Source organism: Zingiber officinale, chromosome 7A (assembly GCF_018446385.1).
Source record: "Zingiber officinale cultivar Zhangliang chromosome 7A, Zo_v1.1, whole genome shotgun sequence".
In the NCBI taxonomy this organism is placed as follows: Eukaryota; Viridiplantae; Streptophyta; class Magnoliopsida; order Zingiberales; family Zingiberaceae; genus Zingiber; species Zingiber officinale.
The window spans coordinates 139,164,217-139,236,305 of record NC_055998.1 but is presented as its reverse complement, the minus strand read 5'-3'; the positions used below and the strand labels follow the sequence as shown (position 1 = coordinate 139,236,305).

General features: G+C 37.3%; 2 protein-coding genes across 3 annotated transcripts; one reads left to right on the top strand and one right to left on the bottom strand.

Annotated features, from left to right (window-relative positions):
* Positions 1 to 13,440: 13,440 nt before the first annotated feature.
* Positions 13,441 to 18,477, bottom strand: LOC122002850. The gene is made up of 3 exons (XM_042558202.1): positions 18,106 to 18,477; positions 17,802 to 18,008; positions 13,441 to 16,454 (listed from the first exon to the last, which is right to left on the bottom strand). The coding sequence occupies exon 3, from the start codon at positions 14,733 to 14,735 to the stop codon at positions 13,605 to 13,607; it is 1,131 nt and encodes a 376-aa protein (XP_042414136.1). The 5' UTR covers positions 14,736 to 16,454; positions 17,802 to 18,008; positions 18,106 to 18,477; the 3' UTR covers positions 13,441 to 13,604.
* A 10,516-nt stretch (positions 18,478 to 28,993) lies between these two features.
* Positions 28,994 to 52,579, top strand: LOC122002849 (receptor-like protein 47). 2 transcript variants are annotated; one of them, XR_006117733.1, is made up of 4 exons: positions 49,755 to 50,217; positions 50,306 to 50,505; positions 51,374 to 51,514; positions 52,142 to 52,579. XR_006117733.1 is itself a non-coding variant. In XM_042558200.1 (3 exons), the coding sequence occupies exons 1-3, from the start codon at positions 29,064 to 29,066 to the stop codon at positions 52,357 to 52,359; spliced, it is 738 nt and encodes a 245-aa protein (XP_042414134.1). In that variant the 5' UTR covers positions 28,994 to 29,063; the 3' UTR covers positions 52,360 to 52,579. The 2 variants fall into 2 exon arrangements, 1 of the variants encoding a protein (XP_042414134.1); XM_042558200.1 differs by lacking the exons at positions 49,755 to 50,217; positions 50,306 to 50,505 and adding an exon at positions 28,994 to 29,442.
* Positions 52,580 to 72,089: the final 19,510 nt, after the last annotated feature.

The following is a 72,089-nucleotide window of genomic DNA, read 5'->3' as shown; positions in this document are numbered from 1 at the left end:
TCAGGCTCAGAAGCTGCTGTCGCATGGTTGTCAGGGTTTAATGCTATCTTTGATTAGTACTGACGACAGCAGTAGTTCGCAGCTCTCCGACGTTCCGGTGGTCCGAGAGTACCCAAATGTATTCCCAGAGGAGCTACCAGGTTTGCCTCCCAGAAGGCAAGTGGAGTTCGCAATTGTGCTGATTCCGGGGACCGCACTAGCATCGAAAGCTCCTTATCGTATGACACCAAAAGAGTTGAACGAGCTGAAGGTTCAACTCCAGGAGCTTTTAGACAGGGGATTTATTCGCCCTAGTGTTTCTCCATGGGGTTCTCCGGTGCTATTTGTCAAGAAGAAGGATGGTACACTGAGACTATGCATTGACTATAGACAGCTGAATGCAGTGACTGTCAGAAATAAATATCATTTACCACAGATCGAGGATTTGTTTGATCAGCTCAGAGGTACATCAGTGTATTCTAAGATTGATCTGCAGTCTGGATATCATCAGCTGAGAGTACGAGATTCTGATATCCAGAAGACAGCTTTCCGTACCAGATACGGTCATTATGAGTTTTTGGTAATGCCATTTGGGCTTACCAATGCTTCAGCGGTGTTTATGGATTTGATGAACCGCGTCTTTCTGGAGTATCTAGATCAGTTTGTTATCGTTTTCATTGATGACATATTGGTCTACTCGCATTCCGAGGAGGAGCATGCACATCATCTTCGCATAGTCTTGGAGACTCTTAGACGACATCAGCTGTACGCGAAGTTCAGCAAGTGTTCATTCTGGTTATCCTCAGTCGGTTTTCTAGGACATGTGGTCTCGAGCAGAGGTATTTCAGTAGACCCTCAGAAGATCGAGGCTGTCACCAATTGGGAGCAGCCGAAATCAGTTCAGGAGATCCGCAGTTTTCTGGGACTAGCAGGATATTACCGACGTTTTGTCGAGGGTTTCTCGCGTATTGCTATGCCGCTGACACGCCTTACCAGGAAAGGCGTGAAGTTCACGTGGTCCGAGGATTGCGAGACCAGCTTTCAGGAGCTGAAGCGGAGATTAGTGTCGGCTCCAGTTTTAGTTTTACCTTCTGGAGAGGACGGATTTGTGCTCTATACTGACGCGTCTCTTCAGGGTTTGGGTGTTGTACTGATGTAGCACCGCAGGGTAGTCTCCTATGCTTCTCGACAGTTGAAGGAGCATGAAAAGAACTACCCAGTTCATGATCTAGAGCTAGCTGCCATCATCTTTGCTCTGAAGCTTTGGCGGCATCATTTATACGACATTATATTTGAGATTCTCACTGATCATAAGAGTCTCAAATATATTTTTACACAGAAGGAGCTTAATCTCCGACAGAGGAGGTGGATGGAGTTCCTGAAGGATTACGATTGTACCATTAGCTACCACCCAGGGAAAGCTAATGTGGTTGCAGATGCACTCATCAGGAAGTCCAGAGGGACTTTGGCTTGCCACCGAGTTTCAGTTATAGACTTGGTTCAGGGTTTCTCCAAGTTAGACCTTGAGGAGCAGGGACATACAGAGCAGGGTATTCTAGTTACCATGGTTGTTCAGTCGTCGATCAGGACGAGGATCCGAGAGGCCCAGGCTGGTGATCAGCATTTGTAGTTTATTGACAGTCAGATAGCTTCCGGACAGCATACCGAGTTCACACGAGACGAGGAGGGTATTATATACTTCCGAGGCAGATTATGCGTACCTCAGTCTCATCCGGTCTTACAGGAGCTACTTCAGGAGGCTCATCGCTCTCGATTTGCGATCCACCCAAGCGGAACCCACATGTATCGAGATTTGAGGCGTTCCTACTAGTGGAACGGTATGAAGAAAGACATCGCAGAATTTGTAGCTAGATGTCTTGTCTGTCAGCGGGTGAAGGCTGAGCATCAGAGACCTGCCGGTTTACTTCAGTGGATTCCTATTCTCGAGTGGAAATGGGAACACATTACTATGGACTTTGTGGTGGGTTTGCCGAGGACACGACGAGGTCATGACGCGATTTGGGTAATCGTTGATCGATTAACCAAATCCGCGCACTTCTTAGCGATCTGGAGGACTGATTCCCTGGATCGATTGACAGATTTGTATTGCAGGGAGATCATCAGATTACATGGTGTCCCTTTGACTATTATTTCAGATAGAGACCCCCGGTTCACGTCTCGTTTCTGGCAGAGTCTGCAGCAGGCCTTGGGCACTCAGCTCTGATTTAGTACAACTTTTCATCCGCAGACAGATGGACAGTCAGAGCGGATTATTCAGACTCTAGAGGACTTGCTGAGATCTTGTGTACTAGATTTTGGAGGCAGTTGGGAGGACCATTTGCCATTGGTAGAGTTCACCTACAACAACAGCTTTCATTCGGCTATCCAGATGGCAATGTTTGAAGCGTTGTATGGTAGGCCTTGTCGGACACCACCCTCTGGGATGAGGTTGGGGAGGCCCAGCTGTTGGGACCTCATAGAGCTCAGCAGGAGGCAGAGTTGGTCCATACTATCAAACGGAGGATGTCAGAGGCGCAGGATCGCCAGAAGAGTTATGCAGATCGGAGACGCAGACCTTTGGAGTTCTCTATTGGTGACCATGTATTTCTACGAGTTTCACCCACGAAAGGGGTGAAGAGATTTGGCCTCAGAGGTAAGCTAGCTCCGCAATACATTAGCCCTTTTCAGATCCTGGAGAGGATTGGAGCAGTAGTTTACCGGCTGGCACTACCACCGTCCCTAGTAGGCGTCCACGATGTATTTCACGTATCTATGCTGAGGAGATACGTACCTGACCCGACGCATGTGCTGACAGATGTCTCAGTTCCAGTTCAGCCTGACGTCACTTATGAGGAGGTTCCGGTACGGATTTTGGACCGGAAGGAGCGTCAGTTGCGGAACAAGACTATCCGACTGGTTAAAGTCGGATGACAACATCATACAGACGAGGAGGCTACTTGGGAGCTCGAGGATACTATCCGAGCTCGATACCCCCATCTTTTCACTTGAGGTATGTGATTTAATTTACCATTTAGCATTTATACTCTTTACCTGTTATTAGTATTTGCTGATGGTAAATAATAAAATTTGGGAACCAAATTTTTATTAGTTGGGGGAGAATGTAAAATACCGGAAAATAGAGAATAACAATAAGGGAATTTTCTAGAATTTTTGGAAATTTTTCAGGAATTTTTCGGAGCTCGTACGGACGAGTTAACGGGGATGAAAACGGGGCTCGGGAAAGCCTGTTTAGGCTACCCCATTTAAACGAGGAAATGTTTATATTTATATTTCCTTTTTCTTTTATTTTCTTTATTTTCTTCGTTTCTTTTCTTCCCCTGCCGAAGCTCTCGCGCCCGACGCTTGCCCTAACCGACGCCTCCTCCTCCTTCTTCTTCTTCTCCTTCCCTTCTATTTCTCTTCTTCCACCCGATTCTTCTCCTCTTCGTCCTCCACCCGACGGCGCCACCTTGCTCCGCCACCTCGCCGAGCCACGAGCCGATTCTCCTCTTGCGTGCCGACGCCGCCTCCCTTCTTCCTCCCTGTCCAACCACCGGCGACGCGCGAGCATAGCCGATACGGCCGAGACTCCTCTCTGCCCTAGCCGACTTCACCCTCGCCCCTCTCAGCCGATTGCCGACCGCAACCCACAGTGTGCCTCCGACCATCGCCGTCCATCAGGTTCTGCCGAGCCCTAGATTTCCACTACCGGGTTCTTTCTTCACCCATCGCAGCAACCACTTCAGCTTTGGGTAAGATTGATCTATATAAGAGTTAATTTGAGTATATGGCTTGGAGGTCAATTGTTTCTTACTACACAACTTCGGCAATGGGTTTCCCGGATCGCTTGCAGCAGTAGAGTGCTGCTGGTCAGGTACACGAATCGCCAAAGAGGAAGTGATTGACACCGATTTAGGTAAGACGTGGTTGATATCAGATTTGGTAGGGATTGGAGTTGTGTTTATGTATATGGGTGCATTGATCATTTAGTAGTAAATTTTAAATATGGATTTGTGATTTTGCTGATTCATGTATGTTGGATAATTGTAGCATGCCAGTGTAGAAGGGATACAAATTGACTAAGTGTGAATTAGGTTTATGTTCATGTGTTAATTAGGGTTTTTTCCCTAATTCAGGGTTTGAGATTTTTTATTTAGCTATTTATTAGAATTGTAGCTAAATAAAAATGTATGTTTTGTTGGTTGCTACTCGGAAAACCTAATGGTTCCACTGTACAAAAATTTTGTACAAAGGTTTGAACCTTTTCCTAGCTACCATGTGTTCTTTTAAATTAAACTTGGATGGCCTGCGGAACTTAACACATTTGATCCTAAGCTTAATTTTTTTGTTTTTTTAGGTTTAGACTTGGATCTCCTGCAGAACTTAACACGTTCGATCCAAATCACCTAGGTCACAAAGACAATTAAATATCTATTTCCAAAATTGGCTTCCAGTACTGTCATGGCGAGGCACATGACCTTCTTGGATATGAGAGCAACCACCACCGACTAGACAAAGCCTTTTAAGGAAATTAAATATTTAATTTTCCCATAGTAACCCTAGGTTAACCACTAAGAACAATCAAATCACAAGGAATAAAAAAAATAAAAGAACACAACTTCGAAAACTATTTCGAAAAACTAGAATCACATGCCTATTGTATTTGGTATTTTTACAAAGAAATAAAAACTAGTATGATGCGGAAATTAAATATTAGTATACCTTTTCCTTTGCAAGCAAAAAAACCTCTAGGTCTTCTACCGTATTCCTCTTCTAATCTTGGACGTTGTGTGGGCAACGATCTTCCAAGACGAGAACCACCAAAGCACCTTCTTCTTCTTTTCTTCAAGTTTCGGCCAAGCAAGACTTAAAGGAAGAAGATCTTTTTCCACCAACCAAGCTCCAAGGGATGCAAGATTTCTCTCCTTCTTCTCCAAGCTAGGATTCGGCCACCACTTGATCTCCAAGAGAGAAGAGAGTTTCGGCCACAAAGATGGAGAGAAGAGAAAGGGAAGGGCCGGCCACACCAAGGAAGAAAAGAGGGAGAAATAGAATAGAGGTTGTGTCTCAAAGGCACCCAAAACCCCCTCTTTTATAATCCTTTAGCCTTGGCAAATAAGGAAAATTTAATAAAACCTTCCTTAATTCTATTGCCATTAAAAAGTAAAATTTTAATTAATTAAAATTAAAATTCATTTCTTAGTGTATATGGCCGGCCACACCAAGGAAGCAAACAAGGAAATTTTTCACTAGAAAAATTAAAGCTTCCTAATTTACTTTCGTAGAAATTTTAAAATAAAATTTCTCTTTAATAATCCCTTCATGATTGATGCTATAAAAGGAAATTTCTATAATTCTAATTTTTCAACATGTGGATGATAAATAAGTAAAGTTTTTATCAAAATTAAAAACATCCTTTTAATCTACAAATAAGGAAAGAGATTTAACTCTTCTCTTAATCTTTTGTAGAATCTTATAAAAGGAAATATTTTAATTTTTAAACTTTCTTTTAAATCATGTATTCCACATAAGAAAAAATTTAAAATTAAAATTCCTTTTTTTATTTTTAATGGTCGGCCACCTAGACTTGGGTTCAAGCTAGGGTCGACCACCCATGGACCAAGGCTTGACCGTCCCTAGCTTGGTTCTCAAGCTAGCTTGGCCGGTCCCTACAACATGGGTATGAAGGTGGGTATAGGTGGGTATAGTACTCTATAATTAAGAGGCTACGATAGGGACCGAGAGGAGGAATTGGTTTTGGTCTCCCGATAAAATTAAGCATCCCATGTTCGCCCCGAACACACAACTTAATTTTATCAATAATAATTCATTCCACTAGAGAACTATTATTGAACTACCGCACCAATCCCAAATTATATTTTTGGGCTTCTTCTTATTATGAGTGTGTTAGTCTCCCTGTGTTTAAGATGTCGAATGTCCACTAATTAAGTGAGTTACTGACAACTCATTTAATTAATATTTTAGTCCAAGAGTAGTACCACTCAACCTTATCGTCATGTCGGACTACGTCCACCTGCAGGGTTTAACATGACAATTCTTATGAGCTCCTCTTGGGGACATTATCAACCTAGATCACTAGGACACAGTTTCCTTCTATAATCAACAACACACACTATAAGTGATATCATTTCCCAACTTATCGGGCTTATTGATTTATCGAACTAAATCTCACCCATTGATAAATTAAAGAAATAAATATCAAATATATGTGCTTGTTATTATATTAGGATTAAGAGCACACACTTCCATAATAACTGAGGTCTTTGTTCCTTTATAAAGTCAGTATAAAAGAAACGACCTCTAATGGTCCTGCTCAATACACTTTAAGTGTACTAGTGTAATTATATAGTTAAGATAAACTAATTCCAAATTACACTACGACCTTCCAATGGTTTGTTCCTTTCCATTTGGTCGTGAGCTACTGTTTATAATTTATAAGGTACTGATAACATAATCTTCTGTATGTGACACCACATACCATGTTATCTACAATATAAATTAATTGAACAACTACAAACAAATGTAGATAATTTGACCAAATATGATTCTTTATTCAAAATAAATGTCTACAAAAGCTTAGGCTTTCAGTATACACTCTAACATGTTTGATATCACAAGACTTTGACACGAGACGAGTATCTCGACGTCGGGTTTGGATTGGATACGATTCTTCCTTTTTGGAGGTGGGTACTTTGACTTTATGTCTTTTTGATATGCATAATAATGTCTTTAACAAATAGCAACGATTGTGTTTTCTTATCTGTTTCGGTTGATCACTACCTGACTTGTTACATGCTTGCTTGTTTATTTGCTATGCACATCATGTTCGTATTTACCTGATTATACCTATTTATAGAGGTAGTGACACAACCATGTTATTTATTATGTTCAGGACCTAGGGTTTTTGATACCTTATCTGATCTGTGTACCTTTGACTTGATTCATTTCCCTATGGTACACATTTTATATATGTATGGATATTGCTATGCTGTTCAGGATTTTTATCATGCTTAGTGTCATGCACCATTCGCATGATTGCATGCTGCGCGATAGTCTGCTCCATTATTGTTGAGCACATCGCCAGTTTCATCTCTGTCGGTGCTCCGTTGGTCCGCTCATGGGTAACGTGATGCAGCGTGGTAGCACGTCAGTTTGGCTCTGTCGGTGCTCCGTTGGTCCGCTCATGGGTAGTGTGATGCAGCATGGTAGCACGTCAGGAATCCCTCCCCGTTATGGTGTACCGGGAGATGAGAGCATTGCGCTCCCCCATTTATGATTTGGGGTAAGAGTATGTGTGTACTCCGACAGCATCCCGTCCACTCGGTCACTCATCAAGAGCAGTGATGGCAGAGTGCACGGTTGTCACAGCCCTACTCACTCGATCTCACCATTGTGTGTGAGATGACTGACTGATAAACCCTAATTTTGTCGTGAAATGGGTATCAAAAGAATTAAGTAACCGAATCCATCCTACACTAATGTAGCATAAAGATAACTCGGGTCGTCTCCCAATGAATGTAGCCAATGCTTAATATTTTAGGATTGAATTGTTATTTTTCGTGGGGTTTTGGGTTTTATTGACTTCTTGGATTAAGGAATGAAATAGCAAGACAAGTATGAAACTAAATCTAATGCAATGGAAGAAATCCTATCTATCTATCTATTAATCATGAACCCACAACATATTGTCACATTATGCTGTGAATTTCATCATTAACAGATCCAAACAAATTAGAAACTAAACAAGAGCAAAATAAGAACAAGACAAGAACAAAGCAAACAATTCAGATTCTTGCATTTATGAACTAAACAATGAACTCAAGAACAAATCATATCTCCACTCAAAGAGTTAACAAACATTCAGTTGCATCGAAGACAACAAGAAACAGATCTAAACTTCGTGTAACCTTACCAATTCAGATCTATGAAACTAAACAGCCAAGAGACAATAAACGAAGCTGGAAATTGGAAAACAGAAATGCAGAAATTAAAGAGAAAAGTATTGAACCGAAGTGAGCTAGGGCATTCCCAAATACTCATTGGATTTAGGGTTTAGATGTCCACAGCACACAAGTGGTGAATAACCAATCGAATCAGATGAAACGCAGCTAGAATTAGAAATCGATGCAGAAATCAGAGAAGTCCGAAGAAAATACTAAACAGAGCTTCGAGGAAGAAGGTCGCCGGTTGGAAGGAGGAAGAGAATTCGACTGAAACCTCCAAATCGCTCCACTTCTCCGTTCTTCTTCTCCCTCTCAGAATCGCGACAGAAAATGCAGTCAAATCTGGATCAGGTTGTTGAAATGGCATCGCCGGCTCGAATATGGAAGATCACCGGAGGAAGGGAAACACCCTTGACCTCAGCAGCTCGCCGGCGGTGGAGTGGATCGGAATCCCGGAGAAGGATCGCGCTCCTCTGTTCTTGACGCGAAGCTACTGCAGAAAATTCCCGAACGACTTGTAGCTTCTCTTGTGATTTAAATCAGATCTCAGATCTGTGACAAACGGCTGTGATTCTTCCGGATCGATCCAACGGTGGATCTTGCTCCAAATCTGATCCAAATTTTCAGATCTTGATCACTGGTTATGATCTACTTCCCCTTTACTTGGATGGATCAGATTCTTCACGGATCTGTTAGATCTCTCTTAATCTTGAACGAACGGTTCATGTGGCTTCAAAGCTTGATCTTCCCATTCAAGCTCGGATTTGAGTTCAATCTGGTTTGATCAACCTCGGATCCATGATCCCTTGATGCCTACAAAGATTATATCCAAATATTAGCATCAAATACCACAAATATGATATAATTTGCAATTAGGTCCATAAATGGCTCTAACTCATGAAACATGGTGTAAACATGACTTTAACATATGAGAAGATTAAAATGTATGCCTATATGGATCAAAATATCATGATAAAATGATAGTTATCAAATTCCCCCACACTTATTCTTGCACGTCCCGAGCAAGCAAACAAAACAAAGAAATAACTAGAATTCATCTCCCTAACATTTTCCTAGCAATACCTAGAAGATAGTAATAGGAATTTAACTAAGACCATCTAAAGATCACAAACAATCATGAATTCAATCCCTACAATAATCAGTAGCATGGTGATTTCAATCCAAATGAAGAATTAAGCAAGTTACAATCTCACAAGGTATTCACCTATTCTAGCACTCACACATCAAAAATGCATTTTAGTGGAGCTCACTCAATATCACTCACAACATTTCACTACCATAAGCTTGCTTATTTTCTAATTCTCCACCACTATAAAACATAGCATACATGAATCAAAAGGATTTTATCAACAAGAATTGAAATGGAAACAAAAAAAAACAATGAAAGTGAATGAAATAGCAAAAGAAAAGGCATCAATGAAGAGAATGAGAGTATGGAAGGAATTTACTTGATGAGTTGACCATTTTTGATGTGTAAAAGATGAACACCATTTGTTTTTATCAATTCAAAAGACCAAGCTAACCTCCCCTTCAATTTGATGACTAACAAAGAATCTTGATACTCTATCTTCAATTGAGCAAATTGATGTGCCATTTCTTTCTTCACTGTTTTTCCACTTGTTTCCATCACTGTTTTTGCACTTCACTTTCAATTCATTTAGAAACTCTAAAACAATCTTGAATTACCTTATGGAGTTCCCTCCCCCACACTTGAAACATTGTCCGTCTCGGGCAATACAACTCCAATCAATCCAAGTTGAAACACCTCTAGCCACTGTTTTTTTTTCTCTGCAGAATTTACTTTTTCTTCCTTTCTCTGTTTCTGATTCTTCAGATTCCATCACTTAGCTCTTGAACCAACTAACCAAATTCAGAAATCAGATTCCCAGCAGTAAATTCAAAAACAGCAAAACTGTAAAACTGCCTCAAATTCATAAAGTTTTCAGCATTTTTTTATCACTGTTGAATATACAAATCTCTGAACTCCTGCACTTCTTCAAGTTAATTTCAAATGACAGCACAGATATAACACTTACTGTGATATAAAACTAAATCTTCTTAAAATCACATATCCAAAACTTCTCAGTTAAGCATTGAATTCAGAAAATCAGCTTCAATTCTTGTTCCATTTCATCACTGTCCTGATTTTGTATCAGTACAGAATTTTGATGCACTAATAGAATCTCAAATGGACCACATATTCTGGATTCTAATATTGCTGCACATATGCAAGAAGCAAAACAAAATTCATGTCACAACAAACTAAAGTAATTAGCTGCTCAATTCTAGAATTACAGCAGCAAGAAAAAAAAAATATATAGCTTCCTGGATTAATGTTTCAAGATTTGATAGTTAAAGTCGTTCCCACTTATATCATGCAGAATTCAGCTTAACAAATATTTCCATTTAGCATAGAATGAATACGAAATTGAATTTCAGTTTCTACTGATCAGAATTAGCAAACAGAATTGGCACTAAATGCTTTCAGTTTCTTCAGTTGGTACCAGCCTTTAAATAAATTTGATTAGTTATTGAATTCATGCAGTAGCAATGTGCAACTTAATTCCAGCAGCTTATTATTCAGGTTATTAGTTCTGCAATTCCTGCACTGAAAACACAGATTGAAATTGCAGCAATACAAGTCTCATCTATTCAAGCAATTCAATTTTGATTCAGAAATTCTAATACAGTTCTTGTAACAATTCCATTCCATATTCAGAACATCATATATTGAGAGTCTAACTTTGAATCTGCAGTTTAAATTGTAGGAATCAGAATTTAGGATACAAAATTAATAAGGTCCGAATATTTGATGGCAGAACCAACAATCCAACAGGCCATTTAACTTAGTTACAGTTTCCAGAATTCAGATTTTGAGTTAATACAAATTTCAATCTGTAGAACACGTTGAAATCAGCAACTTCAACTTGAATCTGAAATTTGAGTAACTCTGCCACTTCCTTCATATTGCACAGAATGAGAAACAAACAACCAGTAGTACAACTCTTGACAAGCATGAAACTTGTTTCTGATCAAAAATTGAGTTGAATCATCAACAACTCTTCTGCTCAGATAGTTCCTGAATTTCCCAGCATTTCTGCATATTCCAGTGCTGAACAGATTCAATCATGCTCACTTCCAAGTCACTGATACAAACTCATTCTTCACTCTCTTTACTTCAATCTAAGTTCTTGATACACACAGTACAAAATCAATAATGTTTTCGACAACCCAAAATTCAGCAAGATTTGAATCTACTCTGCAGTATCTATATTTCCAGAATCCTCCAGCATTCAGACACATTTAGCAGCATTCAGCACAACAATAATGTCATCCATTTGTTTGCTCCACTTCACAAAACTTCATCTAAGCTTCTCCTTTACTTAATGTCATTTCTGAATATTTGATACTCCATTCATTCCAATTATCTGCATCTGCTCAGTTTCCAACTTCTCAGAATTGCATAGTTCTACTTACATCTCACAGGGGTCTGAATTTCAGAATTTTTTCAGCTTAAGTACATCAATTAAAAACTTACAGCAACTTCAGAATCCAGCAAGTTGATGTTATCAGCATTCATATGTAGCTGAATTCTGTTTCCAGCATTTGTTTCTGATTCTAGATAAAGGTTCTGAATTCTTCTTTTCTTGTCTTGCAGATGCTATGAAAAGTGAACATACCATTTGTTTCCAGCTTATTCTTGAATTTCAATTAAGCTTCCTTCACTTGGATAATGCATTCCAAATCTTGATACTTCTTTGATACAAACTTTCCATTTCCAATATTTCTTCACTACAATATTTCTACGGAATTTTGCATTGTTGTTGTTCAATTCGAGTGAGTGCAAAACAATTTCAGATTGCTTCTTAAATAATCAAACTCAGGGTTTCAAAGCTCAAATTCAACACTTTGTTTGATTTCCTTTTAAATGCCTGAATTTTGAACTCCATAGTTAACTCTTCTACTTAAAAATTTCTGCTCTAGAACCAGCCAACCTTAATTTCAGAACCCTAGATTCTGCACAGCATTATCACACACTTAAAAAGTTCAGATTCAATGATATTTCTGAATTTCAGTGGTCTCCATTAGCATTCCATCACTGCACAATAGAAATAATCAGATTGAACAGCTTCTGAAATACTGCACAATACCAGCAAATAGGTTTCTGCATTTCTCCAATTTCAGAAAAATAAATTCAGCACACTTTCACTGACTAGTCTCAGAAATTGCAATTCAAAAACAACTCAGGTTTATACTCTCCTCTAAAGTCTTCTCAACTCCTACACTTTTGAAGCTAGTGTTTTGAATATTGCTATATTCTGAAATTTTAATGCACCAGTTCAACATCTAAAAGATTTCCCTGCTATTAGCTTTCCTATGTTCAACAACTCATGAACATTTGCTCCCATAGAGTTTACCAACTTCCTTTTAATATAATAACTCAGAAATATTCATTTAAAACCAGATACTGAAGTAAAGAAGTCTGGTTATAGGAAATCAACTTGAGGCTGTTACTGGTACGAAAACTGCTATAAAGTTTGACACCAATCAATTTGCATTTGATTCTAGAATTCTACTCTCACTACTGTTTTTTTTTTCCTTTTCTTTCTTGTCAACCAAATCAACTTGATAAGTCCTCTAGAATTTCGAGAGTGCTAGCTATGAAGCTTTTAATATGGAACTAATTTCTTCAATTCTTGAATTCTTGCTTCCCTGCTGTACTTAGTACCTTGAGGACATCTCAAATTAAGGAGGTTATAAGTTCTTAATCATAATTGTCGTGGAGGAAAAGTAACATTCAAAGACAAAGGACTAACAAGAACTTCATTTGAATCTATTTTCTAGAAGAAATTTGCAGATTAGTTTGGCACAGAAAATTCTCTTCAGTCTAACGCATTTTCAGCAGCACTTCTTAGATTTCACTTAAACTGCCATAAGAAATGAGAATTCTGCCCAAAAACTATTCAGCATCCTTAAACCTCAAACAATGCCACGATCTCTTAAATTCATAACTTCAGAATTTTCCAAACAATTTGAAGTAGGAACCTCAAGAATCTCAAGCATGTACAATTTTCCCCCACTCTTAATTCTTTGTTCATCTAGTCAAGCTAACTCATCAAGCAATTAATCCAAATCTCTCAACGAAATAAAAGAAATATGACGAGCAAAGAGAATTAGGAATTATAATGCTAGATGAAAATATTTCAAGAAAATTGTGAGGAAAGGAATTGGGAAGTATGAAGGGGAACAAAATTGACAAGATCCTCAATTTCCATGCATACCAATGTTATTGTGACTTTGAAAAGAAACTAAGCAAGTTCTAGAGTTTCAAGTGCTATGAGTGCATGCCACACAAAGAAAATAATAGAGTGTAGGCTAAAAGTGGTCCTCTCTAGGTAATATTCATGCAATCATGTCTAATTGATCAAATTGGAATCCACCACCAAATTAACCAATATCCTGCAAGAAAAGCATTCAATCATGTTAAATGACCTAAATTGATGATCAAATTTAAAAAGCTTTTACCATCTTACAAATATTACTAGAAAATTCCATGAAGAATTTTATTCAAAATGAAATGCTATGTAGACTAAACAACATGCAAAGTATAGAAACAAAATGCAAATGTAAGGTATGAAACTAAAGAAAGGTATAGAGCAAAAATATAAAAGCAAGGAACAAACTCCCCTCAATTCCGGGCGGTTGCAAACGATTTAGAAGTAGCATCCACGTCGGTAATGAAATGGTCTTTCCCGGTGGTTGGAGTCGGTTAAGGTACAAAATCCACTTTAGAAGTGGAATATTGTGTATTGAGGTCAAGACCTCTCCTCCCACCATATGCTCCTTGAAAATTTGCCCCAGAGGCTGAAGACGGTTCAATTTAAGCATCCACTCCGGAAGCTTATAAAGATGGAAAGTAGACATCCCTCGCAAGCATATAAGGTAAGAAAAAGATGTAACAATATTAGTCCCTATAAAGCATGTATCAAGAAATGCATCACATCCAATAAAGTCAATTAATGGTACCTCTATGAAATTTTCTAATAAATCACAAGGAATACTAACCTTGTCATGTTGGAAGGTACCTGGAGGTTCTAGAATGGTGACTATGACCTCCTCATCATGAGATAATAGCTCAGACTCTAGCTCAGGTGGTGTATCTAAGGGAAGTGATTCTTGGGGCTCTGCTTCCACAGCATAAGTCCCTACACTCTCATCATCAACATCTGGTTCAGGTGATTCTCGGGGTATTGCTTCCAATATGCAATCCCCTACACTTACATCATCATCTACATCAGTACCTGCATCATCGATAACATCTGCAACAACAATATCAATAGAATTAGAATTCCTTACAACTACAGAATCATAACAAGAAATACTAGAGGAGTCCTGTGAAGTAATAAAATCAAGACCGGGTCTGTCAAAAACACTAAAATCCCTCTGCTCAGACACCTCTACATCTGTAGGGAAGGTCTCATTAACTCTTAAGGTAACCGGTTGTCCATTTCTAAATTGCTGAGGATTGGCTGCCATGGTTTCCAAAAGTTTCATGGCTTCATCAGGAGTTTTATCAATCAAGGGCCCTCCACTAGCTTTATCCACCATGTACAAATCAAACGGCAACAATCCATCATAAAAATGTAAGATAAGCATTTGATCACTGATTTGATGTTGAGGACAACTGGAGTAAAGTTCCTTGAATCTCTTCCAATATTCATGCAATGTCTCCTCCTCGAATTGTTGAATACCACGAATCTTTTTCCGCATAGCTATATAATCATTTTGAACTCCCTGTGGTCTTTGATATAATGGATATGACTCATCAAATTGTCCTTGTGCAACCTCGTATCAGAAACTTGCATAATCCACAGGTGGGTAGTACTGATGTTCAGATTGATAGAACCAAGTCTGAGGCTGATAGTACTGACAATATGGATCCATGGCCAAAGAAATTCCTGTTCTTATACTGAAACACTAGCAGATAAGATCAGAAGATACAGGAGCATATAAGATCAAACACATGGATATATGAACATGAAAGCAATTGCAACAATTTTTTTTTTCAAATTTTTATGTGAAAAGAAAAAGTAACAATCCTAAGGTATCAAACACCACTACAGTCCCCGGCAACGGCGCCAATTTTGATAAACCCTAATTTTGTCGTGAAATGGGTATCAAAAGAATTAAGTAACCGAATCCATCCTACACTAATGTAGCATAGAGATAACTCAGGTCGTCTCCCAATGAATGTAGCCAATGCTTAATATTTTAGGATTGAATTGTTATTTTTCGTGGGGTTTTGGGTTTTATTGACTTCTTGGATTAAGGAATGAAATAGTAAGACAAGTATGAAACTAAATCTAACGCAATGGAAGAAATCCTATCTATCTATCTATTAATCATGAACCCACAACATATTGTCACACTATGCTGTGAATTTCATCATTAACAGATCCAAACAAATTAGAAACTAAACAAGAGCAAAATAAGAACAAGACAAGAACAAAGCAAACAATTCAGATTCTTGCATTTATGAACTAAACAATGAACTCAAGAACAAATCATATCTCCACTCAAAGAGTTAACAAACATTCAGTTGCATCGAAGACAACAAGAAACAGATCTAAACTTCGTGTAACCTTACCAATTCAGATCTATGAAACTAAACAGCCAAGAGACAATAAACGAAGCTGGAAATTGGAAAACAGAAATGCAGAAATTAAAGAGAAAAGTATTGAACCGAAGTGAGCTAGGGCATTCCCAAATACTCATTGTATTGGACGAAGATGTCCACAACACACAAGTGGTGAATAACCAATCGAATCAGATGAAACGCAGCTAGAATTAGAAATCGATGCAGAAATCAGAGAAGTCCGAAGCAAATACTAAACAGAGCTTCGAGGAAGAAGGTCGCCGGTTGGAAGGAGGAAGAGAATTCGACTGAAACCTCCAAATCGCTCCACTTCTCCGTTCTTCTTCTCCCTCTCAGAATCGCGGCAGAAAATGCAGTCAAATCTGGATCAGGTTGTTGAAATGGCATCGCCGGCTCGAATATGGAAGATCACCGGAGGAAGGGAAACACCCTTGACCTCAGCAGCTCGCCGGCGGTGGAGTGGATCGGAATCCCGGAGAAGGATCGCACTCCTCTGTTCTTGACGCGAAGCTACTGCAGAAAATTCCCGAACGAACTGTAGCTTCTCTTGTGATTTAAATCAGATCTCAGATCTGTGACAAACGGCTGTGATTCTTCCGGATCGATCCAATGGTGGATCTTGCTCCAAATCTGATCCAAATTTTCAGATCTTGATCACTGGTTATGATCTACTTCCCCTTTACTTGGATGGATCAGATTATTCACGGATCTGTCAGATCTCTCTTAATCTTGAACGAATGGTTCATGTGGCTTCAAAGCTTGATCTTCCCATTCAAGCTCGGATTTGAGTGCAATCTGGTTTGATCAACCTCGGATCCATGATCCCTTGATGCCTACAAAGATTATATCCAAATATTAGCATCAAATATCACAAATATGATATAATTTGCAATTAGGTCCATAAATGGCTCTAACTCATGAAACATGGTGTAAACATGACTTTAACATATGAGAAGATTAAAATGTATGCCTATATGGATCAAAAAATCATGATAAAATGATAGTTATCACTGACTGGCGTCAGGAGTGACCATGTCATTTGCATCATATGCATGATGCATTTATTGATTGTGTTTGCTGCATTTACTTGCTGCATTTATATGGATGCATATGATTGACATGCATACAGGATTTATGACACTCTCGGTCTGACGACCCTGTTGTACTTATACCCTGGTCCTGGTTAGTACAGTTTTCTCTTGTTTGTTTAAGTTGCATTTATCCTTCTTGTATCAGGAGACTGTATGCATAATTAGTGCTGCCTGTTATTTTCTTTATTATGCATATCAGTTGATACCCGCTGAGTGTTGGACTCACACCCTCCTCCGTTGTTATTTTCAGGTTGATGCTATCCGGAGAGTTCCAGTCGCTAGTCCCCTGCAGTCCACGAGGACGTGTGCTGAACTTTTAGTTTTTCTTGTTTAGACTTGTTTTTGTCTTTTGGATAATTTGGACTTGAATTAGTTTACCTTATGGATAATGTCAATGAGTTTTATTCGGACTTATTTTACTACATGCCTGCCTAGACGGCAGAATAGGTGAGTCGATTTTATCGTCGGATTTGTGCTTTATGAGTGTAGTTGAGGAGGGTTGTTTTTTAGTCTTCTTATTATTGCTTTAGTCGTTCACTATTAAACTGCGTGGATGGTGTGATTGTTGCTTATTTATTATTGCTATTGTTCCGGCCGTGTTGGCCGATGTATGTGTGGCCCTGGGGGCGATGTAGAAAGTTTCAAATTGTCCGCCGTACAGGGGAGATACTGTCGAAATTTCTTCTGGCAGGGACTACCTGGGGTGTGACACAGGGATTAGTGGGCATCCTAGTTCCTCCTCCTCATCTACTGAGGTATAAATATTGCGGGTGGAAAATCAGGATTTGTGGACTCGACTCTTGTCATAAGAGCAGACAATGGTTGAGAGGGACGCAGAGGCAAGGGAGATGCGCGAGCAACAAGCTCGAACTGAGGAGATAGTTCGCCATATGTGAGCGTTTATAGTAGCGTTCACTCCTGATTCACAAATGTTACGCTCGTATCATTTAGAGTCTCGGGAGACCAAGGATCTTGACGATTCTCAAGCATTAGTTGACTGATATGCCTTAAGTTGAGTTTTAAATAACGCAAGTATGACCTTTTCATACTTGAAGGTTACCCTTAGCCTTGAATTACATCTTCAAATACCTTCCGTCAGCCTCGTGTCCTTAGAATGCTTCCGAGCCCATGTTTCCTTATCCTTGCGCTTGCTTTCAAGTGCTTCATTCGGCTATGTCACGCTAAGTCTTCTTTTGCCAAGAGGTCGCACCTCCGAAACTTCACCGTCAAGAGCCACGCTTCGGAACTTCATCCGCCAATATTATTTTCTTGAACTTTCTTTACAAGTCTTCATACCTGGATTTTCCTTGTACTTGTTACACAATATTCATATTAGATCATGAACATTACCTGACTTAAATTTATTTAGCTAGACATAAAAAATAATTGATACTTGGAGGAAAGATTGCTCCAACACTTTTCACGGGACAGATCCTTCCTCCGTCAGGGGGACAGCCGGCATGCTAAGCCGGCTGCAGCGGGCACTGTAGCATCCAACGACGCTTGGCTGGGAAAAGGAGCTACTGCTCCCGGCGTCCAACGCCAGTGAGGCTTGCGCCGGATTGTAGTGGCTGCTACCCGAAGAGGCCAGACGGCTGCAGGAGCTTCGGCGACATGTGGGGGGCAATGGGCTTCTCTTTTGTGCTAGTGGCGGTTTTTGATTGGTGGCGTAGAAAACCCACGAGAGGGAGGAATGAATTCGTAAGTTCACTCTTTTCTCTTAAACCTAAAATCAACTTTAGACTTTTTATAAATCAAAGCTATAATACTTTTCCTCAATTAATACCTATGAGCATCCACACTAACTTATTTAATATATATAATGTTCCCGGAGCCATGATATAGGACATTCAAATTGTCTCCCAAACATCCATGATTTAAATCCTAATTACGATATATTTATAGAAATTTTTCTTCTAAATGGGGGGCGTAATCAAAGGATGCTGGACTTCTTGGCAGACCACCACGTGCGCTTCCCGATTTACCCTTGTGGGCGGTGGAAAACTTACGTGGGACTGGACCGATCACCCTAGGCTCGACGTTACCCAGCCTGATTAATTATTTTTTTTAATATATATAATTTAGAATAAAAAATTTATTTTATTAAATTTAAATATCTACTTTTCACTACTTAATCATTAGCTTCCACAATAAAAAAAAAACCAAATAGTGATGAAATTATTCGTCACTAAATACATATTGCAATGGAATAGCGACGGACTGCACACTGTCGCATAGATATTATCCATTGCTATATATAGTGTCGGATATTTTTATTTCTGTCGCTACTAGCCAAATGGAGTGAAATTTCTGTTAAAGTATTAGCAACGGATATTTAAGATTTCGTCTCAATTTGGCGACAGATATCTAAAATATCCGTTGCTAATTGCTAATATGAAGTAATGTTCAGCCATTAGGGTCACTAATAACGACAGATATTTGAAATCTCCATCGCTAATAGCGACAAAATTTTAACTTTCCGTCGCTAATTGCGACTGATATATGAAATATTTGTCACTAATCGCTAATCAGCAGTATCGAAAAGTATCGAAAAGAGTATCAATGCTCAACGGAAACTTAAATTTTCGTTGCTAAACTATGCTACAGTTACACATGCCCTTTTCCTTTATCCTAATTCTTCTGTTCATATATAAATATAAATCACTCCAACCATCACAATCGGCGATTTTCACAATAAACTCATAATACATAATAATAAAACTCACAACAAACTTACTACAAATTAACAATTACAATATAATAAACTCACAACACATAAGAAATGCACAACACATCACAACAATCTACGTTCTTCGCCATGGTATGATATTGTCTAGCCTAAGTTCTCATGGATTTGTTTTTAACTCTATTCAAAAAACCTCATACTAATGGAGATATCTTCTTTCTTTTAAATCCATGATATTTTTTATGTATTTATAATGTGAGACTTTAATTGTATTCTCGACAAATTATAAGTTCGCTATAATAAACTAAAAATAATATTTTGACCCAATTTAAAATAATGTTGTATATTTTTGCTTATCACATTGATATTATTCACATAAAAGACTCATTTACAATGTTTTCATATGAGAAAGTAACTCTTGTTTACTAATGCTCTATTTACACAAAGGAGTAGATGATGGATGGATAAAATTTACTTAGGAGTATGGAAGGTAAAAAAAATCTCTTCCTCTATATGATTGATTGACAAAGTCAAGGTAAATATCTTCCTTATGTGCTAGTCACTATTCCAAAGGCTAGTAGCCGCTCGTGATTTACCTCCTCCGTGTTGGCCCTGGGACGGATTGGCGGGGGTACTGGGGCCGAGCTTATTCGTCTTTTGCCACAATTGTTTACCTTGATTGAGGAAGGTGGGTACATGCAGTATAATTTTTGTAACTGAAAAAATGATACATGCATCATTTTTTGGTTATATGGTATAATTTTGTGAGTTAAAAAGGACACATGTGTCATTTTTGTAGGATATATGGTGTAATTTTATGAATGAAAAGGAGTACATACATCATTTTTTTTTCTATCTTTTATTTTTCATTTAATTTTAAGATAATCAATTTTAACTCTAAAACTATCCTAGATTATGTTTCTCTTTCTTCTTAAAATAAAATAAACTATAAAAAAAAATTCTACGAATATTTTTTATTAATTTTAGTTTCCGCTTTCGAAAATAAACATAGCTTAAATCTTGAAGTTGATATTGTCGGCTTCTTCTATATTGTGGTAGATTTAAAAAACAAAAAAAAATCCCTTTATTTTGTGGTGTGGAAATTAATTAGGATGAGGAGGAATTAGTCATAGCTCATGCTCCTCATTATCTATGTATGGAAAATTGTGATCCTTGGGCGATGCCGGTCACGAGACGTTACTACATCTGTCTTTAGTGAAGAAGTCCATCTTTCTAGCTAATTGAGTGACCAATGGACTGGAATTGATGAGCAAGTTCCATATTTCAACTTGAAATAATGAAGCTCGATCTCACGCAGTGATTGAGGAGGAATTAGTCATAGCTCATGCTCCTCATTATCTATGTATGGAAAATTGTGATCCTTGGGCGATGCCGGTCACGAGACGTTACTACATCTGTCTTTAGTGAAGAAGTCCATCTTTCTAGCTAATTGAGTGACCAATGGACTGGAATTGATGAGCAAGTTCCATATTTCAACTTGAAATAATGAAGCTCGATCTCACGCAGTGGCTGACGATTGTCTATACTCTGCGCCACTAATGTCAAAGTTATAACTAATTGATAGTTTTAATAAAATCTAAGTCATATGAATTTTAGACGGCTAAAATAAAAATTTAAATATAAAAAATATAAATAATTGATGAGCAAGCTACATATTTCAACTTGAAATAATGAAGCTCACGCAGTGGCTGACGATTGTCTATACGCTGCGCCACTAATGTCAAAGTTAGAACTAATTGATAGTTTTTATAAAATCTAAGTCATATGAATTTTAGATGGCTAAAATAAAAATTCAAATAGAAAAAAAAAATAATTGATGAGCAAGCTACATATTTCAACTTGAAATAATGAACTTCACGCAATGGCTGACGATTGTCTATACGCTGCGCCAAAGTTAGAACTAATTGATAGTTTTTATAAAATTTAAGTCATATGAATTTTAGACAGCTAAAATAAAAATTTAAATAGAAAAAATAAAAATATATGAGTATAAATCTTCGTTTCATCGAGAACATAGTATAAGAAGGTAAATACATAAATATAATGATAAAGAATCTGATTGAAAAACTATATTTTTATTTTTTAGCGTCGTCTAGAAGATCTTCAGGAAGAAGAAGTGGAAGTAAACAGGGAAGATCTTCTAAGGGGCCTAGGGGATGACGACACTGAAAAGCTTCTTGTCAATGAAGAACAAGAAACTAGGTGAAGATTATTCCCTAAACCCTTGGAGACCTTCCCTTATATAAGCAACCAATCTGTTATTAGCTCATAGATGATAACGGATCGGACTAAAGGGTTCTATACATTCAACCCACATGCAATTACTCGAAACTCATTAAACATAAGTTAGATCACTTTAAAGGGTTAGGATCGTATTCACATGTGTAACTTATAAATACGTCCACCTAATAGAGATAATTATATCTAACAATCTTCCACTTGAGCTATATGTGAGTTGTATGTGAAATACAAGTAAAACTTTAGTTGATATCAAACTTTATGGGTATAAGATATCCCTATAAATAATCTGGTCCATTAATTTCATTAGTATAGGACTAAAGAGGTCATAGCTACTGTATATGATCGTAACAAGCCCCAACAGTAATCACAATACCAATGTCATTAATGATATAGATCAAGATGTGGATGTGTATAGAGGAAATTACATGAAATGTGATCAATAATGTCAATTTCCAACTAGTCCTAAAATGATTTCAAAAGATGTCAGATCATATTTGCAAAATACTTTATATTAAATTGCAATAGCAAATCATGATCCAAACTGTATGATTCCAAAAGGAATATGTATCATATTTATAAACATCAAATGCTAAACAACAACAGTAAATGATGATATCATAGTCAGAGTGTCAAACAAACATATAAATTTCCATTAATGTTTTAAACTTTAAGTACATACAATAATCAAAATAAATATTTATCTTTATTAATCAACATAGAGCAATAAAATAAATACAGACTCCTACTAGATGAGTTCTTCTTCCATAAGAAGGACTCTCATATCCACAATATGCACATGAAACACCTTCGGCACCAATCCTTTGGTGAGTGAATCGACTAACATGGAATCTGTGTTGATGTGTTTTACCATGATTTGACAACTCTGAACTCTTTCTCTAACTGCTAGAAACTTGATGTTGATGTGTTTAAACTTCGATGAACTGCGATTATTCTTGGAATAAAGTTGTGTGGCTTTATTATCACAGTAGATCCTCAATAGTTTGTCAATGTCATCAACAATCTGCAATGTTGTGATGAAGTTTCGAAGCCAAATCCCATGATTGGATGCTTCATAGCATGCTACCAACTCTACCTTCATAGTAGAAGTGGATACTAGCGTCTGCTTGATGCTCTTCCAAGATATAGCCTCTCTAGTAAGCATGAAAATATAGTCCGAAGTGGACCTCCTACTATCCAAGCATCTAGCAAAATTGGAGTCTGAATATTCAATCACCTCTAGGTAATATGATCTCCGATACGTGAGCATATGTTTTTTAGTTCTTTGTAAATATCGCATCACTCTCTTAGCCCTTTTTAATGTGATGGTCCTATGTTACTTACATATCTGCTTAACATCCTCACTATAAATGTTATATCTGATCGAGTACAAACTTGTGCATACATGAGACTTCCCATTGCTGATGTATATGGGAATTATTCCATCTCTTTTATTTCAAGTTAACCCCGTGGACACTACTGCAAGCTGAACTTGTCACCTCTTGACACAGGTGTGTCATCAGGTGTACAGTTCTGCATACCATATCTTATAAGCACCTTTTCAATATAAGCTTATTGTGAAAGTCCAAGAATATTTTTTGAATGATCACGATAGATTTGTATGCCTAAAATAAAAGATGCTTCACCAAGATCTTTCATTTTAAAATAACAGATAAAATGACTTGGTTTGATGCAACATACTCTTATTATTGCTCGCAAGCAATATATTGTCCATATACAGAACAAGTATAACAAACTTGCTCCCATAGAACTTGACATGTATGCACTGATCAACAAGGTTCTCTTTAAATCTAAACGAGGTAACAACTTGATCAAATTTCTGGTACCACTGACGAGACGTTTGCTTTAAACCATAAATGAACTTCTTTAATTTACATATTAGGTGCTTTGAGTGCTTAGACTCAAAGTTCTCTTATTGTACCATATATATAGACTCCTTTATGTCTCCATTCAGGAATGTAGTCTTTACGTCTATTTGATGTAATTCCAAATCATAATGAGCTACAAGTATCATAATTACCCTAAGGGAGTTTTTCGTCAACATAGGTGAAAAAGCCTCCTTGTAATCAATGTTTTCTTTCTAAGTGAATTTCCTGGCAACAAGACGAGCCTTACACTTTTCGACATTGCTCCTTGAATCCCATTTGATTTTAAATATCCATTTAGGACTTCTTTCCTTCAGATAATTCAACAAGTTCCCAAATATCATTGTTTGCCATAGACTTCAACTCTTCTTGCATGACGTTAATCAACCTTTCAGTGTTAGAGCATTGTTTAACTTCTTGGAAAGATGTAGGATCACTTTCCAAGCCTATGTCAAAATCATACTCTTGGAGATAAACATAATCATGAGAATTTGTGATTCTCCGTTCACTTGTGGATCACCTTAAAGGTACTTGTATTTGAGGTGGTTGAGATACTTACTAATCAATATAAGACAATACTTCAATTTCAGTGGCAGGTTCCTCCAATTGCATTGGAGATGTTATGAGAATATCTTGGTTCACTACGCTCACTAGATGTGTGATACCCATAATATGCGGTATGGTAATCAAACCGCTACTGATCGCACTAGTAGTGACCACAAGAGAATTGCCAACGCATTCCTCAAAAGATACTTATCTGACCTTATCACTCCCACTGTCCTCAATGAACTTAGAATTTTTCATTTTGAAGAAAGATCTATTAGAGGGATTATAAAATTTATACCCTCTTAACTTCTCAGAATAACCTATAAAATTGTAGCTAATTGTTCTTGAGTTCAGTTTTCATTCATTAGGCCTGTAAGACATAGCTTCAGCTGGACAACCCTAAACGTGTAACCTACTGTGAGGCTTTCTATCCATCCACATCTTGAATGAGGTTTTATTTACTACCTTACTAGGTACTCTATTAAGTAGGTAAACTGCAGTCTTGAGTGTTTCATCCACAAGAACTCTGGTAAAGAAGTGAAAGTCATCATACTTCTTACCATGTCTTTTAGAATTCGATTGCGATGCTCAACTATACCATTCTGACTAGGTGTATCATGCATGGTATATTGAGGCACAATCCTACAATCAGAAAGATGTATGTGTGGCCCTGGGGCAATGATCTTGACCTCTCTTCTACTTCCCTCGATGGTGATATTTCTGAACTCCACCTTTCTAACCTAACCAAACTAAAGATCTTGTTGTTGTATGATAACCCCTTCCTTACCATAGCAATAGACCACAATTGGATCCCTCTTTTCCAATTAGATTCAATTAGCCTTGGTTCTTGTAAGTTAGGTCCTAGATTTCCTACATGGCTCCATTCGCAACAATCCATTATTGGAATTCAATTGTACAATACAAGTATTGATGACAACTTGCCTGAATGGATTTGGAACTCTTCTTCCATGCTTGATTTTTTAGACCTCTCGTACAACAAAATTAGTGGTACTTTGCCGAAATCATTGGAGAGTTTGACTAGACTATATCATTTAAATCTAGGTTCAAATTTACTTGAAGGTCCAATTCCTCATTTTTCACCCAACCTAGAATTCCTAGATCATACTTCTTACAATGTCTTTTAGAATTCGATTGTGATGCTCAACTATATCATTCTGACTAGGTGTATCAGGCATGGTATATTGAGGCACAATCCTACACTCAAAAAGGTAGTTCGTAAAAGGTCCTGGACGTTGTTCAAGCATAATATTCACCTCCACAGTTGGATCAGACAACTTTAATTTTCTTACCTAGTTGAAGTTCAACTTCGGCTTTGAAAATTTTGAACATGTCCAAAGATTGTGATTTCTCATGAATAAGGTACAGATAGCCAAATCTGGAATAGTCGTCTATGAAGCTAATAAAATATGTGTGTCAATTCCAAGATGCCTTAGAAAATGGTCCACAAATGTCCATATATATTACTATATTAGCTCTAAAATGTCATTACAACGACTAACCCCCTTGTTCCTTTTGTTAGTGGCTTTCCCCTTAACACATTCTATACAGATATCAAAGTCTGACATATCAAGGAAATTGAGAATTCCATATGACATTAACATTTCTAAGCGTTATTTAGATATATATCCTAAACGCCTATGCCACAACATGGAGGAATTCTCGTTGGTCAATCTGCGTTTCGTACCTATACTATGCATTATTACATTGTCAACCATAGGAGTAAAGGTGTTCCATTTATAAAGTTTATCAACAAACGAACCATTATCAATCAACACTGAATTAAAAAAAATTCTGAAAATTCTTTTTTAAATAAACAAGAATAATCTGATTTGTGCAAACAAGAAATTGAAATTAAATTTTATTGAAAAGACAATACAATAAATGTATTTTCCAAATCTAGAAAGATATTGGTTTCTAAACAGAGTCTAAAAATATCAATTGACTCGACTATAGTCTTCTTTCCATTTCCTGTATAAATATATCTTTCACCATCAAGCGGAAGTCGGCTCTTGAAACAACCCTATATAGTGACACTTATTTGAGTAGTAATAATGATATCTATCCACCAAGTATTAGTGGGTACAATAGCTAAATTGACTTCCGAACTAACAAGTTGAGAAGTTTATCTTTCTTTACACATCAGTTGGCGTACTTGAGACAGTCTTTCTTCATATGACTTTTCTTCTTACAAAAGAAATAAGTGGATTCCTTATTCTGCTTCTTATGCTCCTTATAGTCATTGTCTCTAGAATCTACAATTTGTTTTCCTTTTCCTTTGTTATTGATCATCTTTCGCTTCTTGCTCACACTTTGAGGACCAGATGCTAAGTGAGTACTCTAAGATATCTCAATCTTTAGTCTTCGTTCCTCTTGCACGCATTGAGCAATGAGCTCATTTAATGTCCACTTTTTCTTTTGGGTATTATACGATATCTTAAAAGGAGTGAATTGTGCAGGCAAAGACATCAAGACGAAATGCACTGACATACCCTGAGACATATCGAGTTTTAGTGCTTTCAAACTTATTGCTATATTGGACATCTCCATAATGTACTCCCTTATGTTTCCCTTACTATTGTACCGCATGGTTACCAACTTCGTAAGAAGTGTGGTAGTCTTAAGCTTTTCATTTGAGGTGAATCGGTCAGCCAATTGGTCCAGGAAACTCCTAGTATCTCCTCCCTCTGTTATTGAGTCTTTTATTGGTGTCAGTATGGAAAACCTCATGATATTCAGACACATGCAATTTGATTTCTCCCACAGTTGAAATTCAACGCTATGCTCTATAGTGCTAGCACTGGTCAGAGGTACGAGACGATCATTCCTTAATGCATAGTCCAAGTCCATGCAACCTAAGACTACGATCATGTATTCTTTTTATTCAGCAAAATTTAAACAAGTTAATGTTAGGATATTATTAATACTGACAGTTACAAATTACACTGAAATTTAAAAAGAGAAATTTATTTAAGCTTATGATTTAACTAAAGCCAATAACATATAAACATATAAGTAACATAAAACTATGCAAATAAAATAAAATTTTAAATACAAATAAATGAACTCTTTATAAGATATCAAGTGCAACATAATATACCTTCCTTTGGGTCGACATATTATTTGTTAGCGATACTCTCTGATATAACTTAAATTTTAATTGACCATACAATGTGTCTTTCTTTGGGCCGACCCATTGTCTGCATAATATATGAGTTATAAAATAGTTTATAGCTTACAACAACTTTAATCTACCACGCAATATGTTTTCCTTTGGACCGACATATTTTGTCCATGATCTGAACAAAATAAATTCTGTTATATAGTTACAGGCTACGAGCATATATCTGATATAAAAGTAACATTCCTTTGGGCTGATTACTCTTAGCATAAATATAGATCTACCGATATAAAATATACTAAATCTATCTAAGGTGTTTTCCTTTGAGTTGATATATTAGTTCAATTTAGTAGCATGTTATATAGATAGATTCAAAAAAAAACTAGGAATTTTAATCATTATTTAATTAGTCTTGATAATTTTTGATTTTGTTTAATCAATTTAAAAATCTATTATATGTGATTATACGATCATATAATTTTTTACTGTTTCAACCAAATACTTTTTTTTCCCTTCTCCCTGTTTCAGTTTTAACGAAACAATTTGGTTTTTTTCTCTTTATTGTTTCAATGAAATTATTTATTTATTTATTTATTTTTTCTTTTACTGAAACAGCACTTTTTCAGAGAAATTTTAATCGATTATAAAAAATCCTTCTTTTTCATGAAGCAGTTCGAATTGTTTCAGAATTTTTTTTTAATTTCGTGAAACAGTAGCATATTGTTTCTGCACGATTAGTCTTGATTAAAATAATCAACTGAATCTTCACAATTTTACATAAAATTAAGTTAAACAGTGATAATTTTCAATGTTCTTCGTGTTTTCACATAAATATGAAAAAAAATCAAAAAATCAAGCCTAACCTAATTTTCTCTTATATGATTTTCAACAATCAAAAAAATTATATTATATTAGAAAAACTTGATCTAGAATTTAAATAACAAATCAATAAAAACTTAAACTTTATTGACAATGAATACGATGAAACAATACTTGACTCTGATATTAATTGATAGTTTTTATCAAACCTAAGCCGCATGAATTCTAGACAGTCGAAATAAGAATTCGAATAGGAAAAACAAAAATATATGAGCATGGATCTTCGTTTCATCGAGAACATGACATAAGAAAAAATAAATACATAAATATAATAACAAGGAACATGATTGAAGAGCCATGTCTTTGTCCTTTAGCGTCGTTTAGAAAATCCTGAGGAAGAAAAAGCAAACAGGGAGGATCTTCCAAGGGGCTTAAGGGATGGCGCCGAAAAGCTTCTTATCAATGGGGAATAAGAAACTAGGTCAAGATTATTTCCTAAACCCTTGGGGACCTCCCCTTATATAGACAACTAATTTGTTATCAGCCCATAAATGATAATGGATCGGAGTAAAGGGTTCTACAGATTCAATCAACATCCAATTATTTGAAATTCACTAAATATAAGTTAAATCATTTTAAAAGGTTCGGATCGTATTCACACGTACAACTTACAAATAAACTTACTTAATAGAGATAATTATATCCAATACTAAAACCAACTACTTGATTTAGATGTATTTGACAATAGATATATCAAGTTAAAGTGAGACAAAACTACATACTATATGTCATCGTAAATTGAGTGTAGATATTCTATCAATTTTATTGGGAAGGATTTGACAGACTATGCAAGTAAACCATTTGTGATCTTATCTACGTCTATTAATATTATATCAAATTCAAACTCTCGCACAAGTCATCTTCAATTAGTCTCAATCTCAGGAGCAACTGGTTTCTTGCAATAAATATTGTCATTGCCATTGCTGCTGAAAAATAAGAAACCACCACCGAAGAGTATGGCAGAGACCAGGAGAAGCACAACCCATTCGCGTGAGCCATGGCCACTGCACCACCCCCACCGCTGCTACTATCTTCGTCTTGTCAGACTCTGCTGGCTCATCAGCCTTGCCTTCCTTCTTATGGAGGTAGCTGGAGTAGTAGAAGCGAGAGTGAGTAGCAAGGGATGCTTGCAAAGGGAGAGGGATGCTCTCTTGCTTTTCAAAGCTGCCGTCGAAGATCCTTCCGGCCGCTTGTCTTCATGGCGTGCCCAAGTAGACTGCTGCGCATGGACTGGCGTAGTCTGCCACAACACAACAGGCAGCGTACGAGTGGCCGAGCTCAACCTTCAAAATCCAATTGTTGACCAATTGAATTGGACGGAGACGGCTTTGTTGGGTGAGCTGCTACATCCATCAATATTGTCTTTAACTCATTTGCAAAACTTAAATCTAAGCTCCAATGACTTTGAGAGCAGTCAAATTCCACCACTCATTGGTTCTCTTCACAAACTCAGGTATCTTGATCTTTCTTACTCCAACTTCGCTGGAACCATTCCCCCTCATGTTGGAAACTTAACTAATCTTCGTTATCTTGATCTCAGTTCATATCGTGATTTTTCTAAAGTTCAGTGCAGCCTAGATTGGTTGTCCGGTCTTTCTTCTTTGATTTATCTTGACATGTCCGGTTTGGATCTCAGCGCCACCTCCCATAATTTGCTACCGATAGTCTCCATGTTACCTTCCCTACAACAATTAAAACTATCTGATTGTAATACAAATATCCCTCTTTCTGTTAATTTTCATCTCAACCTCACTTCCCTCACGACCCTTAACCTTGGTGAAAACAACTTCAACTTTTCTTTTCCTAACTGGTTGTGGAATATCACAAGCCTCTCGTCTCTTCAGCTTGATAAGTCTGGAATTGGAGGGACACTGCCAGCTGAAATTGGCAACTTAATTAGCCTCACACATCTTGAGCTTTCCTCAAATTTTCTCTCAAGTCCCTTACCTGATACGATATGGAAATTGGAGCATCTAGCATATCTCGATTTGGGCCATAATTTACTTGGAAATTCTTTACTAGCCGGGATTATGAATCTATCGAGCTTATCCACACTGTACCTTGCTAATTGTTCGCTTACTGGTCCGATACCCAGTGAGATAGGAAATTTGACTCTTCTAAATACTATTTCTTTTCGATATAATTCACTTTCTGGTTCAATGCCAATTGAGATTGGAAAATTGGTCAACCTAAATGATCTTGACCTCTCTTCTACTTCCCTCGATGGTGATATTTCTGAACTCCACCTTTCTAACCTAACCAGACTAAAGACCTTGTTGTTGTATGATAACCCCTTCCTTACCATAGAAATAGACCACAATTGGATCCCTCTTTTCCAATTGGATGCAATTAGCCTTGGTTCTTGTAAGTTAGGTCCTAGATTTCCTGCATGGCTTCGTTCACAACAATCCATCATGAGTATTCAGTTCTATAATACAAGTATTGAAGACAACTTGCCTGAATGGCTTTGGAGCTCTTCTTCCATGCTTGATTTTTTAGATCTCTCCTATAACAAAATTAGTGGTACTTTGCCAAAATCCTTGGAGAGTTTGACTAGACTATATCATTTAAATCTAGGTTCAAATTTACTTGAAGGCCCAATTCCTCATTTTTCACCCAACCTAGAATTCCTAGATCTATCTTTTAATTCCTTTTCAGGACAACTACCACCAACCTTATTCACACCACAATTACAACATTTACCTCTCTCACGTAATCAAATTAATAGAAACATTTCTCAAATTAGTTTCCTAGATCTCTCCTACAACAAAATTAGTGGTACATTGCCAACATCCTTGGAAAGTTTGACTGAACTATTTGCTCTTAGTCTTGGTTCAAATCTATTTGAAGGTCCAATTCCTCATTTGTCAGCCGATCTGTATTTACTAGACCTATCTAATAATGTCTTTTCAGGACAACTACCACAAACCTTATTCACACCTCGAATATCTAATTTGTTTCTCTCACATAATCTGATTGATGGAAGCATACCATCCAATATATGCAATTCTCATATGCTTGAGCGACTCAACTTATCAAACAACAAAATATTTGGAGAAATTCCTCAATGTTGGCAGGAGGCCCAATATCTTCATTATATTAATTTGGGAAACAATATGCTCTTTGGAGAAATTCCAAGCTCTCTTGGAAATTTGATGGGACTTGAATACTTGCACTTGAATAACAATAATATACAAGGGCATCTTCCATCATCGCTACAAAATTGCACTCGACTATTAGTTGTTGATTTTGGTAATAACAACTTATCTGGAAATATACCTTTGTGGATTGGACAAAGTTGGCAACAGTTGCGCATTCTTCAATTGCGTTCAAATATGTTTAATGGCAATATTGATCCACAACTTGGATATTTAAGAGATCTACAAATTGTCGACCTTGCAAACAATAAATTGTCAGGGTCAATACCATTCCTTTGGAAATTTGAGAACAATGATTTCGGTATCAGCAAAACCACTTCCAATGTTTCGTGAGTCGTCAAGTTTTGCAAATGAGAATTATTGGGAGAGCATAACTTTAGTTACAAAAGGAGGCCAACTTACCTTTTCATCTATTCTTTATCTTGTGAAGAGTGTAGACCTTTCAAACAATGGTTTGACAAATGAGATTCCTAAAGAATTAGGATATCTTGCTGGACTCCACACTTTGAATTTATCAAGAAACTATTTCAGAGGCAATATCCCAGATAGTATCGGCAGAATGAGTTCATTGGAAACTTTAGATTTATCCTTCAATAATTTATCAGGGGTTATTCCTCAAAGCTTGTCAGAACTAAATGCTTTAAATCATTTGAATTTGTCATATAACAACTTATCAGGAAATCTTCCTTCTGGGAATCAACTTCAAACATTAGATGCAACTAGTTATATTGGCAATCCTTATCTTTGTGGAGACTCAGTAAACAAGAGTTGTTTTCCTAGAAACACTATCAATACGACAAGTAAAGAGCATGTACTTTTGTCTATAATGCTATCAATCTATCTCAGTAGTGCACTTGGATATTTCGTTGGTTTGTGGAGTGTGTATGTCCTCTTGCTATTCAAAAAAAAATGGAGGTACTCTTACTTCAAAAAAGTTGATGAAATTTATGATAAAGTTTATGTGATAATCAAGATAAGATTGAATTGAATAGTGAATGATTAGATTTTACTTTAAAAAAATCAATGATCAATGTAATAGTCAATACTTTTTATATTAGAATTGTGAGTTTTCACTGTAAGCATGACACTTTTACGTACTGTATTCGTGTGATATTTTACAAATGAAACAATGTTATGAATGTGCCTTCAGTGTAATCTATTGTATAAAAAAATCACTTATGTTATTTTCATTTCACTAGAATTACTATAAGCCCCTACACAATGTCTTGAATGTCGAATCCCTAAAAAAAATAGGATGAGATTGAAGATTATTGGTGTAGGTGTTGAATCTTTTATAGTAGATGTGGGTAATTAAGATTATATATTATTTACACTTCATTTCATAAATTTGTAGGGATTTCTCATAACCTCCTATAGATTGCTTTTGCACTAATAGTCTTGGAGCCATTGGCGGAACTATATGGTGGGCTAAGGGGGGCTTTAGCCCCCCCATGAGTCCGTCGGTGGCGGTGGGGGCTGCTTTTGCAGCCCCGGTCTTCTTCTTCGACAGCCCATAAAAGATTCATGTTTTTTTTTTATATATTTAATACCCTTTAGTAGAATGATGTTGTTCCACTGAAGGGCACTAAAGCTGAGTCTTCACGTGATTTTCCTCCTAAATTCTCTCATCCCATTCTTCTCCCTCTTCCTCCCTTTTTCCTCTTTCCCATTTCAAATCCAACCCTAATCAATAACCATCCAACCTAAAAAAAAATTATATATATTTATTTAGTCACACAAAAAAATTATCAGTACAATTCAACCTTTTACCCCTCAAATTTTTTTCCCCTGATTCTGCCCCTTCTTGGAATTAAAATAAAAAATAAAAAAAAAATTAAAGAGCAATGTTAATTTACATAATGAAATACAAAATATTTAGAGGTGAAAGATGTAGAAAATTATGAAAATATAGAAAAATTATTACCGTGAAATTTTTGATAAAAAATTAAATTTAAGGGGAAAAAATTTAAAACTTAAAATTTTTACAATAAAGTAAAAATTAGCAATAAGGTAATTACCTTATAAAGTTAGAGATTAGAACAGTATAATAAAGTAATATTTTAGTCAATAAATTTTATGAGAAATGATATTCATCTAGAATTTTCATCTAGAAAATTCATCTAGATAGACACATAAATGATGGGCCCACAAAAAGTGAAATGGTGGGCCCCATCATTTATGTATCTATCTAGATGAATTTTCTAGATGAAAATTCTAGATGAGTATCACAACTCAAATTTTATATATAAAAAAAGTAGATGTAATTTTGCATTCCTTGAGAGTGCATTAAAAAAATTAGAAATTTTAGATAATTATAGGTGATACCCTAGGATAGTTATTCAATTACATGCCAACAAATCCAGTTAAAAATGAAGGATAGATTTGATACATCATTGTATACCATTACTTTTTTATTGAATTCTTATTTTTACTATAAAGATAGTTCTATTGCTCTTTATGAGGAGGTCGCAACGGAAATTTTTGAATGCATGGAAACTTTGCATGCCAATGAATTAGATCTACAAGATACAATTATTAACAAGGAATTTTCAAACATAGAGATAAGACTGGGCTATTTGGAAAAGTATTGGCAGCAAAAGCATGTGAGAAAAATGATGATACATTTGATCCATGTGTATGGTGGAGTACATACGGTGCTCACACACCTAACTTGCTAAGGCTGACATTGAGGATACCTTAATTAACTACAAGTTCATCTGGATGTGAAAGAAATTGAAGTACATTTGAAGGAGTAAGTTTTAAACTTTCAGTTTTTAATTAAATTAGCTAACGTCTATACTCTATATTCAGATACGAACTATAATATTTACTTTTTCTATTTTTTTTAGATTTATACAAAGAAAAGAAATAAGTTGGATGCCAACAGGTTGAATAATCTAGTATTTGTCCAATTTAATGCTAGATTGTTGAACAAACAAAAAAGAGAAAAAGAAAGGAATGTCGATGTCCTTCTTGCAAAAGATGCTTCAAATGCACAAGGTTGGATTGTGGATGGTGGGGAAGATGATGAAGTTAAACTAGGTTCCGGGCTCACTTGAAAAATGGTTTATGAAGCAAGTGGAGCAGATGAAAATCTACAACTCCGAAGAAGCTCTAGAGTGAGAGAACTTCATAAAGATGATTTTGTATCTGAAGAAGAAGAGGAGGATCACAATAATGATATTGAATTTGTGTCCAATGAAGAACAAATTATTGAAAATTATGGAGAAGAAGAAGTAGAATAAATATGAGTCTATGAGATATTATTAGTTGTGTAATTTTGAACTCATTTTGTTAAGACATAATTTATGTTATTCAACAATTATATTTTGCTTAGTGGTTACTGGTTCACAATGATGTAATCTTGAATTGAACTATTGCTACTATTTTCTAATGTTTTCCACTACTAAAGTTGTTTTAGCTTATAGCAAGGTTTTAAAATTCGAGTTAAATATATGTTCTACTATTTACTACATGATTATAATAACTTACTGCATGTTCTACTGTTCAACTGTTTCTTTTACTCATATTTACTGAGTCTAGTATATTTCCTTTGCACAAAATTGTTAGTTTTCTTTTATAGTTTTTCATTTTTTGGTATTGGAAAGTATGCATTTATTTCAGCATACATAGTTAGATCTCCATTGCTATGAAATTGTTTAAGACAACATTTAGATTTGCATATGACATTGTCCACAGTCCACATAAAATAAGGGATATCGAGGAATCCGCCTAGCGGCGCCTAGTCCCCGCCTAGGCGGCCTAGGCCTAGGCACTGGTCTATCGCCCGACTAGTACCTAGCGAATTTTAGAACCTTGAACTAATTTTAACTCTTAATCCGTTCTTTTAATGAATTAAGTCGACTAAAATTTAGTTAATAGCTAAGACATAATGCATTTTATGTTATTAAGTAATATAACCTTTAATAATTATATAAAAAAATTTTAATACCCATTCAGATTTAATTAGAAATTAACAATGAGTAAGGTGAGAAGAAAATTGTTCGGCAATTTACCAAAAGGCGTAGCTTGTATATTGTATTTATCAAAAGGCATAGGGTAATTTAGTTTATACCAAAAGGCACAGAAAAAAAAAATCAATTCCCAGTTTACCCCTCTGGCAACCTGCCAACCTCCTATTTTCAATCATCATTTTCCAAGCCACAAATTAAATTGAAAATTAATTTGTGGAACGGATGCACGCCCTCTCAACGTCTCTCTCCCTCCATCCCTCTGCTTGGTTTTATAAACTCGAAAGAAATATGAACCTCCTTCATTTGCCATTCCTTCTTGTGCTGGTTGGCGGGATTGCAAAAGACCAGTTAGGGTTTAGTGATCCATAAGAGTTTCAAGAGGAGTCCAAAGGATAACAGTAGTTAAGAACGTCAGCGTTGAAGGACAAACTTCTAGAAAAAGTGAAATTAGTATAAGAATACAGTTAAAGATTTAGTGATGCATGTATAGATTTATTACTGTAAAATAGGGTAGTGATCTAAAAAAAAGTTACAGTTTGGTTGCAAAGGGTGATGACAAAAATCGTGTTTATGGTTTCATTCGATGTTTGGGAAATAAATATTCAACAACACCTGCAATATGATCTACTCCAATACTTAATCGATTTGCAAAGTGCTCCACTATGATGCTAGGTTTCAGCTAGACCTTGCTCATGCATGTTAGGTTAATATGGTAGGTATCAGGACGTTGGGCCTGATATGTGATCATATTAGGCCCACTTTCTGCCTTGATCAAAAGTTTTGTTTGATACCATATCTACCTCCTCTCTCGCTTAACCCTTCATAGTGATTGGGAGTTTGGATAAATCCAATTACCCTTGGTTCATCAATATGTTTATACGAAAAGCTACTTATCGACCCAAAATTGTTTGATTACTAATAGTCGCCATTTTGCATGTCACAAGGCACTTCAAATTAATAAAGATTGGGAACTCAACTAAACTAAAGAGAAGTGTTGTAGTAAGGAGTCCCAAATCGTATTTTTCCAAGGATAACTAATGAATGTGTGCGAATTCTAAAATTGATTCAAATTGAATTCTTACATCAACAAGGTTCATTAAGCATTTCCATTCAATTCTCATTTCAACTTGAATACATCTACTTCTCAAAGTGCACTAGAACAATTTAAAATGGGATCAAAGAAATGTTGTTCTCATCTAAACATAATCCACTTCATCTCAACAAATTAGTATCAATTAAGTTCGGTTTCTAATGCATCATTAAATCAAATGAATCAATTACTTTATCTACCATTCACAATCACAGTAATCATTATTCTCAATTATCAAGTCTTCCATTCTAATCCACAATCAACAAAGTTAATTAGAGATAGGCAATGAAAAGATCAAGTAATTCATTCAATATATTCAATCATATCTCAAAGATCAATTATATAGAACAAGGGTTTGCTAACTAAACAATCGAAACTAAACAAACTTGTAGGAAATGGAATTATGAATTCAATTCAAGAAGAAATTACAAACCTAACTATCAGATCATCAGTTCTCAGCAAAGGTAAGAAAAATCAAAGAAAAATAAACACAGATAGCATTCCACATCCAAATTCGAAACTAAACCTCTCTTTTCTGTCGTGTCACTGAATTGCTTCTGGGAACGCCCTTCGAGCAATCAACAGCGAAATATTGAACTCCCAGCTCATTCAGGAGGTGTCCAAAGCTACTGAGAATGCCCTAACTAGCTCGGAATCACCTGAATTCGCCAGCCATCAAAGAACAGAGGTGCTTCAATCGATTGATCGGATCAATTCAATAGCTGCAAACAAAGGTGGAGGTGGGACTGATGTAGAAGCTTCTGGGAGCGCCCTTCGAGCTTCTATGAATGACTGGAAACCACAGATCTGGGGAACACCCTCTAATCTGTGATTGTGGTGGATTGCGGAAGAAAAATCACAGATTAGGGAACGCCCACTGATCTCGATCTGTACCTCGATTGTTGGTCGTCGGATCGTTGAAAGCTCGTCGGAGATGAAGAGATTCGATTCTCAGAACTGGAAGTGGAACGGGACCGTCGGACGTAGCTAAGGAAGAAGATGATGAACAATTCTAAAATCGTGAGGAGACGCCGAGCTCAGCGAACACTGTAGCTTCTCACGCAATTTAAATCTTTCTCAAATCTGACCGTACGGTCCAGAATGATTCAAGTTTTGATCAACGGTAAAAACATCTTGGATCTGGATCAAACTCTTTGGATCTTCATCAACGGCTGAGATATGCTCCTCATTAGGTTGGATGGGTTGGATCTTCAACGGATGACTTAAATCTGCTCTGATCTTGGATAAACGGTCCAAATCGCTCCAAGCCTTGATCGTCTCGTTTAGCTCTAGATTTGAGCTCAATTCTGGTCGGATCTGATCGGGTCCATGATCCATTTGATGCCTACAAAATAATTAATCACATATTAGCATCAAATATCATGATAATAAACTAATTTGCAATTAAGTCCAAGATAAATGTAATGCATGAAATGTAATGTAAATATATGTTTCATCTATGAAAACAACATTAAACCATGCATGTATGAATCAGGATAGTATAACAACATCATGGTTATCAAATCCCCTACACTTAGTCTTGGACGTCCCGTTTAAGTCAAGAAAAAACCTAAAAATCATCTCCACAATAATTCCCTAGCAATACCTAGAAGATGGTAAAAAGTAACTAACTAAGGTCATCTAAAGATCACAAATAATCATGAATACAATCCAAACAATAATCAATATGTATGATAGTTTCAATCCAATTGAAAAATTAAGCAAGTTACAATCTCACTAGGTATTCACCTATTCTAACTCTCACACTCAAACATGTATAAGTGAAGCTCACTCAATGCAACTCAGAACATTTCACTACCATAAGCTTGCTTATTTTCTACTTCTCCACCACTATAAAACATAGCATACATGAATCAAAAGGATTTTATCATCAAGAATTGAAATGAAATCAAGAAGAACAATTAAAGTGAATGAAATAGGCAAAAGAAAATAATTCAATGAAGAAAATGAGAAGACCAATTTGATGTGAAAAGAGATGAATACCATTTGTCATTACTAACACAAAAGATCAAGCTAAACTCTCCTTCAATTTGATGGTTATCCAAAAATCTTGATACAATGTCTCCACACTTGATACTCTTTTGATTGCCACTCTTTTTTTTCTTACTATTTTTACACTTCAATTCCAGCACTTTGAAACTAAAACAATCTCAAATCACCTTATGGAGAAGAGTTCCCTCCCCCACACTTAAAATATTGTCCGTCTCGGACAATGAAACACAACATGCTTTACAATGACTTAACACACTTTAAGCCACTGTTCTCCATTTCATTCTATAGGTTTTCTTCTTTTTCTGTCTTTGGCAGATTCAATAAAGATGTTCATCTCTATTGCATTGGTGGAAAACCAATTCAAATTCCATTAATCACCAATAGCAACTTTGCTCACAAAATTCAAAACTGCATTATAAATTCTACATTCTTTGCTAAGACATTTCAAAAAGTGTTGGCACATGGATTCTGAATTTAAGAAATCAGAAATTCAAGTTTTCAGCTACAACAGATTTCAATTTCTTGGACTGAGTTTTAGGAACCACTTATGGAATTGTAGCACATAAATTCAAAACTTTAAGGATTCAAGTTTAGCAATAAATTGTGCATCTAGCACTCGAGTGCAATGATATTTCAAGATAGAATTCAGCTGGGATGAGGGACAAACATCATCAGCAACTTCTGAATTCTGGATTCCCAGATTTCAACTTCATATTTCAATTCCAGAAACTATGAATTCATTGAATTTCTAGATTAAGTCTTGATAAACTGTAATAAAATTTGGCATACAATTGCTACATCAATTTCAGACCATTCCTTGCAGTTTTTACATTATTGTCTAATCCAGTAACTTTTCCCTTTTCTGCTCTTGTTTTAAATCTTCCATACGCAGTACCTTCATCGAATGTCAATCAAGATGTAGTTCAGATTCATACCACTTCAAGCTATCAAATTCATGCAATTGCAACATTCAATTATGTTTATCATCTATCTAGAATACTGGGTTTGGAAAGCTTGAGGATAAGTAAACACTAAACAACACTGAGAATTCAAGTGTTCTCCCAAGATTCTTACTGATTAGAAATTTGCAACTTAAGTTAGACACACAACATATCAAGCTGATACAACCATTTCAGTTTCTTTCAGAAGATTCCTCAAAGATGTTGCAATTTAGCAATTCTTTTCTCAACAAATTCAGGTATCAACATCATATCCGGTTTAGAAAACAATACAGATCTGAAGAACTTGATTTGACACTAAATATAATTACCATCTCAAAATTTCAGAATCCTGAATCAAGGATTAGCTGTGTCATACAAATTCTGCATTTCCTGCCATTTCAGTGTCACACCTTCATCATAGAATCCCTAAACTAGCTTATAAACATAATCTCAATTTAGCACCATATGAATCAACCACACTTGTTACTTCAAAATCCAGGAAATTAGATTCAGCTTCACTGATCTTCACTAATGACCATGAATTCTAGCAATCCAATAGGTTGTTTACACTCCTTTCCACTTCACTTGAGAATTGCAATAAGAATTGATGTTCAGTTTCTGAAAATTTCAGAAACTATGGACTTAGTTTTCAGCCTCAGAAATATGATTTTAGCAGGATGTTCTCCAGGTTAGTATCAAAACTTTGATTTCTTGCAACCTCAAAGTTTTGCACTCAAGAGACTTGAAAAAGGTAGAGAATCAAATGACAATCAAAGACCAACAATCTTCACAGATCAATTTCAGAATGCATGGTTGGATTCTTAAATCTGTAGCTCAGTTTCAGAATCAGGAATTCAAAGAAACATCATTTAACATAGCACTAGTAAGGAATTTAATTCACCTTGCTTCTGATCAGCAAATAGATTGAAAAGTTTGCACCATTGCATTCCTACACTTCATCAATTCCAGAAACGTACAACAAAACTTGGCACACTAGAGACTTAAGTTGGTACATTCTTTCATAGCTTGATTTGTTTAGTTCTGGACCTTGAGTGTAATTAGTTCTTGTTTCTTTCTCTGTAGTAAGTAAAGGGTTGCAGAGGCTATGTAACTGTTGCATATGATTCTGGTACCATATGAATTTCATTAATTCAGGTTCTCCTTCAGCAGATCCAGCTCTATTTCTCAGTGTTTGTAAAGTTAATCTTCTGCAATCTTCAACTACTGTAGCTACCAGTTGAAACTTCCAGAAATCCAAAACCTAGTCTCAAATTTCGAAATTGTGATTCCAAGGTAGCTTCACTTGATCTTTTACTGTCCTGAGATTTGCAAATAAATCTTGGCACAAACAACTTCACATCATTTGCAAATTTTGTTGCATCTTAGTTGTCAATTGTAGAAATCAGAAACATGTATGAACTTTCTGGATTAAGTTTCAGAAATGCTACTCACATGTCCATTTCAAAATGGCTACAGATTCTTTGATACAACTAACAACAGGGTTAATTATAACATCTATCCTTTTTAAAAATTTCTTGACACCAATTTGATTGTTGAATTGATTGTGATACAAATCTGATTCAATAAGATATGGAAACTTGACAATTCCATACCAATCCAATTAGGCATTTTCAGAAATCACAACCATTGAATTCCACGCTGTACACAACTGGTACACCAATTTAAGATTTCAATTCTGCACATTCTGAAAAATTCCAGTACTTCTTCCGTTTGTTAACATCCCATAATTCTTTGATCTAAACTTTTCTTGTTTTTTTTCTTGTACACTAGCGAGCAACAATATCTTTGATACTATCCACAAAGCTCCTAGTAACTACAATTTCAGCACTAAAATCCCGGAAGGCAGTTTGAGAAATTAGTTCCAGTTCTAATTTCTGAATACCAGATTCTGGCTCCATACTTTTGCCCTTTTATGAAGATGATCTTGTGTGATCCAATCTGTTTCATGCTCATGTTCCTTAGGAATATCAACTTATTGATTCTTAGGCAAATAAATTTCTGCATCTAACTTGCAAAGTTAAGCTGCCACAGGTTTCAGAAATTACATCCATTGAAATTGCATGTTTTAAACCATACAAGAGTTCAACTCTAATCCTTCAATTTCAGAAAACTACCCCCAGCATTCAATAGATAAAGGATCAAACTGCATTCTGCAGTAATCTAGCCAATCCCTGAACATGTTACTTAGATCTTTTCCTGAACATACTGATCAAATTGAACTGTATACAAACACTTCAGTTTCACACTGCTACATTCTGACATATAGATTTCCAATAGTTCATTATTTTGATAAACTATCATTTCAGATGAGTGCCAATGAGCCAAAAGAATTGTAAGAAAAACATGCTGATAAACAAATATAAATCTTTTATCCTTGGACTTAGGTTTCAGAATTAAAAAGCTAAGGTAGCTCCAGCTTAAGTTGTGAAGGTTTAAGATTAGCAGAGATTCTCACTTTAGGATTGACATTAAACAAAAGTTTTTCAATGGCCCAAGTGATACCATCTACATGTCCATAGTCTTCTGAACTTCATATGTAGATCATGACAATTTAGTGCGGTTCTCAAATGCTGCATTACCATCAAATAGAATACATTTCTGAAGAAATCAGAATCTTCTTTGTGAAAACATTTTAGTACCAACTGCTTCTTTGTTTCTCAGATACATGAGTTACTGAATTAAAGCCAGCTGCCATATTTTAGCTTCAAAAATCAGCTCCCAGAATTCCCACATGATAACATCTTTAATTGTTGATACGTTATACAACTTCTTCTATAATCTCAGCTCTTGTGAACATAGCACTATTGTAATTAGCAGTACAACTAGCCCAAACAAAACCAAAGAACAAAACCTTCAAATTCCAGCCTTAATTACTACACATTACATGCATCAAACATCAATAGCAAGGGCCTGAAATCATCTAAAATCATCAAAATCTCCAAACACATGCAAACCCTTCCCCCACACTTAATCCTTTGTTCACATCTTGGTAAGCTAACTCATCAAGAATTCAACCAAACTCTCAAAAGAACGAAGGCAAAGCAAAGTGATCAAGAGTTAGAATACTAGATAAGAATGTTTCAAGAAAATTATGGGGAAAGAAATTAAAAATAATGAGGGAACAAGAATGAAAAATATCTTTCATTTCCATGCATATATATGCTATTGTGACTTTGAAAAGAAGCAAAATAAGTTTTAGAGTTCAATTGTTGTAAGTGCATACCACACAAAAGAAAGTAATGAAGTATAGGCTTAAGGTGGTCATATCTAGGAAATTTTCATGCAATCTAACTCAATTAATCAAAATAAAATCCACCACCATCCTGTTGGTGCGGGTAGCATCCGACGATCAAACCTTAGTTTTGACAATGGCAAAAGGAATTCAAAGTTAAGTTTAATTGTTATCTAATGAGCCTAAACAAGTTTGCAGGAAAGTCCTAACTGCGGTTAGGCAAAAGAAAAATCCTAGGGGTGGTAACCCTAGGTGGAGGAGAAATCCTAAGGGGGGTAACCTTAGGTCCTAGAGGGTGGTAACCCTAGGAGGAGAAAAACCCTAGGTCCTAGGGGGTGGTAACCCTAGGCAGAAAGTCCAGTCGGTCTGGAGGACCGGACTGGCATCAGGTATGCTCTCCTGAGTGGCGTAGGTGAGGACGCGTTCCCCGGAAGAGGGAACAGTAGACGTCGGTTCGACCTACGGTTTCCGGTCGGAAATCTGAAGATAGTCCAATGATTGTCGATCACTTGATTTATCATGCTTATATCTGTTCTAACTTTATTTTGTAGGATGTGTTTGTTTTTATGGACTAACATGTTTTGCAGGGTCAAAAGACAGGGTTTAGCCTTGGATGAACAGTACCCGAGGCACCCTCATGGAGCTTGAGGCGCCTCGGGTGCAAAGATGAGCTGTTTACGCAGAGGAGCTGGAGGCGCCTCCATGGAGCTTGGAGGCACCTTGAACTGCTTCTTGGAGGCGCCTCTATGAGGCATTGGAGGTGCCCTTAGGCGGATAAGAGGCAGCGGCGAAGGCTTAATCATAGCGGTCAACTCGGGATCAGATTTCATGTTGGAGGCACCTCCATGGGGCATTGGAGGCGCCCTCAACGCCCAATAAAAGGCAGTCTCGAGGCAGCAGTAGGATCATCGATTAACAAGCAACCTTTCTGCATCCAGCTGCTAATGAGAAGTTCCGACAAAGCTACAGCAAGTTCCCGACGACCCGACACTCTGATTTCATCAATTTTCTTGTCGTCGGTATATTTAATTGTTGATCATTGTACTTTAAATTGTAACTCTTTTAACGATATTATAGTTGTTGCCCACCAAAATGATCAACGATCGCGGGCCTTGGAGTAGGAGTCACCACAGGCTCCGAACCAAGTAAATAACTTGTGTTCGCATTTGTTTTCATTATTTTCGCTGCTTAATTCTCTATCGCTTTACGAATTCGAAACGAGTGAAAGCCATAAGCGCTATTCACCCCCCCTCTAGCGCGATCTCGATCCAACACATCCTAACCAATATCATGCAAGTAGAGCATCCAATCATGTCAAATGACCTAAAATTGATGATAAAATTTAAGAAACTTTTACCATCTTAGAAATATTACTAGAACAATTTCATGGAGAATTTATTCAAAATGACATGCTTTGTAAACTGAACAAAATGCAAAGTATGGAAGTAAAATGCAAATGTAAGAAAATAAAACTAACAAAATGTATAAAGCAACAAGAAAATCAAGGAACAAACTCCTCTTAATTCCAGACAGTTAAAGAAGATTTAGTATAAGAATCCACGCTCGTAGTGGAGTAATTGTGGTTTCACTCAAATTCTTTTTATTCATCATTTTTCCTTTGAAACCTCTTTCTGGAGGTCGGAAGAGGTTCAGATTAAGTACCCACTCTGGAAGCTTAACTTCTCCTATACAATCAATAAAGGACAACACCTCCCACATGCATGTGGGATAAGAAGAAAATATGAGGATATTAGCATTGGTAGAAAATATATCAAGGAATGAATCACATCTAATAAAATCAATGGATGGTACCTTTATGAAATTTTCTAATGTATCACAAGAAATACTCACCTTGTCATGTTGAAAGGTACATGTGGGTTCAAACTCCGATTCAAGTGAATCTGAATGAATCTGGTAATTATTACCTCCTCTTCATCAAGTAACGGTTCAAACTCCGATTCAAGTGATTCTTCGGATATTGCTTCCAATATGCAATCCCCTACACTTAATTCATCAACATCTGATTCAGGTGATTCTTGGGGTAATGCTTCGAATGTGCAATCCCCTACACCTAAATTCTCTTCAAGTAAATTTTCAATTCCTGCATCATTCACAACATCTAAAGCAATAATATTAGTAGAATCAGAAATCTGAACAACTACATCATCATCACAAATAAAACTAGAGAAATCTTGTGAAGTAATGGAAGTAGGGTCAGGCCTAACAAAATCTCTACTATCCTTCTCCCCACTGGAGTTTTGTGTTTGTAACTGATTGATGGATAATGCAATTTAATCTAATTGAATCTGAATATTCTGTATCCTTGTAAATTGTTGCTCTTGATGTTCTCTCATTTATTGCATAACCTCATTAAATTTTCATGTTGACATTCCAAATTGAGGATCGTTATGTTGAAAAGGATGTGACATAGAAGATGTTGAAATCTCTTGAAATCCATATGAATTCTGGTAGGTTGGATATGACTCAATAAATTGTCCTTGTGTATTTCCATACCTGAAATGTGAATGATCTACCCAATTAGCATTATAAGCATTAGAAAATGACTCAAACCTATTTTGTTGATTCATGGTTGGGTAAAATTAATGCTCAGGCTGAAAATACCGACTCTCCATTCCACCTCCAAAATTCTAAAAATATGGATTCATGCTAAAGAAATCTCCTATTCTTACACTACATCACTAGCAATCAATTTTAGAAGACTCAAAAGCATGAAGTTTCAAACACATGAATATATGAATAGTAAAGAAATTAACAATTCAAGAATAAGCCAACATGAAAATACAAAAGATAATCAATCAAATCAAGAAAGATGCTAACAAAGAAATCCAATCAATGCACAATCCAAAATTCACACACACTACTAGTTATTTCGTGATCCCCGGCAACGACGCCAAAATTTGATAGTCGCCATTTTGCATGTCACAAGGTGCTTCAAATTAATAAAGATTGGGAACTCACCTAAACTAAAGAGAAGTGTTGTAGTAAGGAGTCCCAAGTCGTATTTTTCCAAGGATAACTAATGAATGTGTGCGAATTCTAAAATTGATTCAAATTGAATTCTTACATCAACAAGGTTCATTAAGCATGTCCATTCAATTCTCATTTCAACTTGAATACATCTACTTCTCAAAGTGCACTAGAACAATTTAAAATGGGATCAAAGAAATGTTGTTCTTATCTAAACATGATCCACTTCATCTCAACAAATTAGTATCAATTAAGTTCAGTTTCTAATGCATCATTAAATCAAATGAATCAATTACTTTATCTACCATTCACAATCACAGTAATCATTATTCTCAATTATCAAGTCTTCCATTCTAATCCACAATCAACAAAGTTAATTAGAGATAGGCAATGAAAAGATCAAGTAATTCATTCAACATATTCAATCATATCTCAAAGATCAATCATATAGAACAAGGGTTTGCTAACTAAACAACCGAAACTAAACAAACTTGTAGGAAATGGAATTATGAATTCAATTCAAGAAGAAATTACAAACCTAACTATCAGATCATCAGTTCTCAGCAAAGGTAAGAAAAATCAAAGAAAAATAAAAATAGATAACATTCCATATCCAAATTCGGAACTAAACCTCTCTTCTCTACCGTGTCACTGAATTACTTCTGGGAATGCCCTTCGAGCAATCAACAGCAAAATATTGAACTCCCAGCTCATTCAGGAGGTGTCCAAAGCTACTGAGAACACCCTAACTAGCTCAAAATCACCTGAATTAGCTAGCCACCAAAGAACAGAGGTGCTTCAATCGATTGATCGGATCAATTCAATAGCTGCAAACGAAATTGGAGGTGGGACTGATGTAGAAGCTTCTGGGAATGCCCTTCGAGCTTCTATGAATGACTGAAAATCATAGATTTGGAGAACGCCCTCTAATCTGTGATTGTGGTGGATCGCGGAAGAAAAATCACAGATCGAGGAACGCCCACTGATCTCGATCTGTACCTCGATTGTTGTTCGTCGGATCGTTGAAAGCTCGTCGGAGATGAAGAGATTCAATTCTCAGATCTGGAAGTGGAACGGGAGCATCCGATGTAGCTAAGGAAGAAGACGATGAACAGTTCTAAAATTGTGAGGAGACGCTGAGCTCAGCGAACACTATAACTTCTCACGCGATTTAAATCTTTCTCAAATCTGATCGTACGGTCTAGAATGATTCAGGTTTTGATCAACAGTAAAAACATCTTGAATCTGGATCAAACTCTCTGGATCTTCATCAACGGCTGAGATCTGCTCCTCATTAGGTTGGATGGATTGGATCTTCAACGGATGACTTAAATCTGCTCTGATCTTAGATGAACGATCCAAATCGCTCCAAACCTTGATCGTCTCTTTAGCCCTATATGTTAGCCCAATTCTGGTCGGATCTGATCGGGTCCATGATCCATTTGATGCCTACAAAATAATCAATCACATATTAACATCAAATACCATGATAATAAACTAATTTGCAATTAAGTCCAAGATAAATGTAATGCATGAAATGTAATGTAAATATATGTTTCATCTATAAAAACAACATCAAACCATGCATGTATGAATGAGGATAGTATAACAACATCATGGTTATAAATTACACCCATTTAACATGTTGTTAGGTTCTATGGTTGTAAGGAATTAAATTGTGCTAACCATTTTTTATTTAGGTCTCTCATTCTCTCAGTGGTGGTCCTAGTTTACAAGAGTTTTCTGCTTCAATGCATGTCTGATATTGGATGATATCAGGCACCCATTATGGGCCTAATATCATTCCATATCAGGCCTATTATGGGCCTGATATGAGATCATATCAGGTCCAACGTTATGTTTGGTTAAAACTTTGCTTTTACATCATATAGAGCTTTTCCTTGCTCAACCCTTCCTAGTGGTTGGAATTATGCAAAATTACAAAAACCCTAGGCCCATATCAATCGGATTGTGTCACAACCACTGATAAATTATGAAAATCTAATAGGTACATCATATACTTAGTCTTTGATAAATTTGTATGTACAATAACACTTGATTATGTAGTTGCAAATTAATTAAATTAGTTTATAATTTATTTATCAAGGACGATCATATAATTGAAGAAATTCTCTCTGAGATATGGAATACGCTTGATATAAATTCTAGCATTGGACATGGAGCTCATGTAGGAGAATTATCCATAACAAATTTTACATCGTCTTCGGAGTATAGTGGTGTGCCTAACACAAATAGAAATAGAAGCAGTAATTTCACATTTGATCTAAAGGAAGAAGCAAGTATTCAAGAAGATGAGGTTCTGAATCATTGTACAACACTTGGTGATTACTTTGAGCCTACTTGGAGTGAGGAGGAAGGGTATTATGTTGGATCGAAGGAGTGCGATAGAGGGGGGGGGGGGGTGAATATCATGCTTTTAAAACTTTTCTTTTACTCGTTAACAACAAAGTTATGCAGTGTAAAAATAAAGTATGCAGTTCGGTTACTTGGTTCGAAGCCTAAGTCGACTCCTACTCTAAGGTCCGCAATCCTTGACGGCACCGATGGGCAATGCACTAAAATCCTTTTTTCTGAAATCCTCAGAAAGAAGTAGATCATACAAATGCAAATAGAAGATAGCAACAGACTACTATCTTCTTTTAAATCAAATACAATGCAAGCTTTAAATAATTATACCGACAAGGGTAGAAGATGAAGCTCGGTCAGTCGGATGGAGTAGCTTGCTTGAAGATGTGTAGAAGACTTGTAGTACGAGTAGCTTGCGTAGAGATGAACTTCGAACAGATCAGATTGTGTTACCCAGCCTCGGACCTCGAGCTCTCTTTTATAAGAATCGTCGATGTTCGATCGACCGATCCCTGGATTTGGTCGACTGAACCAGCTCCCACTATAAGAAATTTTAGATTTAACCACACCTAATAGACAACAGTTTTTCGAGAAACTGTTGTCTTTTTGCCATTTAACAACGGTTTTATTGAAAACCGTTGTTGTTCACCATAATTTTTTTTAAATGACAACGGTTTTTAAAAAACTGTTGTCTAATGTATGTCAAAGACAACGATTTTTAAAAAACTGTTGTTTAATGTATGTCAAAGACAACGGTTTTAAAAAACTGTTGTCTTTTAGCGTTGCTTACATGATAATATACAACAGTTTTATTAAACTGTTGTCTATTGAATGTTGTTGAATCCCAAAAAAATAATAGTTTTTTTTAACTTCACAAAAAAAAACTCACAAACAAAGAGATTTTTTGTTCGCGTGAGGCTAGGTCACCACTGCCGATTCCCCTTTCCCCTCCTTCCCAACCCGACGCTGATCCTCGCCGCCTATCGACGCCGCGATATTTCTTCTCCCCGCATACATAACCACCAGCCAAGAGTTACTCAACGCCGCACTACAACAAAAATAACTTTTCGCAACTTGCTATTAACAGCGCACATTAAAAGCACGTCGTTAATAGTATTATTAACGGCGTGCATATTGATGCGCGCTGTTAATAGTATAAACTTGAAGAAGGAAAAAAATTATGTCTAGATATTAACGGCGCACATTAAAAGTATGATGTTAATACTATAAATATTTAATAACAATAACGACATGCAAAAATAGGCACACTGCGAATACTTTTTTAAATTATCAACGGCATGCAGCATGCTGCGATTAGTTAAAAAAAATAATAAAAAAAATTATTGTTTACGACCATGATTAAAAGGAATGTGTTTTGACCAACTTCAAATTTCTTTTAAAATTATAGTTTAAAAGAAAGTTATCTTTAAAAAAAATTATATTAAACAAAAATAAGTAAATAATAAATAAAAATGCATCCAACCTTAAAAGCTGATCTATAAGACTCCACCGTCTGTAATAATTTGAGCTAGAAATTTTAATAAAATTACTGTTACTAAGAAAATATTAGGATATATTTTTATTAAGAATTTATTAAAGAAGGTTATGTAAGCACTACAAGAAAATTATGATTTCACAACACTTAAAAGATACATTTTTTTAAAAAAACATTATCTTTTTTTTTCTACAACATTTTTAGTGAAAAACATTATCTATAATTTATATCTCTTATTAAAGACAATACTCTTTCAAATAAGTGTTGTCTATTGATATTTTTTTTTATCAAAGACAATACTTTTCAAAAAAGCATTGTCAACTAGTGTTTTTTAATATCTACCTCAACCATTTTTTTTAACACTACATAACCTAACTTCTTCCACCGAAACCTCCCTTCACGAAATTAACCTAGCCTCTCCACCAAAACTCCAAAACTCATCTCCGCCGAAACCAACCTTCACCCCTCCATCCATCGACCAACTCCCACGTCTCCACCGTCAGCCGGCCGGCCACCATCCCTCATTCTGTCTTCTCCAATCAAGCAGAGACCCAACATCATCTTCTCGACGCCAACATAAGTTGTTGTCTTCTTCTCTATCTTCCTCCTTTCCTACATTCGGCCAACCACCTCCTCTCTATCACCGCCGGTGGAGCTACTTACTCTCATCTCTCCTGTTCAGGTTAGAAGAGGAGAGGCCATAACTTCCTTTCAGCAGCCACCGCTCTTCCATCCATCATCCGAAAACTTCTACTTAGGTTAGAGGAGGAACTGAAGCCTTCCCCTTTCTCTCTTCGGGTTAGAAGAGAGGAAGCTCCACTCCTACTTCCGGTAATCCCCTCTTTCACCGACTCTTCTCTTCCTCATCAAGCTCTGGATTCATTTCCACCACATCACCACCTCTCCTCTTCTGGGTTAGGAAGAGGAAAGCTTTATACCTACCACCGACAGCCCCCATTCCCTCTCCACTTCCGGTTAGAAGTGGAGAGTTCATTTCCTCCACTCCGGCAGCCCTTCATCGTCTCCAAACAGCTTGCTCCACTCTGGCAGCCCTCCATATTCCATCTTCTGGTTAGAAGAGGGGAAGAGGTCACTTCTAGACAACCACTACATCTGAAGGTCCATCCGCAACTAAAGCTTCATTCACGTCAACGATATTGGGTTATTTCTACTTGTGTTGGATTGAGTTGCTTGTCGGTTGTTGTTTATCTTTGTTATGTGTAGATGGTTTGATTGATTGTATTGAATTATCCTTCTATGTTATGATTGCATGTACTTTGCTTAATTCAATTCAAGCTCACCAAATGTTTGATGAAATGTACCAATCATTTGTAGTCTATTTATTGAAAACAAAATCGGTTATTTAGATTTCTAAACTTCTCTTTTTTATGTTGAGTCCATGTAAATATTAATTAATATGATTTATCATGCTTTTCTAAATTTTCTTATTATCTATCTTTTGCTGAAGTAGAAACAAAATATTGGTGTACTTAATAATCTGGGAAGATTATCATATATTGAAAGATGTGCTGCATGCATCTTGATCAGCATCCACAATCTAACACCAAGTTTGGTTTCCTATGAATCAGACTTCCTTCAAAGTTCAAACACATAATGTGTGTCCAAATCATTTAGGTATTATTCCTAACAATTCATGTGTTCTTGCTTGCAAGTTCTCATCAGAATCTTAAGGAATTGTTACAATCATTTAAGCATATATTGACATTGTTACAAATCAAATAACTTGGAAAACATGATAAGACATTTTACCATAAGATATTTGTAGATTTATCTGCCGTGTCATCTTGAATTATATTTGTTTAGACAATGTGACATTACAAGCAAATCAATATGGAAAAAGGTCTATTGGTAACTTGATAACAGATGACTTGTATTTTATGAAAATTACATGTTAGTAACATAAATGAGCTTTAGCTTTCAAGGATTATTTCAAGATATTATTTTAATTGTTACTACATTTTTGCAGGGACCACTAGGAAAAACACCAAATTACCCATTTCAACTGATGCTCAATTGAGAACAATGCGAAAGGGATCTGACGACCATCTTGTTTTAAACATCGAGTCTGGGTCTGATCATTCAATTGCAGCAAAGTCTGATGCTAAAGGTTTGCACTTCATATTTGAAGAGATTTTAGTTTCCTTGACGAAGCAAATAAATTCATTTTTAAGACATTTTTCTTCTCATGGTATGGTACCTAGCACCAGAAAACTTAAGTTATCAAGAAATAACTTGCAACTCTGCCTGCAAGATTCTCATTTCATACTAACAAACTATTTTTGTTATTATGGAAATATCGTTCAATCTGAGACATGATTTTTGTAGGGTTTCCAGGGGCCATCTTCTGATGCACCGGCCTAGTGCAAGGCTAGGTCTCATGGCGTATATGATCTTCATGCATCTATGGTTGCTAGGAGTCATATTATGATATGACCAATAAATTTAGGTTACAAATTATATGATTAGAATGTAATATATCTTTTCATTATTTTTTATACATCTAGTTTATAAACTGGAACTTGAATTCAACAATTCATAAACAGATCCAAAGATGTAAAGTGATAAAAATTCCTTAAACACTATTTCTTCATGCAGTAATCTTGTTCCTTAAACATTCCAAAGATGGAACTTTTCATTATATGATTAACTGTTCTGTCCTTTCTTCTAGTTTTTTTTTTTTTTTAATTTGTGCACTCATTTAGATGGTTTATTATTCTTGTTGTGATGAATTCAGGTCTAGTGAAAATATTGAAGAAGTATGACAAGAGAACAAGAGCACTTATCAGGCATCCCTTCATCGAAAAGGTGTCGCAGCAGCCATTCTTTACAACTGATCTCCTATACAAACTCGTGAAGGAGTGTGTGGCTATGCTCGACCATCTCTTCCCCAGCAACAACCTGTCAATTTCAGCAGAATGCGATGGACAAAATGGAGTGCCAAAGCCGGCATAATCAGGTGGGAGGGTTCCGGTTGGAGGAGATTAAATATATGCAGAGCTTATACATGAAGAGCACCGTAGCAGCGCTGCGGTCCTTGAAACAGATTAGGAGCAAAAGTTCAACAGTCAAAACAGATTAGAAAATCTTGTGTTATATTGTTCTACCTTTGTTTTAATAGTGTTATCATTTTGTTGGTTGCTTATGAAATTTTGTTGGTTGCTTATGAAATTTCTTCAGAATATTATAGATATTATTTTTGAATATTAAAAAATTGTATATTAAATTTTATTTTGAAATTTAATATTTTGAATGATTTATAATATTAGAAAATTGTGTATTAATTTTTTTATTTTTTATCTAAAAAAGACAACGGTTTTTCACCGTTGTCGTAGATAGTTTAAAACTGTTGTTGAAGACCCTGTTATTAAAGGTAGACGCTCAAAGACAACGGTGAAAAACTGTTGTCTTTGAAGGAAAAGACAACGGTTTTTCACCGTTGTAAAACTGTTGTCTTTGCCTTCAAAGACAACGGTTAAAAACTGTTGTCTTTGGGTACCCCTTTTAACAACACGGCCTTTAACAACAGTCCGAAAGAGGCTACGACAACGGTGAAAAACCGTTGTTGTTAGGCTTTTTTCTTGTAGTGTCCCTTCCTTCCTGGCTGAGATTCGATGCTGATTCGATCTTCGATAATTAATGATCATTAAGGGTTTGGTCGATCGATCCCTCTGTTCAATCGACCGAACAAGCTCCTTCCTTGTTCGTCGAAATTTGTCCAGATTCGCATTTACTGTGCCTTTAATGATCGTTCGGTCAACTGATCCTCTGGTTCGATCGATCGATCAGTGTAGTTTCTTCGCTGTTGATCGTTGCTGATTGAACTGTGCTGAGTCACCCTGGTTCAGTCGACCGATCCCTACATTTGGTCGACCAATCAAGCCATAACCTACAAAACAATGTTAGACAAAGTATCCCTACAACACAAAGGTTAGCACAGTAATATAATGCATGAGTACTATTAGACAGTAGAACCTGTCTTGATCTCAACTTGGAAACCTTACCGGTTTCTTCAGTTGGATCAACGACCTTAGGTTGTTCCCTTCAGGAACTCGATCTCTTTGTCTCTCCTTCAGTTATTTACCTCAACCTACCTACCAAACTTTGATCCTCCAGATCTTGTTTGGACTTTTCACTTAGCCATGATCGGCTCGCCAGGACTTTTCTTTCGACCTTCGGTCCTCCAAACCTCTCGATCACACTGCCAAGCGTCAGGTCCTCTCGACCCACTTGGACTTTCACTTGGGTTCCACGATCTGCTAAGATTTTTCCTGCCTAGCCTCCAACTAGGTCTTTTCCCGGTTGAGAAAACAACCTACACACTCAGTTAACTTATTAGATCACAACAAAACTTAACTTAAACCTTTGACAACATCAAAACACAGGTTTGATTCTAGTGCAACTTGCACCAACAATCTCCTCCTTTTTGATGTTTGACAACCAAGGTTCAAAGTTAAGTTAAAAAGTATAGAAATAAATAAGCAAGCATTTTCACTCTCCCCCTAAGTTAAATAACTCCCCCTAAATTCACTATCTCTCCCCCTTTGACATACATCAAAATAGGGGAAGCTAATAAATAGAATTAAAGTAGAAATTTAATAAAAATATTAGAATGAAAGACTCTTTCAAAAATTTATAAAGTTATAGATTGTGAAAACAAGAATTTTGAACACTTTGGAAGATTTTAAAAGTTTAAGTTAAGAAATTGAAAAATATGTTGAAAGTAAAACTTTGAAATGTAAGGCATTTAATTTGAAATTGAAGCCAAAGTTTTGAAAAAAAAAATCGTAAAGAAAAATATAGCAACGTTATAGTCATTCTAAAGAAAATAATTGTGAACATTTGAGTGTAAAGTTTAAATTATTAAAATTTTAACAAAGTTAAAATATTAAAAAGTTGGTAAAGGAAAATTTTAATAAATCTTTAGTTAGATTAAAATTTTAGTAAGGATAAAATTTTTGAAAATTACTTAGAAGAAATAAATCTTTTTGAAATCATAAGTTCCCCGTAAATTCTTAAAAGTCCAAACATGGTTTAAAAAACTAAAAAATATCCTTATGATGAAATGTCCAATCTTAGCACAATGCTAACTATCACAAGATAGTAGCTATTGACTCAGGTTGGTCAATTTGAGCATTTGGGAGTAACTAGGTTGTTACTAACTAGTGAACTCAAATTGATTAATGTACGTTGTTTATAGCCTAGATTTATAGCGATACACTGACATAAGCATCTGAAATCTTAGGCTAAGTCCTAAGCATCTCACCCATTCTAGGTTGTACAAGCAAGGGATCCTACTGTGCTTGTAAGATGATGGCTTCTAAAGCTATAGGATCATGTAATTCTAATAGGCTACTCCAAAAAGATAAAAATATTTTGAAAGAATTTTGAAAATAAAATTTTGAAAGGGGAAAGTTTACCAAATTAATTTTGAAAAAAAGTACTAAGTAATATTTGTCAAAATAATATGGTAAGAAGCCTACTCTATAAATGGAAAGAATAACAAAAAGAGTAACTAAAGAAAGATGATTACCACAAAGTGTACATAATTCAAAGTTTCCCAAAAGTACAAGTCAGAAATAATAGTGCCAGAGGTCACTCATCCTCATCTACATCATCAGCTCGAAAATAATCAAACATTCTCCGCTGCTCCCTCTCTATAGCATTAGTACAGTCAGTCATCTCCTGACGAAAGTCTGCAATCTGTCCTTGGAGAGAGGTGTACTGATCATTCATCTTAGTTTCCAAGGAGTCAAACCGACTAAAAATGTCATCACGAAGATGACTAAAGAAATCACTAGTCACTGGGGGAGGTGCATAGGAACTGCTCTGAGCAAAGTCAAAACAAGGTGTCATGGCAAATCCTAGATCAATAATCGGTGGAACAGGTGCTTCAATTGGAATCAGATCATCTTTAGCAACACTTCCTCGGCAACCAGCAGAACGTAATGTGGATGGGTCCATTTATACACAAGACCCTCGGCACTAGTCCTAATCCCAACCAAAGACAACTGCCTAATCCCAACAAGATCAAAGTCAAACAACTCAATTAGTTCACCACAGTGAACTCCTACTCCTAAAGAAGCAATGTGCGCAGTAAGGACATGACACTGGATCATGTGGACTTTATTCGAGGTGTTGTACCCCCAAATAGTAGATTATAGATCGGAAGACCCAGTACCCTAAGTCAAAGTCAAGATGGTGTCGTAATGCATACATCAGAAAAAGATGAACAGGACGCAATGTTGGTGCAGGAAGCATCCGACGATTGAACCTATGTTTTGATTATGTCAAAGGGTTCAAGTTAAGTTGTTTTGTTATCTAATGTGCTTGAATGAGCTTTGCAGGAAAGTCTTAAATGTTCTTAGGAAAAAGTCCTAGCTGCGGTTAGGCAGGTGGAAAACCCTAGGGGGTGATAACCCTAGGTCCTAGGGGGTGGTAACCCTAGGTGGTGGAAAACCCTAAGGGGCGGTAACCTTAGGTCTTAGGGGATGGTAACCCTAGGTGGTGAAAAACCCTAAGGGGTGGTAACCTTAGGTCCTAGGGGGTGGTAACCCTAGGTGAAGGAAAACCCTAAGGGGCAGTAACCTTAGGTCTTAGGGGGTGGTAACCCTAGGTGCTGAAAAACCCTAAGGGGTGGTAATCTTAGGTCCTAGGGGGTGCTAACCCTAGGTGGCGGAAAAATCCTAAGGGGTGGTAACCCTAGGTCCTAGGGGGTGGTAACCCTAGACAGAAAGTCCATCCGGTCTGGAGGATCGGACTGGCAACAGATATGCTCTCTCGAGTGGAGTAGGTGAGGACGCGTTCTCTGCAGAGGGAACAGTAGGCGTCGGTTCGACCTACGGTTTTTAGTCAAAAATTCGAAGTTAGAACCGGGCAGTCCAGAGACTGTCAAAATATTTTATTATCATGTTTATTATGTGCTACGTTTGTTTTGTAGGATACGTGGTTGTTTTATGGACTATTATATTTTGCAGGGATAAAAGAGCACATTATACCTCGGATGAATAGTACCCGAGGCACCCTCATGGAGCTTGGAGGCGCCTTGGGTGCAAAGGAGAAGAAGTGCGCGCGGCAAGGCTGGAGGCACCCTCATGGAGGCTTGAGGCACCTCGGACAGCCTTGAAGGCACCTTCAAGGGGTATTGAGGCGCCTTCAAGAGGATCAGCGAGGACTTCTTCTGCGCTTATCCGTGTGGCTGACTCGGCTATGATGGAGGCTCCCTCAAAGGGCTTTGAGGCACCTTCAACAGACCTTTTATGGAGCATTCGACCAGCACATTGAACAATCAAGAACCAAGAAATCCTTCTTCCGTGTGCTGCTCAAGAAATGTTCCAGAAGTGCTGTAGCTACACCCCAACGACTAGGAGCTTCAGATTCTTGATTTCTGTTGTCGGTATAATTACTATATAAGTTGAATTGTAATATTCTCATTGTAAACATTTGCGCTATTATAGTTGTTGCCTAAAGTAAACGCTCAACGAGCGTGGGCCTTGGAGTAGGAGTCGCCCTAGGCTCCAAACCAAGTAAATACTTGGCGTCTTTTATGTGTTTGTTTTCTTATTCCGCTGCTTAACTTGTTGATTTTCCGAATATAAAAAGTGAAAGCCACGAGCGCTATTTCCCCCCCCCCCCCCCCCTAGCACGTCTCGATCCAACAATTGGTATCAACACTAGGCCGCTCTGATTTGGTGAAACCACCAATCAAGTAGGGGGGTCCCTCCAAAATCATTTTTAAAAAATTCATTTTCATCTTTTCACCATTGGTCGGCATTAGCGAAATATTTCATTTTCAAAAGTTTGAAATAATATTTTTTTATTATTTTATTAATATTTTATTTTTTTCCTTGAAATTAGTGAATTGTTATTTTTATCTTTCTCCCGCACTACTAATCCAAGACCAAGCCTTAGGATATTTGTTTTGTTTTCCTTTTTGTGTGCGAGATTCATTTTTATGGCACTCCAAGAAGGCTATAGCACTGCCCGCCCACCGCTCTTCACCGGAGATGACTTCGATTACTGGAAGGGTCGGATGGAGTCGTACCTCCAAATAAATTTTGAAGTCTAGATGATCATCAAAACCAGTCTGGTACTTCCAACTGACGACGCCGACAAACCAATATCATGCGAGAATTGGAATCCAACTCTACTAAGGAAGGTAGAAGCAAACGCTAAAGCAATGTATACACTTCAGTGCGGCCTAACCAATAAGGAGTTGAACTGCGTCGGCCCCTTCTCAAGTGCAAAAGAATTATGGGAGAAGCTGATTAAGCTACACGAAGGTATTTCCGATACAAAAATAAGTAAGCATGATTTAATAGACAAATTATTTGAATTACATGAGCAGACTGATACAACTCCAGCCGAGGAAGGTGTTGTGTTGGTTGCAGGTACAAGCAAGATAAAGGAAGCTAGAAAGAAGAAGGGTTGAAGGCAACATGGTCTGAGTCATCAGACGAATCCAAATCTGACGAAGAAGAACAAACGAGCTTTCTCGCTCTATCGGTACAAGTGAACATCATCGAAATTGAGTCCGAGTTCAAGTCCACAATCGAGAGCGAATCAGAAACCGAGTCCGAGCGAAGCCACGGATCCGTATCCGTTTCCGAAGGAACGAAAACCACTATAAGCGCTTTAATTTATGGTATTAACATAGATAATCTAGAAAATCTAGTTTCTTATTTATTAAAGAATTTGGCTAAATCCAATGTCCGGGTTAAGTCACTCCAAAAGGAGGTAATAGCCCTTAAGGAAGTGACTAACTCGAGTCCTTTGACTGAGTCAGTTTAAACTGGAAATTCAACCCAAGTCCAACAACTTGAGGAAGAAAATTCCAATTTGAAAACTCAATTTAAAGAACATAAGAACACGCTTGAATGGTTCACGTTGGGTTCCAAGAACCTTAATATGATTCTTGGAAAATAAAGAGCCATTTACAACAAATCTGGACTTGGATTTAAGGCCAAACACAAATACAAGTCGTACTTATCACTTGTAAATCGTTCAAATAGAAAAGTAGTCCAAGCATGAGTCCCCAAGTCAAACCTGACTAATCAAGTCGGACTTGGACACTATTGGGTCCCTAAGGATCAGATACATTACCTTGATAGGTCATATCGAGGCTATAATCCAGGGGGAGCCAATAGAAAAGCTATCTTGATAAATAGATAAAATTGCTTAATGATTGTTTATTTTCTTTTCTTTATAATATGCATGTTTAGATTAGGATAGATTAAGGACCTAGGCGTAATTTACACTTGTTTAGTTAAACCTAGGGGTTTCAAAAAGGAAATTAAATATATGATTTCTTTGAAAAACTCTATCTAGAAGTGGTGGATGAACATATACCCAAGAAGGCCTAGTGCCTCGCCACAGCCTGGGAGCCAATCTTTGAAATGTGTATTTAATTGACTAATTGAAAAACCTAAGTCTAACTCAAATGTAAATTAATCCTTAGAAATAATCTAAATCTAAAGATAATCATCTCACAAAAATCAATAAGGTTCTCTGGTTGATAACTTAGAAAAGGGTGAGATGGATCTAAGTAAAAATTTAGAATTAATTTACCAATTTAATTAACAATTTAATTCACCAATTTAATTTACAAATTGTAATCAACAATTGATTAAAATACATAATCAATTCAATTAAATTAACTTAATTAATTTTAATATTAATGTTTAAATCATAATTAAATTATATATTTTTTAATTAATTTCAAAAGTCTAATTAAATTCAATTAAAGTAAATTAATTATTTTTGATATTTTCAAAACTCAAAATCATTATTTACAAAGTTATAATTTCAAATCATAATTAATCTCACTCAATTTGAAAATTATTTTAAGAACCATAATTAATCTTACTCAATTTGAAAATTATTTTAAAAATCATAACTAATTTCAAAGTCTTACTTAATTTTATAATTAACTTTAAAATCAAAATTAATTTCAAAATCCTATTTAAATTCTATAATTAATATTAAAATTTTCAAAATCCTATTTAAATTTTATAATTAATATTAAAATAATTATTTCAAAAATATAATTAATTTGATAATTATTAATTAATTTTTAAAAATCATAATTAATTTCAAAATCTCACTTCATATCATAATTATTTTTAGAAACATAATTAATTTCAAAATCTCACTTCATATTATAATTAATTTTTAAAATCATAATTAATTTCAAAATCTTACTTCATGTTATAATTAATTTTTAAATTATATTCAAAGTCTTAATGATAATTAATTTTTAAAATCTTAATTAATTTTCAAATCATATCATAATTATATTTTCAATGTCTTAATGATAATTAATTTTTAAAATCTTAATTAATTCTCAAATCATATTTTCAAATTATGATTGCAAATCCAATTAACTTTTAATCTTCAAAATTTTAAATGTTTACTCATTTGAAATTAAAACTTAAACTTATTTTAAATATCAATTTCAATATTGATAAAATAAAATAAAGACAACTCCGTCTCACACTCACTCATAAGCTGAACTTGCTTGATAACCTAGAATGGGTGAGATGGAAAATTAGAAAAATAAATAATAATTTTTAAGTTTTTTTTATGCTTGGACCCTAGGATTCTCAAAACCTTTTAAAGTATTAATTAAGGGGGAGTGAAGGTGGTTAAGTTAAATTCCTCTTTAACGTTAAAGTTTTTGCTCAAAATATTTTGAAAAAGAAAGTTCAATTTTTGTTAAACTATTTTTAAAATAAAAAATAAATTATTTTTGAAACTAAGTTTTTGTTTTAACTAAGCTTTTTATCAATTTTTTTCAAGACGATGTACTTAACTAAGCTTTTCTCTAACTCCTTTTAGAAAACAATTTTCAAAAGCTTAGCTATGTCTTTATTAAAATCTAAGTATTTTCAAAGCAAAAATTTAGCTAAGTTGTAAATTTAAAAAAAAAAAAGGTTCAAAACTTAAGTTTATCAAGATTTGTTTTCACATATCTTAAAACTAAGTACTTAAACTAAGCTTTTATGAAAATCCTTTTTAAGTTAAGTTTTGAAAGCTAAGTACTTGACAAAACATTTATTTTCAAAATTTAGCTAAGTCTCTATTGAAAATATATAAAAAAACTAAGTTAAAATACTTTTTGAAAATGTTTTAAGTTTTTTTTAAGCTAAATATTTTCAAAGCTAAGTACTTAAGCTAAGCTTTTATGAAAATCCTTTTAATGTTAAGTACTTAAACTAAACGTCTATCAAGAAAATCTTTTTAAAAGTTAAGTATTTATCAATACTTTTAAGTGTTTGTCAAAATCTTTTTAAAAATCTCAATTTTTCAAATAGCAATTATTTTCAAAAGCTTAAGTTTAGCTAATTTGTTTTATTGAAATTGACTAAAGTATTTTCAAAAGCTTTTTTAGCTAAGTATTTTTCAAAGGCTTTTCAAATTTAGCTAAGTGTTTTTCAAAGCAATTATTTTCACATGCTAAGTTTTGCTAAGTTTTTGTTGAAAGCGCTAAGTATTTTCCAAGGCATTTTCAAATTTAAGTGTTTTTTAAAACAATTCTTTTTGAAACGTATGTCACTTTCAATTCTTAAAAAAAAATAGATAAAGTGCTACTCTTCAGGAGGAGATTTGAATTACATAGAATATTTTTCTATTTTTCTCTCTACTTATTCTTTTTGATTTATGTCAAAAGGGGAGAGAAAAGTCAAAGTTAAAGATAATTAAAAATTAAGAATTTAAACATAAGGAGAAGCATAAGTTTTACAAATTTTTAACATACATGCTCATGTTTAAATTTCTTATTTATTGTCATAATTTTTACTTAACTTTGAACCGTGTTGTCATAATCAAAAAGGGGAGGTTGTTGGTGTAGGACCGTTGGCGGTCGGCTAGAAGGGGGGTTGGATATCCTGCAATCACAAAAACAAAAACACCCTTCTCGAACTCTTAAACTAATACTTGCATAAAGAATAAGCATAAAGTAAATAGAACATTAACAGAAGAGACACAAGTATTTAATTGGTTACAACCGATGTGGTTGTAATCCAAGGAAGATGAAGCACTATCAATCTCCTTCAGGCGGAGAAGCCTCTTACAACGTTGAAGCGCAGAAAACAGAAGCTTAACTCTAAATTACAGCACACAAGCGTTGGAAGTGAATTTCTGAGTTCGTTCAAAAGCTTCTGGACCAAGGCTATATTTATAGCCTTGGTCGGGGCGCCCCGAAGGGTTCCGGGCGCCCTGGGGGGATAAAACTTTATCCCAAACGTTCAGATCGAGTCAAAGCTTGATCCTCTGAAAAAGTCAACTCCGGGTGCCTCGGTACGTTCCGGGCGCCCCGGTCAGCTCCGGGCGCCCGGACCCAAAAGTCAACTATGGTTGACTTTTTCGGTCCGGGTCCTCTCCTCCGGCTCTGGTCGCCTCGGTCCGGGTCTTTAACTCCGGATCCGCTCGCTTGGGTGATTTCTTCCATCCGAAATAGGGCTCACCCGAACCCAACTTCCGGTCTTCTCGAGCGGGCTTCCGCTCCGGCTTCTCGTCCCTCGGAATCGCTGCGTGCTTCCTTCTCGTCCACCAGCGTACTCATCCGCAGTCTTCGTCCCTCGGTCGCACCCCGTGCCGACCTTCTCTCTAGTTGTAAAGCCCGAAAAATTCCCGAATTTATTTTAGAAATATCCTATGATTTTTCTAGATTTTTAGGATATTTTTACATAATTTTTGGAGTACCGGAAGTAGCAAAAACAAATAAGTCGCAAAATAGCTTAGGCGGGAATCTAACCCGAGACCTATGGTTTAAGAGATAATGCTAGTAACCAGTTGAACCCAGCAGGGCCGTGCTGAAAGAGAAGGGAAACATTTATATTTATATTTATGTTGGGCCTAGTTACCCACTTAATATAAATATAAACTTAAGTTGGGGTTGGGTTATATTATTTTGGTTCGGCACTTTCTCTCCTCACCGAAGCCTCCCTCTCCCTCTCCCGTTTCTTTCTCTCGGTGCAGCAAACAAAGCAAAGGAAACCTAGGGTTCCTTCCCTAGGATCGTGTGTTCACTTTCCGGTGACAACACCAGCACGAAGTCGGTTCTTCTCCGCGAGAGGAACGCGAGGACGTAGGTGGTTCGTCGAACGGAGCAGTTTTTCCGGAAAACCTAGCGGATAGAATCGTAAGAAAACCTTACGATTGAGGTAAGAAACCCCTCACCTGCAGTATAATTGCTCTCGCTTGTTAGTTTTGGCGTTAGTTCAGTGGTTTTACAGTTTTCAGTTTTAGGGTGTGTTTTTAGTGCACACCAAGCACTCGGTAGAATGCCCAGTTCAGAAGGATGCACCGGTAGGCGTCCTAACAGCATGTAAAATGTATTAGAAACATTTTACTCAGTTTATTATCAATTATTACAGCTATATGGATCAGATATCCATTGGGTGGGCTCCCACAGTAGCCCTAGGTTCAGATAACCTAGCTCTAGGTTCAGATAACATAGAACAGCAAAGTAAAATAAAACAGTATTCAGTATTTTACTTTTATTCAGTTGGCACTGTACTTGGATCAGATATCCATGGGCTGGACTCCCACAGTCGTCCCTAGGTTCAGATAACCTAGTAACCCTGCTGGATTCGGAACTTGCAATCTCGGGTCTCGTAGGGATGCGCGCACAGTAAGTACAGTTGCCAGGGCCCAACAGCATGTTTAGTATTTTCATCTATTATATGTATGGTTTTCAAATTTGAAACTAGTGATGAGAACACTAATTTAGATTTCAGTTCAGTTCAGGTTCAGTTTACATGATTTGAGTTCATGTACAGATTTAGATATATGCATGACTAGTTCAGTTTCATACTCAGTTTATAAGTGTGCCATTTTCAGTTTAAAGCATGTTCAATTTATATGCTATACATGTTTCAGTTCCAGTTTATGCTTTTATATGCCATGCCATGTTGCCATGCTCAGATCAGTTATCAAACAGCATGTTTTAAAAGCATAATCGCATCGTTGTATGTTTTTGTGAGGTAGATGGTTTCTTACTAAGCTTCTTAGCTTACAGATGCTACTTTTCTTATACTGCAGATACCGGTAAAAGAAAAGTGGACTAGCGGAGGCTGGAGGGCGATGCTATGATGATGTGTGTGTGCAAGGAGTTTGGAATAAAGATCCTTGGGATCTATACGCTTTTATTTCAGTTTTAGTACTTAAAATACCTAGTTTTATGACTTAGTCTTGTTACTAGGTGTTACAGCTTAGTAAACTATGTCTTGTTTAGTTTATCATGTTTAGAATGTTAGTATTTACATGTTAGAGTGTTTTTCATGTATCTAGAACTTTTATATGCGATTTTTGGCACGAATCAGTGCTGGAAATCAGAAATTCTGATTTCGTATCAGACTATCAGCACCTGGATCGGTCAGCAGACCGATCCAGTGCCATTCCTCCTCCTGGATCGGTCAGCCGACCGATCCAGATGGATACAGTAGCCTACTGTATCTCCCTAGATCGGTCAGCCGATCGATCCGTCCGCGAACAGAGAGTTCGGGACGAAACCAGCGGTCACTGATCGGTCAGCCGACCGATCAGTGATGCCCCTGATCGGTCTCCCGACCGATCAGTGAGCAGCTGGATCGGTCGGCAGACCGATCCAGCCAGTGTTCACGTGGGCGCCAGTGGATCGTTCCACGGACCGATCCAAAGCTTCAGTTTCACCTCCCCAGCATAGCTATGAATATCTAGAGGGTAGTTGAATATGAAATCTCACTCTCACAGTGTTAACAGAGGCAATTACAGTAGTTTAGTAAAATTTTATTTTACCCAGTTTCCGCACAGTACAGCACAGTAGTTTCAGTAGTTAATGTAGCGATCCGGCTCACAGCTCAGTACCCAGGAGTTGGGTCGTTACAGAGTGGTATCAGAGCAAGTTCCTTACTTCCTACACACACATCAGCATTGTGCCTACAGCTTCCAAGTAAGAACATCTCTCACTCAATTTTGTTTTCAGCTTTCATATCAGTTATATGTGCTTTCATGTTTGCTCTCATGTTGGTAGTTAATTAATTCATGTTTACAGTGATAGTATTTAACATGTTACTAGTAGTTAACTATAACATGATAGCCTAGTTATATGTATGTGTTCTCTGCTATTTAGAAAATGGTACGAGGACGTCCAGCTAAGAAAGCATCAGCGGCTGAGCCCCAGCATGAGGCAGGCAGTTCAGTGCCTCCCCCAGACCTCAGCTACAGCAGCAGTTAGCCGATCAGCAACAGGAGATAGCCTCCTTAAAGGCTAACCAGCAGACTACTCCCCCAGTCACTCCAGTACCGAACCTCACGACTCCAGTAATCACAGAGGTAGTACCAGCTCAGCCTGCAGTACCAGTCCCAGTGGCCCCAGTAGCAGGGGCTAAGAGAGAAGCTTACCTTATCCAGTGGCAGAGAATTAAGCCTGAGAACTTCTCAGGCACCAGCGAACCATGGGATGTTCAGGCATGGTTTAAAACACTAGAAAGCACGATGGAGCTTCTAGACTGGCCAGAGCACGAAAAGGTGATGTGTGCCTCCTTTTGTTTAACAGGAGATGCACGCATGTGGTGGGAGCGGATTAAATCGAAGTGGCCAGTAAACCAGATGACATGGGCCAACTTTGAGAAAGAGTTCTTCGAGGAATTCTTTCACATGCAAGTCACGAACCGACACTATGACGAGTTTCGTCAGGGCAACCTATCGGTTCAGGAGGCCGTGAAGAAATTCAACAGGTTGGCCCGTCTGTGTCCAGAACTAGTCAGCTCAGAGAAGGAACGAGTACGCTTGATGCTGAAGATGCTCAGACCAGAGATCGCAATGAATGTGGCTGGTGGCGTTCATAGGCCACAAACCACAGAGGAGCTAGTGAGTAGTGCTCTGATCACCGAGCACTATCAGCACAATATCACCCAGCAGAAGCAGGTTTCCACAGAGCCCAAGGGACAAACTAGCTCAGGTACTCAGCAGAAACAACAGGGACATAGCTCCAACTGGAAGGGGAAACGCAAGGCAAGCAGTGACCCAAAAGGAGGACCAGCTGGAAAACATTCCAGACATTCCAAGTGTGCTACTTGTGGGAAACATCATCCAGGAGTTTGCCGCAAGGGTACGCGAGGTTGTTTTGAATGTGGACAGGAAGGGCACATGGCTAAGCAGTGCCCGAACAAGAACAGTCTTCCTCAGCCTCAGCCGATACAGTATGGAGCTCAGCCAGCGCAACTACACCAGATGTATGCTGCCTTAGATGGTCCACAGATCAGTCAGGGCAGATTAGAAGCCCCCACAGCTGTCCCAAATGCCAGGATTTTCTCACTGACCAGAGAGGACGTAGCAAATGCCTCGACAGTTGTCACAGGTCAGATCAGTATTTTACAGCATAATGCAACTGTCTTATTCGATACTGGGGCAACCCATTCTTATGTATCCAGGGCATTTGCCGAGAAATTAGCAACACCTCCAGAGGTACTCAATAGTCAGTTTCTGACAACACTACCCTCAGGAGACATTATGACATCTACGCACTGGCTCAGAGCAGTGCCAGTCATTATAGCAGACAGGGAACTTTTTGGTGATCTGATAGTGCTAGAAATGACTGACTACGATGTCATTTTTGGAATGGATTTTCTGATCAGATACGGCGCTTCTATAGAGTGCCGTAAACAGAAGGTCATATTCCAACCCGAAGCAGGAGTACAGTTTGAGTTCATAGGAAAACCAAAGAGAAAAGCCAGGAAGTTTCTCTCAACACTGAAAGCACAACAGCTAATGGATTTAGGATGCATGGGATTTTTAGCAAATGTAGTCAACACCAGCCAGGACAAGAACCAACAGCTATCAGAGATCTGAGTCGTTTGTGACTACCCAGCAGTCTTCCCTGAAGAGCTACCAGGCTTAGCACCAGACAGGGAGATTGAATTTGAGATAGAGCTCATTCCCGGCACAAATCCAATTTCCAAGGCACCATACCGCATGGCTCCAGCAGAACTGAAGGAACTTCAGGAGCAATTACAGGAGCTTCTTTACAAGGGTTTCATACGCCCTAGTCACTCACCATGGGGAGCACCGGTGTTGTTCGTGAAGAAGAAGGATGGAAGCATGCGTCTATACATAGACTACCGTGCCTTGAACCAGGTCACAATTAAAAACAGGTACCCTCTCCCCAGGATAGATGACCTGTTTGACCAGCTAAAGGGAGCCACAGTGTTCTCTAAAATTGACCTCAGATCAGGATATCACCAGGTTAGAGTCAAGAAAGGTGATATACCTAAAACAGCTTTCAGGACCAGATACGGACATTATGAGTTCGTAGTCATGCCTTTCGGCGTGACAAATGCTCCAGCTACTTTCATGGACCTCATGAACAGAGTATTCAGAGAATACTTAGACAAGTTTGTCATCGTGTTCATCGATGACATTCTTATCTATTCAGGCACTCAGGAGGACCATGTAGAGCATCTGAAGACAGTTTTGCAGATCCTTCAGCAGAACCAGTTGTACGCCAAATTCACGAAATGTGAATTTTGGCTGGACCAGGTAGCCTTCTTGGGTCACATCATCTCCAAGGATGGTGTTATGGTAGATCCCAACAAGATAGAAGCAGTAAGTAACTGGAAGAGACCCAGGAACGCCAGTGAAATCAGAAGCTTTCTGGGATTAGCAGGCTACTACAGGAAATTCGTAGAGGACTTCTCCAGGATAGCCTCCCCACTGACAGCTCTCACCAGGAAGAACAAGAAATTTCAGTGGACAGAGGACTGCGAGAACAGTTTCAGCGAACTAAAACGGAGATTGACCAGTGCTCCTATTTTAGCTATACCAGAAAACACAGACAGCTTCGACATCTACAGTGACGCCTCTAAATTGGGATTAGGAGCAGTACTGATGCAGCAGGGCAAGGTGATCGCCTATGCCTCCAGACAACTCAAGGATTATGAGAGGAACTATCCTACTCACGACCTTGAGCTTGCAGCAGTGGTGTTCGCTCTCAAGATTTGGAGACATTATTTGTACGGAGCTCAGTGCAGAGTGTATACAGATCATCAAAGTCTGAAGTATTTCTTTACTCAGAAGGATCTGAATATGCGACAGCGCAGATGGTTAGAGTTGGTCAAGGATTATGACATAGATATCCTCTACCATCCAGGGAAAGCTAATAAGGTAGCAGACGCACTCAGCAGGAAGTCCAGTGCTACCTTATTATCTTTAGCAGCTATGTCACCACCCCTAAGGAAGGAGATTACAGCTTTTAGTCTCGAGCTTATAGTCGGGCAGCTTTCCACTATGTCCTTAGCATCTACCTTGCTTGATGATATCCAGACAGCTCAGGAGCAGGATCCTGAAATCCAGAAAATCAAGCAAGGGTTAGCAGAATCAGAAAGTGGAGAGTTCAGAGTGTCCGCGAGTGGGGTAGTGTACTGTGGTGACAGACTTTGTGTTCCAGATCAGGAGGAACTACGAAAACAGATTCTAGACGAGGCTCACAGGACTCCCTATGCGATGCATCCTGGTTCCACCAAAATGTATCAAGATCTAAAGAAACGATTTTGGTGGCCTGGGATGAAGCGAGATATCGCCAGATACGTCAGCATCTGTCTAACCTGTCAGAGGGTTAAGGCAGAACATCAGCGACCAGGAGGAGTTCTGCAGCCGATTCAGATTCCAGAATGGAAGTGGGAGGATATCTCTATGGACTTCATAGTGGGATTACCCAGAACCACGAATGGTTTTGATGCCATCTGGGTAATAGTCGACAGGTTGACTAAATCAGCCCACTTCTTAGCTATCAGAATATCCTATTCCATGGAGCAGCTAGCTCAGTTGTATCTCAAAGAGATTGTCAGGCTGCATGGAGTCCCACGAACCATTATATCAGACAGAGACAGCAGATTTACTTCACACTTCTGGAAGTGTGTACAGTCAGCTATGTGCACCCAGTTAAAATTCAGCACAGCCTTCCATCCTCAAACAGATGGTCAGACGGAGCGAGTAAATCAGGTACTCGAAGATATGCTCCGGGCTTGTGCCCTAGATTTCAAGGGAAGTTGGTGCAAATATCTGAGTCTAGCAGAATTTGCATACAACAACAGTTATCGTGCCACTATCGGCATGGCACCTTATGAGGCACTCTATGGGCGGAGGTGCAGATCACCTGCTGGTATGAGAGTGGTGAATGAAGGAACTAGAACTTCGCATGATCTAGTAGCGAGATACCACAGCCATACAGATTCGCAGAGGATAGAGACAAGACAGAGCCGTCAAGAGCTATCGATACATGAGACCCTAGAGTTTTCGATTGGGGATCAGTTTTCCTCAGAGTAGCTCCCATGAAGGGAGTCATGCGTTTTGGGAAGAAGGGCAAGTTAGCTCCCAGATATGTGGGACCATACCTTATCACGAAGAGAGTGGGCAAGGTAGCATATGAGCTAGAGCTACCTCAGGAGATGTCAGCTGTCCACAACGTATTTCATGTCTCCATGCTGAAGAAGCATATTCCAGACGCCACCCAGGTGATTGAGCCCCAGTTGGTACAGGTCCGTGATGATCTCAGCTATGACAGTCGGCCTATTCAGATAATAGACCGAGCAGTAAAGAAATTACGGAACAAGGAAGTACCATTAGTCAAAGTCAGCTGGCAAAATCACACAGCAGCAGAGGCGACTTGGGAGACAGAGGCCAGCATGAGACAGAAGTACCCAGAATTGTTTTAAGTTCGGGGACGAACTTTTTATAAGGTATGGGGGATTGTAAAGCTCGAAAAATTCCCGAATTTATTTTAGAAATATCCTATGATTTTTCTAGATTTTTAGGATATTTTTACATAATTTTTGGAGTACCGGAAGTAGCAAAAACAAATAAGTCACAAAATAGCTTAGGCGGGAATCGAACCCGAGACCTATGGTTTAAGGGATAATGCTAGTAACCAGTTGAACCCAGCAGGGCCGTGCTGAAAGAGAAGGGAAACATTTATATTTATATTTATGTTGGGCCTAGTTACCCACTTAATATAAATATAAACTTAAGTTGGGGTTGGGTTATATTATTTTGGTTCGGCACTTTCTCTCCTCACCGAAGCCTCCCTCTCCCTCTCCCGTTTCTTTCTCTCGGCGCAGCAAACAAAGCAAAGGAAACCTAGGGTTCCTTCCCTAGGATTGTGTGTTCACTTTCCGACGACAACACCAGCACGAAGTCGGTTCTTCTCCGCGAGAGGAACGCGAGGACGTAGGTGGTTCGTCGAACGGAGCAGTTTTTCCGGAAAACCTAGCGGATAGAATCGTAAGAAAACCTTACGATTGAGGTAAGAAACCCCTCACCTGCAGTATAATTGCTCTCGCTTGTTAGTTTTGGCGTTAGTTCAGTAGTTTTACAGTTTTCAGTTTTAGGGTGTGTTTTTAGTGCACACCAAGCACTCGGTAGAATGCCCAGTTCAGAAGGATGCACCGGTAGGCGTCCTAACAGCATGTAAAATGTATTAGAAACATTTTACTCAGTTTATTATCAATTATTACAGCTATATGGATCAGATATCCATTGGGTGGGCTCCCACAGTAGCCCTAGGTTCAGATAACCTAGCTCTAGGTTCAGATAACATAGAACAGCAAAGTATTAAATATTTTACTTTTATTCAGTTGGCACTGTACTTGGATCAGATATCCATGGGCTGGACTCCCACAGTCGTCCCTAGGTTCAGATAACCTAGTAACCCTGCTGGATTCGGAACTTGCAATCCCGGGTCTCGTAGGGATGCGCGCACAGTAAGTACAGTTGCCAGGGCCCAACAACATGTTTAGTATTTTCATCTATTATATGTATGGTTTTCAAATTTGAAACTAGTGATGAGAACACTAATTTAGATTTCAGTTCAGTTCAGGTTCAGTTTACATGATTTGAGTTCATGTACAGATTTAGATATATGCATGACTAGTTCAATTTCATACTCAGTTTATAAGTGTGCCATTTTCAGTTTAAAGCATGTTCAATTTATATGCTATACATGTTTCAGTTCCAGTTTATGCTTTTATATGCCATGCCATGTTACCATGCTCAGATCAGTTTTCAAACAGCATGTTTTAAAAGCATAATCGCATCGTTGCATGTTTTTGTGAGGTAGATGGTTTCTTACTAAGCTTCTTAGCTTACAGATGCTACTTTTCTTATACTGCAGATGCCGGTAAAAGAAAAGTGGACTAGCGGAGGCTGGAGGGCGATGCTATGATAATATGTGTGTGCAAGGAGTTTGGAATAAAGATCCTTGGGATCTATACGCTTTTATTTCAGTTTGAGTACTTAAAATACCTAGTTTTATGACTTAGTCTTGTTACTAGGTGTTACAGCTTAGTAAACTATGTCTTGTTTAGTTTATCATGTTTAGAATGTTAGTATTTACATGTTAGAGTGTTTTTCATGTATCTAGAACTTTTGTATGCGATTTTTGGCACGAATCAGTGCTGGAAATCAGAAATTCTGATTTCGTATCAGACTATCAGCACCTGGATCGGTCAGCAGACCGATCCAGTGCCATTCCTCCTCCTGGATCGGTCAGCCGACCGATCCAGATGGATACAGTAGCCTACTGTATCTCCCTGGATCGGTCAGCCGACCGATCCGTCCGCGAACAGAGAGTTCGGGACGAAACCAGCGGTCACTGATCGGTCAGCCGACCGATCAGTGATGCCCCTGATCGGTCTCCCGACCGATCAGTGAGCAGCTGGATCAGTCGGCAGACCGATCCAGCCAGTGTTCGCGTGGGCGCCAGTGGATCGTTCCACGGACCGATCCAAAGCTTCAGTTTCACCTCCCCAGCATAGCTATGAATATCTAGAGGGTAGTTGAATATGAAATCTCACTCTCACAGTGTTAACAGAGGCAATTACAGTAGTTTAGTAAAATTTTATTTTACCCAGTTTCCGCACAGTACAACACAGTAGTTTCAGTAGTTAATGTAGCGATCCGGCTCACAGCTTAGTACCCAGGAGTTGGGTCGTTACACTAGTTGCATCTCTTGCTCCCCGAGCAATCTTCTGCTCCGGCTTTCGTCCCTCGGAACCACCGCACGCTTCCTTCTCGTCCGTCGGTGTACTCTTCCACAGTCTTCGTCCCTCGAACACACCACGTGCCGTCCTTCTCACTAGATGCGTCTTCCGCTCGATTACCTGTGCTCCTAAGCTCCTGCACACTTAGACATAAGGTTAAAAACACACAGGACCTAACTTAAATTGTTGATCACACCAAAACAACCTTGGGGTTCCAACAATCTCCCCATTTTTGATGTGATCAACCTAAGTTAAGCTAGGGTTAAAATAGATTAACTATTATGGCTTATATTAACTATTATGGCCAAAACCCTTTTTGATGTGACCTAACTTAACTATTATGGCTTCTTCCATCACTGTCCTCCGTGTGCTCCCGCCCTAGGGTTCATGTCGTCGGGTCCATCGAGCTTCCTTTTCCGCTGCACCTCTGGTCCTCCAATAGCACCATGCCTCGCAAGGATACGATCCGCGACAAAAAAAATAAAATTTTACATACATCAATCCTATATTCCCGTAGGAATGTACATCAAGTCTAGATCGAATATAAATGTAAAATCCTAGAGCTAATACAACTCTTGCTGTATTAGTTAAATACAATCATGCACACACAATAAAATGCCCTTGACATGTCCAAGGGTCCAATCACACACAATATCTATGAGCCATAAT

Excerpts from the sequence above, each read along its gene's own strand:
- LOC122002850 (XM_042558202.1), bottom strand. The coding sequence starts at position 14,735 with ATGCGGAAAAAGATTCGTGGTATTCAACAATTCGAGGAGGAGACATTG.
- LOC122002849 (XM_042558200.1), top strand. The coding sequence starts at position 29,064 with ATGGCAGAGACCAGGAGAAGCACAACCCATTCGCGTGAGCCATGGCCA. Across the intron at positions 29,443-51,373 it reads GACGGAGACGGCTTTGTTGG|GGACCACTAGGAAAAACACC; the intron begins GTGAGCTGCTAC and ends ACATTTTTGCAG. Across the intron at positions 51,515-52,141 it reads AGCAAAGTCTGATGCTAAAG|GTCTAGTGAAAATATTGAAG; the intron begins GTTTGCACTTCA and ends TGATGAATTCAG.